At 40.2% G+C, this 72,089-nt stretch overlaps 1 protein-coding gene across 2 annotated transcripts; it reads right to left on the minus strand.

Annotated features, from left to right (window-relative positions):
* Positions 1 to 16,191: 16,191 nt before the first annotated feature.
* On the minus strand, positions 16,192 to 56,309 carry LOC132391346 (transmembrane protein 182-like). 2 transcript variants are annotated; one of them, XM_059964404.1, is made up of 8 exons: positions 55,918 to 56,309; positions 45,161 to 45,256; positions 44,422 to 44,559; positions 39,119 to 39,253; positions 32,073 to 32,169; positions 29,126 to 29,221; positions 27,909 to 28,046; positions 16,192 to 18,629 (listed from the first exon to the last, which is right to left on the minus strand). In XM_059964404.1, exons 1-8 carry the CDS (start codon positions 56,065 to 56,067, stop codon positions 18,394 to 18,396), a joined length of 1,086 nt encoding a protein of 361 aa, XP_059820387.1. In that variant the 5' UTR covers positions 56,068 to 56,309; the 3' UTR covers positions 16,192 to 18,393. The 2 variants fall into 2 exon arrangements, with proteins under 2 accessions (XP_059820387.1, XP_059820388.1); XM_059964405.1 differs by lacking the exon at positions 39,119 to 39,253 and having other exon boundaries at positions 55,918 to 56,306.
* Between the last annotated feature and the right edge of the window lie 15,780 nt (positions 56,310 to 72,089).

Genomic DNA, 72,089 nt, shown 5'->3' on the forward strand with positions numbered 1-72,089 from the left:
AATCAAGAAATTGCTACTTTTTTAAACTCTACTTGGTCTTGTTTTAAAATTCAACCTTTTTGGACAAATTTCAGAGTTTTACTGGAACAAATTATTGGAATACAACTTCCACATAATCCAACATTATTTTTACTAGGCGATATTGAAGGGATAAAATCAAAATCAAATTGAATAAATATCAGAAATTCTTAAAAATTTCATTGGCAGTAGCCAAAATGTCTATTGCAGTTACTTGGAAATCGGATTCATACTTAAGTATAGATCATTGAAAGAATGAAATTTTTAGCTGCATTCCACTTGAAAAAAAATACTTATAATTTAAGAGATAAATATGAAATATTTCTGAAAATTTGGTGCCCTTATTTACAAAAGATAGGATTAAATATATAGGTGCAAAGATCAAATTATTGGTTATCTGGGGAAATAAATAAATATACATATTAAAGGTATTATGAACTCCATGGAGCATTGGGGATCTTCCAATGTCCAGGCATTCTTTATTTCTTTTTCTTTCTTTCGTTCTTTTTTCTTCTCTTTTTTTTTCTATAGGGATATGTTAGGGGGGAGGGGGGAAGGGTTGATATTTTCTTTTCTTTCTATAACCTATTTGAAAATTAAATTTAAAAAAAAAAATTTTAAATAAAAAAAAAGAATATCCAGTCTATTGCTGATGTCTTCCTCAGTGAAGACTGATGCAAAATACTCGTTCAGTTCTTCCACCATCTCCTTATCTCCCATTACAATTTCTCCAGAATTATTTTCTATTGGTCCTATATCTACTCTCACCTGTCTTTTACTCTTTATATACTTGAAAAAGCTTTTAGTATCCTCTTTGATATTATTTGCTAGCTTCCTTTCATAGTTCATCTTTTCCCTCTTAATGACCTTCTTAGTTTCCTTTAGTAAGCTTTTAAAAACTTGCCAATCCTCCATCTTCCCACTATTTTTTGCTTCCTTGTATGCCCTCTCCTTTGCTTTTACTTTGGCTTTGACTTCTCTTGTCAGCCACGGTTGCATCCTTTTTCCATTCGAAAATTTATTCTTCTTTGGAATAAATTTGTCTTGCACCTTCCTCACTTCTCGCACAAGCTCCAGCCACTGCTGCTCTGCTGTCCTTCCCGCTAGTGTCCTTTCCAGTCAACCTTGCCCAGTTCCTCTCTCATGCCACTGTAATTTCCTTTACTCCACTGAAATACCGACACATCAGATTTTGGCTTCTCTTTCTCAAATTTCACAGTGAACTCAATCATGTTGTGATCACTGCCCCCTAAGGGTTCCTTCACTTTCATCTCTCTAATCACCTCTGGTTCAATACGCAATACCCAATCCAGTACAGCTGATCCCCTAGTGGGCTCAACAAAAAGCTAAAAAGCCATCTCATAGACATTCTACAAATTCTCTCTCTTGAGATCCAGTGCCGGCCTGATTTTCCCAATCCACTCACATGTTAAAATCCCCTACAATTATCATAACACTGCCCTTCTGGCCAGCCTTTTCAATTTCCTGTTGTAATTTGTAGTCCACATCACTGCAGCTGTTTGCAGGCCTGTAGATAACTGCCATCAGGGTCCTTTTACCCCTGAGATTTCTTAGCTCAACCCATAAAGATTCTGCACCTTCTGATCCTATGTCAACTGTTTCTAATGATTTAATATCATTTCTTCCTATTAAAGCACCGCCACCCCCTCTACCACCTGCCTATCCTTCCAATCCACCGTGTATCCTTGGATGTTCAGCTCCCAGAGACATGTATCATTTAGTCACATCTCAGTGATGGACACAATATCATACATGTCAATCTGTAACTGTACAACAAGATTATCCACCTTATTGCTTATGCTGTGTGCATTTAAGTATAACACCTTAAGTCCAGTATATGGCACATTTTGCATTGATTGCACTGCAACTTTATTGCACTGCAACTCATCCCAATGGCTGCAATTTTGCTCCATCTCCTGCCTGTCCTTCCTGACATCCTCTCTGCTCACTACCTTAGATCTATTTCTGTTTCCCTCTCCTATGCTCCATCATTCCGGTTCCCATCCCCTTGCCAAATTAGTTTAAACCCTCCCTAACAGCTCTATTAAACCTTCCCGCCAGGATTTTGGTCCCCCCAGGATTCAAGTGTAACTCGTCCTTTATGTACAGGTCACACCTGCCCCAAAAGAGGTCCCAATGATCCAGAAACTTGAATCCCTGCCCCCTGCACCAATCCTCCAGCCATGCATTTATCCTCCACCTCATTCCTTTCCTACTCTCACTGTTGCTTGGCACAGGCATTAATCCCAAGATTACTGCCTTTGCAGTCCTTCTTCTCAACTGCCTTCCTAACTCCCTATATTCTCCTTTCAGGACCTCTTCCCTTTTCCTACCTATGTCATTGGTACCTATATGTACCACAATCTGCCTCCTCACCCTCCCACTTCAGGATATCTTGGATGTGATCAGAAACATCCCGGACCCTGGCACCAGGGAGGCAAACTACCGTCCAGGTCTCCTGATTGAGTCCACAGAATCGCCTATCTGACCCCCTAACTATCGAGTCCACTATTACTACTGCTTTCCTCTTCCTTTCCCTACCCTTCTGAGCTACAGGGCTGGACTCTGTGCCAGAGGCACGGCCACTGTTGCTTCCCCCAGGTAAGCAGTCCCCCCCCCCAACAGTACTTAAACAGGAGTACTTATTGTCAAGGGGTACAGCCACTGGGGTACTCTCTAGTACCTGACTCTTCCCCCTCCTAACTGTGACCCACCTGTCTGCCTCCCGTGGTCCGGGTGTGACCACCTGCCTGTAACTCCTCTCTATCAACTCCTCACTCTCCCTGACCAGACAAATGTCATCGAGCTGCAGCTCCAGTTCCCTAACATGGTCCCTTAGGAGCTGCAGCTCAGCTCACCTCGCGCAGATGTGGATGTCTGGGAGGCTAGGATACTCCAGGGCCTCCCACATCCAACACCGAGAACATCAAGCTGCCCTCACACTCATACTTCCCCTTTCCTCAAATAACAGGAAAAACTGAAACCTGAACCTACCTTGCCTCACCTGCCTCTGCTTAAGCCCGTTGAGCCAAAGCCCTTAAGCCTTCACCCTGCTCCCTGCTCACTCCACTGCCTGCAAATGACGCTGCCCATTGTTTAAGGCTGTGTCCTTTTTAAATCTTCCCCACTTCACTTCCCAATGTCACACGCCTGCTCAATACCGCCTCTCTTAACTCTGATGAGAATAAGAAAAAATCAAAAAGGCTGCTGTCGCTCTCCCATTCTGATCCTCAGACTTCCTTCTCCAAAGGAACTTTGTAAAGTTTAGCAAAGGGGAATTAATATCATGTTTACAATTGATATGTAACTTAGTCAAATTAAATCAGCTAAAAGTTTTCCAGGAAATTAACAGCAATGAAACAGACCGAGCAGGAAACTGTCTAAATTCTCAGATTACACCTTAGCTTTTGACAATGTAATCTAATGGTCACATCTGGATATGACGGAGTTCCAGTGGTTGCCGGTCACATGCATAAACTCTCACAATTCAGCTGTAGAGAGCAAATATTCAGAGACATTTGCAGTAACTAACACTGAAATTATGAAGCAAGAACCAAAAATTATGAATAAAAATATAAAGAAACACAGGAGTAAAAATATAGTTACAAACAAGTAAATTTTGCCCCCTTATCCTCAGGCTTAGAATCCCCATGAAGCCAGCGGAGTCTCTAATCATGAACTGTCTGATCTGGGAAATCACCTAACAGGCAGTCACTGTGTATAAGACCATACAATGCCTCCTCTCATTCAGTAAGCTCTGGGCTTCTGCAGGTGTCAGTGTATATTCACAGGTCCAAGACCAACTGATAGTCGGTGTCTGGAGGCTGACAGTTCCAGCATCAGCTACTACCCACCAGACTGATATCAATAAAACAATTGATGCGATATGTCTAAAATCACGAAACTGCCAAAAACAATTGTGGAAGCATCCTTGTGTGTCAATTTGTTGTTTGCTAGTGCTGTTGGGGAGGATTTAAACTAATATGGCAGGAAGATGGGAACCAACACAGAAGAGGGAAGTGATGCAAAGACCAAAGCTAGAGTTAGTAAAGAAAAAAGTAAGAGTAGACTGCATAAAAGTAAAAAGCAAAAACTGCATGGGCCACTAGATTCTCAAAGGACAATGAATATAAGGGCACTTTATCTAAGTACCCATAGTATTAGAAACAAGGCTAGCGCACTTGTGGCACAGTTCAGTACCAAGTCATATGATTTAGTGGCCATTACAGAAACCTGGTTGCAAGGTGGAGATGACTGGGAATTAAATACCCAAGGGTATCAGGTAATACTGAAGGATAGGCAGGAAGGCAGAGGAGGTGGAGTGGTGATCTTAATTAAGGATGAGATCAGGGCGATTGTGAGAGATGATATAAGATCTATGGAGCAGAATGTTGAGTCCATCTGGGTAGAGATTAAGAATAGTAAAGGGGAAAAAACACTGGTGAGAGTTGTCTATGGGCCACCTAATAAACATATTGCAGTGGCAGAAGCAATTAACCAAGAAGTAACTGAGGCTTGGAGGAATGGAACGGCAGTTGTCATGGGGGATTTTAAATTGCACGTAGATTGGGTGAATCAGGTTGGTCAAGGAAGTCTTGAGGAGGACTTCATAGAATCATCCGTGATGGCTTTGCTGAGCAGCATGTAAGTGAACCTACAAGGGAAAATGCTATATTAGACCTAGTCCTGTGCAATGAGACAGGTAAGATTAACAATCCTGTAGTCAGGGATCCTCTTGGAAAGAGTGATCATAGTACGATTGAATTTCGCATACAGATGTAAGGAAAAATATTCAGATCTAAAACTAGTGTATTATGCTTGAACAAGGGAGACTACAACAGGATGAGGGAGGAGTTGGCTAATGTGGTTTGGGAGCACAGGCTATTTGGTAGGACAGTTGAGGAACAGTGGAATAATTTCAGAGAGATTTTTCACAGAGCTCAACAAAACTATATTCCAGTCAAAAGTAAGGACAGTAAGTGTGGGGAGAGCCAGCTTTGGATAACTAAGAAAATGTAAGACAGTATCAAATTACAAGCTCATGTGTACAAAGTCGCAAAGAGTAGTGGGAGACTGGAGGATAGGGAAAACTTTAAAGAGTAACAAACAACAGCTAAACATGAAAAAAGGAAAGGGAAAATAGAGTATGAAAGTAAATTAGCATAAAATATAAAAACAGATAGCAAAAATTTTTATAAATATATAAAGTGAAAGAGGGTGGCTAAAGTCAACGTAGTCCCTTGAAAGACAAGAAAGGGAAATTGATATTGGGTGATAAGGAAGTGGCTGAGGTATTGAACGACTATTTTGTGTCGCTCTTCACAGTGGTGAACACGTCTAATATGCCAAAGAATGATGTTGTGGACAAAATAGGAAGTGAGGACCTCGATAAAATCACTGTCAATAAGGAGGTAGTGATGAGCAAGCTAGAGGAGCTGAAGGTAAATAAGTACCCTGGTCCTGATGGGATGCATCCCAGAGTGCTGAGGGAATTGGCGGACGTCATAGTAGAAGTGTTGATAATCAGTTACCAAAATTCTCTGGATTCTGGGTAGGTCCCGACAGATTGGAAGACAGCAAATGTCATGCCACTTTTTAAAAAAGGTTTTAGTCAAAAGACGGGCAACCATAGGCCAATTAGCTTAACAACCATAGTCAGGAAAATGCTTGAAGCTGTCACTAAGGAAGAAATAGCGAAACATTTGAAGAGGTGTGGTTCCATTAGACAGCTGTGGCATGGATTCAGAAAGGGCAGGTCCTGTTGGACAAACTTACTGGGGTTCTTTGAGGACATAATGAGTGCAGTGGATAGAGGGGAACAGGTTGATGTCATATACTTGGATTTCCAGAAGGCGTTTCATAAGGTACCGCACAAAAGATTTATATATAAGATACGGATGCATGGAATTGGAGGAAGTGTACTGGCATGGATAATGAATCGGTTAACCGATAGAAGGCGGAGAGTTGGTATAAATGGGTGCTTCTCAGGATGGCAGCCTGCAGCGTGTGGGGTGCTGCAGAGGTCAGTGCTGGGCCCACAGCTGTTTACCATTTACATTGATGACTTGGAAGAGAGGACAGTGTAGTGTAGCAAAATTTGCTACACAGGGTACTGGTGCAGCCACAGCTGGAGTACTGTGTGCAGTTCTGGTCTCCATACTTGAGGAAGGATATACTGGCTTTGGAGGCTGTGCAGAGGAGTTTCACCAGGTTGATTCCAGAAATGAAGGAGATAACCTATGAGGAAAGATTGAGTTGCCTGGGACAATACTCTCTGAAATTCAGAAAAATGGAAACGGATCTTATAGAAACATACAAAATTTTGGAAGGGATAGATAAGATAGTAGTAGGAAAGTTGTTTCCATTGGTAGGTGAGATGAGAACTAGGGGACATTGCCTCAAGATTTAGGGGAGAAGATGTAGGATGGAGAAGTGGAGAATCTGTTTTTCCCAGAGAGTGGTGAATCTGTGGAATTCTCTGCCCAGGGAAGCAGTTGAGGCTTCCTCACTAAATATCTTTAAAATACAGTTAGATAGATTTTTACATAGTAGGGGAATTAAGGGTTATGGGGAAAAGGTACATAGATGGAGCTGTGTTTACGGACAGATCAGTTATGATCTTATTGAATGGCGGGGCAGCCTCGATGGGCCAGATGGCCTACTCCTGCTCCTATTTCTTATGTTCTTATGTATATGATTAACACTGTTGACCCAGCAAATAAGGCCATTATAATCAATTATTGACCACTGGAAGAAATTGAACTGAACTTGCTGAAAGAGTAGAAATGAATATCGTATTCAAGCACTCAGATGCTACTGTGGTAGAGGACTAGGTCACAACTGGCTACAACAAAACTGCTGGGAAATGTGAGACATGTTTGTGGTAGCACAGAGGAGCCATTGAACCAGAGATGCAGCTTTATTCCTGACCGCTGGTGCTGTCTCCATGGAGTTTGCACATCCTCCCTCTCACTCTGTGGCTTCATCCAAGTGATCCAGTTTCACCCACATTCTCAAAATAGTAAGAAGGTTAATTAGCAACCGCAGATTGTCCCAAATATGGAGGTGAATCATAGATTCTGAGGAGGGGGTATGTGAATGAGGGGAAATTAATCAAAACTAATCATGGGATTGATGTAAGATTGTGTAATTGAGTGGTTAATGGTGGGCCAAAGGGCCCATTTCTGCTCTTTGTCAATGAGCTCTGTGACCTATGACCTAGATGGAAGAATGAAAGGAAATCCTACTGTACTTAAGAGTTGAGAGGGACTGAGAATTATGAAAATTACGGTAATTTCTGAGGATGGAGACACAGGCAAGTGATCTGATTTGTTTGCAGCCTCAAAATAATACCAGGCTAAAGGTATTATTCACCATTCCAAGCCCTGCATTTACCCCACTCAAAAATGGAGTGTCATTGGTAGAAAGGCCGGGAAGGGCCTACTCCTTGCTGTATTGCTGAATGTTCATATTCGGTATACACCATGAAAGACCAAACAGAAAATTCAGAGCATGAATGGAAGTTAAGACAAAGTAAATGGGACAAAGGATGCTAATATGATGTAAATGGCATTGATGATATGATACACAGAGAAAACAAAGGAGAAAGGAAATTGGAATACCGATATCATTATCGAAATTCTTAAAAATTTTCAATATTTCCAATTATTGTACAGTGCCAGGTTAAATGATGAAATGAAATTTTTGTTGCTTAAATTGAACTTCACTGAAATAACTTACAAAAAAGGATCTAGTGCTTTCCTGAATTATATAACAAGTAAACTCTTCTCCGGCTTCCAGCCAGGTACAGGTATCGATTGTAACCAACGTTTTAATGACAAACTCTGCCACCTTCATCAGGGATGATGTCTAGGCACATCTTATCAGGATGTATATATACATGTCCCCGTCATCCATCTCCCATGCATTTGCAATGGCTATAGGATTGACTTCGACAACACAAAACTACCGTGGCATGCCAATGGGTTTTGGTACTACCTGGTGAAGGAAGCCATTGAAATAAGGCTGAAGAATAAGAATTTTAACAAGGAAGAAGGTCTTGATCTCAGTAAGAATGGAACTTGATTGTAAACAAAGTGGAACAGCTGGAACATGACTGGTTGAGGACTAACCAATCAGGAGGAACTGAAAATATATATAAAGAAGAACTGCTTTTATTTTAGGAAGTTAATGCAAATCTTCAGGAAATGAAAACAATATTGAGAGGGAAAGAGAAAAGTTTGCTCCTGAATGTAATGTCTAGAAGTAATGTCCGTTTCCGGATTGGATTCCAAACTGGGGTATCATCAGACAACCAAGCTATACAGTGATTGGGGGTTCTGAAAGGCCTGGCACATTCTTTGAGATGAGTTTGCTTCCACACATGATTGTCATGTGTGCTTCACAATGAACGCTCCCTTCCAACAAAAAGCCAGGTAAAACTGATGCTAGCACTCTGAAGTATTTAATTCACTGAGAATATTCTATTTATTTGAGATGAAAGGTGCATTTTACTCTTTGCTTTTAATTAACTGTTAGATGCAACTTAAATTAAAATTTCAGGCACAGAAGTAGTTTAGGTAAACTACAGAAGAAAGCTGACCAATAATAACATTGACCAGAATAATATTATGTAATGACTATTACCTGTGAATTTGTTCATATGTATCTGTATGATTTAGCTAAAAGGAGCATAATGATGTTTAAAGAATTTGTATCATGACGTAAATTGATATCTACTCCAGTTAAACACTTACGGATTAACAATTGGTTCTTAATCCAATTCACACTGAGCTGTACATAACACAAAAAAACTGTATACAATGGTAAGATCCATGGCATTATTTAAAACAAAGTAATTATGATTACTTCATATAACTTTGTTCTCAACTGAGCAGGTTAATAATTTCAGGTTGACACCACCCCCCTCTCCTCACCCCCACAGTGGACCACCCACTATGTTCCTTCTTTGTCCAATGAGGTCAAACTCAGATTGGAGCAGCAAGTAGCCTTCAACTTGCCGGAATGAACTTCGATTTCTTTAACTTCAAATAATTACTCCCTTCTCGCCACTTGTCTCTTTTGTCAATCTGCATTCTGGATAACCCCTCACCCCTTCCATTCTCTTTACTTGTCCATCACCTTCCTCTGGTTCCCCTCTTCCTTCCCTTTATTCCATGGTCCACCATCCTCTCTGATAAGATGCCTTCTTCTTCTGCCCTTTAGTTCCTCATCTACCACCTCCTAACTTCTTACTTCATTCCCTCTTGCTCACCCACCCACCTTCCCCTTCATATGGTTTGCCCTATTGCCTGCCAGCTTGTGCTTCTTCCCCTCCCCCACCTTCTTACTTTGGCTTCTTCCCCCTTTCTTTCCAGTCATGATTATGGACCTTGGCCTGAAACATCAACTGCTTATTCCCTCCATCAATTTTACAGAATACTCTGGAATAGAAAAAGTTACGACTAGTTGTGTAAACCATATTTGGATCTACATTACTGCTAAAAATGTTAATTTAGTCAAACACTGAGTAATCCCGTGTGTTTCTTTGATATTTTGCCACAAGACTGGATGTAAAGGAAGGCTCGGATGAAGAAAATTAAGGCAAGTAAGAAGAACCTGGAAGTTCCTAGAACACAACTTTGTATAACAGATTGGACCCATCTATAAATTAGTGTGACTTTATTCAGAAATAATGTTGGAACTAAACTCCACTGCTGGTCTCCACTGGGTCTCGGACAACTGGTTAGATTAGTGATCTGTGCTGGCCCATATCCCTGGATAGTGGGCATTGTGAATATTGTTTCCTTAGGTTTCTGTGGGTCACCCCTCGGTCTTGATCCCACCGGGAGCCGAGGAGGAGGTATTTGCTGTCAAGAGACAAATCGGGTGGATAAATCCCCAGGGCCTGAAAGGGATTTCCTTTAGACCCTGCAGGAGTCAAGTGCAGAAGCTGTAGAGGAGATATTTAAATCATCATTAGCAACCATAAGACCATAACATGTAGGAGCTGAATGAGGCCATTTGTCACATTGAGTGTCCTCCACCATTTAATCATTGCTGATCCAATTTTCCTCTCAGCCCCAATTTCCTACCTTTCCCACATAGTCCTTCATCTCCAAACCAATCCAAAATCTATCAACTTCTGCCTTATATTTCCATTAAGACGGCCTCTACAGCTGTCTGTGGCAAAGAATTCCACAGATTCTCCACTGACTGGCTAAGGAATTTCCTCCTCAGCTCTGTTCTAAAAGAACACCCCTTTATTCTGAGGCTGTGTCCTCTGGTCTTAGACTCTTCCACCATCCTCTGCACATCCACTCCATCAAGATCTTTCACCATTTGATAGGTTTCAATGTCAACCCTCGTTCTTCTAAATTCTGGCGAATAGAGGCCTAGAGCCAACAAATGCTCTTCCTCTGACAATCCATTCAATCCTGAATCTCCTTCAGGCCTCTCCAGTTTCAGCACATCCTTTATAAGATAAGGGGCTCAAACCTGATGACAATACTCCAAATGAGGCCTCACCAGTGCTTAAAAATTTTTCAACATTATGTCCTTGATTTTATATTCTAGGCCTATTGAAATTAATACTAACATTCCATTTGCCCTCCTCACAGATTCAACCTACAAATGAACATTTAGGGCATCCTGCACAAGGACTCTCAAGCCCCTTGGCATCTCAGTTTTTGTATTTCTCTGCATTTAGAAACTAGGAAACCCTTTAATTTCTCTACCAATGTGGATGACCATGTAGTTTTAAACACTGTATTCCATTTGCCATTTCTTTGCTCATTCTCCTAATCTGTCTAAATCCTTCTGTAGCCTCTCTAGTTCCTCAAAGATACCTGCCCCTCCAGCATTTCAGACTGACTGAAATTTTGCAACAAAGTCATCAATTCCATCATCCAAATCATTGACATATAATGTAAAATGAATTGGTGCAAACACAGACCCCTGTGGAACACTGCTAGTCACCGGCAGCCAGTCAGAAAAGGCTCCCTATATTCCCACTCTGTGCTTCCTATGAATCAGCCACCACACTATTCATGCTAGAATCTTTCTTGTAATACCCGGGTCTCGTGACCTGTTATGTAGTCTCATATGTGGTATCTTGTCAAAGGCCTTCTGCAAATCCAAGTGCACAACATCAACTGATTCTCCTTTGTCTATCCTACTTATCACATCTTCTTCAACAAATTCCAGCAGATTTGACAAGCAAGATTTCCCTTGTGGAAACCTTCCTGACTATGGCTTTTTTATCATGTGCCTCCAAGTATCTTTGAGAACTCTTCATTAATAATTGACTCCAACATCTTCTCAACCATTGAGATCAGGCTAACTGGCCTATAGTTTTATTTCTTCTGCCTGTCTCCCTTCTTGAAGAGTGGAATGACATCTGTAATTTTCCGGTCTTCTGAAACCATTCCAGTGTCTATTGATTGTTGAAAGATCATTACTAAAGTCTCCACGATCTCTGCAGTGACCTGTTTCAGAACTCGGGGGTGTACACCATCTGGTGCAGGTGACTTATCTACCTTCAGACCTTCCAGTTTTCCAAGAACCTTCTCTCTAGTTATGGTAACTTCATACACATCATGCTCCCCGACACTTGGAACTAGTGTCTAGTGACATATTACTAGTGTCTTCCACAGTGAAGATTGATGCAAAATAATTATTCAGTTCATCTGCTATTTTGTTGTCCCCCATTTCTATCTCTCCAGCATTGTTTTCCAGCAGTCTAATATCTATTCTCACCTCTCTTTTACATTTTATGTATCTGAAGAAACTTTTGGTATTATCTGTAATATTACTACCTAACTTACTTTTGTATTCCATCTTTACCTTCTTAATGATTTTTTTAGTTGCTGTCTGTTGATTTTTAAAAACTTCCCAGTCCTCTAACTTTCCACTAATCTTTGGTCTATTATGTGCCCTTTCTTTGGTTTTTATGTTGGCTTTGACTTTTCTTGTTAGCCATGATTATGTCATCTTTCCTTTAGAATACTTCTTTCTCTTTTAGATGTATATACCTTGTGACTTCCAAATTGTTTCCAGAAATTCTAGCCATTGCTGCTCTGCCATCACCCCTGCCAGTGTTCTTTTCCAATCAACTCTGGACAACTCATCTTTCATGGGCTCTATAATTCCCTTTAGTCTGCTGTAATACTGATACATGTGACAGTGACCGGAAAGGTACTGGAGGATTGGAGGATAACTAATATACTTCTATTGTTTAAGAATGGCTTTAAAATATAAACCGTGAAATTATAGACCAATAATCCTGACATCAGTAGTGGCAGAGTTGTTGGAAGATATTCTAAGGGACTGGATGTATGAGTGTTTGGATAGATATGGACTGATTAGAGATAGTTAGCATGGATTTCTGCATGGTAGATGGTGCTTAACCAACAACTCAGCAGCAGTGCTATTCCTGGCTCATTCCTTGTGCTCACGTTTGGATCTCCTGTAACCCAACGTCAGAAGGAGTATGCAGGACAATCAGTTGAATCAAATTGAGGGATGCTTCACTCCTGGGCAGGCAGTCCTGGTGAGAGTCTACAGAAATGATCAGAAGTCAGCACTTGGATAAATTAAGGACAGTACTGGACCATTCTGCTACACAGTGGAGATTGTCTCTGATGTCATCTGGAGATGGCACGTCAATCAATGGAGGAGAATAGAGTTAATTGTTTGAGAAGAAAGGGATCCTTTCTGTCAGAACCACTTCCTGCAGTCCCAGAGCCAACTCCTACAACCACCATGGAGAAGGTCCCAGAACCTCAGATTATTTTACAGCCACAAGTGAAATAATTTTTCACAGCCAAGCAGAGTGACAGCATTGTCAGGAATGAAATTATTCAACAAGAGTAAGAAGTACTCCACAGCAATTAAATATTTAGCTCTAAATAAGATAACTTATAATTTACTATGCTGTGGATATTGATATTGTAGCTGTATTATATAGTATACTCATATTTATATAAGTTGAGATGTATTCTATATAGTGTTGGAGTTTTTAGCTAAGCAGGGAGGAGTGTTTTGTATTTACTATTTAAGTAATATTTGAGTATTATTATAAATGTATTGTTTAATTCGGCATTCTTTGTTGTAGGATTGCTGCCTTGCAGTTCCATTGACTCAGATTCACTTCTGACACTTGTTGCTGTTTGTGCGGAGTCTGCAGGTTCCCCCTGTGATTGTATGGTTTCCCTTTGGATGCTCCAGATTCTTTCTACGTCCCAAAGGCATGCAGGTTGGTAGGTTACATTCCCACTGTAAATTTTCCTCAGTGTGGATAGGAAGTAGGAAAATGGGGAGAGGGCTAAAGATGTTCATTTGAAAGAGAATATGTTAGAATGAAATGTAAGAGGGAATAAGACTGTTGGCTTTGTTTTGATAGGAGCTGGCATAGTTTAGGTGAATGATATAATCTGGGAGAATTCACTAGTTGGTTTGTTCGAATGAGTTGCCAGTGGACAACTGGAAGAAAAGAGCATAACGGACGAAGGAATTCATGTAGTCAAGAAGTATTAATACAGATAGGCATGTTGGTAATAGCCTGTTTCTATGCTGTTCAAGTCTATCAATAAATGGTTGAAAAAATGAGTGGCAAATTGGGTTAAAATATGGGCAAATATTAGAACAAAATTTAAGAAAATATTTAAAAGCACACAGTATTTACAACAACTTCGATGAATTGATAACTAAATTAGAACTAAGAAGCTATGATCTAGTCATTATTGTGACTGGGCGGCGGTGTTAGCTGTGAGGAGGATGCTAAGAGGATGCAGGGTGACTTCGATAGGTTAGGTGAGTGGGCAAATTCATGGCAGATGCAATTTAATGTGGATAAATGTGAGGTTATCCACTTTGGTTGCAAGAACAGGAAAACAGATTATTATCTGAACGGGGGCCAATTAGGAGAAGGGGAGATGCAACGAGACCTGGGTGTCATTGTACACCAGTCATTGAAGGTGCCATGTAGGTAAAGCAGGTGGTGAAAAAGACAAATGGTATGTTGGCATTCATAGCAAAAGGATTTGACTACAGGAGCAGGGAGATTCTACTGCAGTTGTACAAGGCCTTGGTGAGACTGGACCTAGAATATTGTGGGCATTTTTGGTCCCCTAATCTGAGGAAAGACATTCTTGCCATAGAGGAAGTACAGAAAAGGTTCACCAGATTGATTCCTGGGATGGCAAGACTTTCATATGAAGAAAGACTGGATCTACTAGGCTTATACCCACTGGAATTTAGACGATTGAGGGGGGATCTTATTAAAACGAATAAAATTCTAAAGGGATTGAACAGGCTAGATGCAGGAAGGTTGTTTCTGATGTTGGGGAAGTCCAGAACGAGGGGTCACAGTTTAAGGATAAAGAGGAAGCCTTTTAAGACCGAGATGAGGAAAAAGTTCTTCACACAGAGAGTGGCGAACCCGTGGAATTCTCTGCCACAGGAAACAGTTGAGGCTGGTTCATTGGCTATATTTAAGAGGAAGTTAGATGTGGCCCTTGTGGCTAAAGGGATCAGAGGGTATGGAGAGAAAACAGGTACAGGGTTCTGAGTTGGATGATCAGCCATGATCATACTGAATGGCAGTGCAGGCTTGAAGGGCCGAATGGCCTACTCCTGCACCTATTTTCTATGTTTCTATGAAAGGTGGTGACATAGTAACCAAAACTGGGAGCTGAATGTTCCAGAGCTTTTGGCATTTCGGATGGTTGGCAAAAATGATAAAGAGGTAGGGAATTGCAATTAATTGTTGGAACCAGCAGAGTAGTGAGACTGGGCTGATCATCATTACAGAATTACAACAGCCTATGTGAATGAATCTAATAACAGCAAAGAGAAGAAAACCTTGGAGTGAGTTATTTATGGGCATCAAACAATAGTTGCAATATCAGAGCCCACTAAATCAGGAAATCAGGAAGTATGAACTAGGGATAATGCAGTGTTTATTTTCAATTTAGTGCTGTGGGGAGAGTTGATGTCCTTTCTATCATCAATATCCATGGTTGTTGTTCTGTATTTAATGGCTATCTGGAGAAGATAAATATCAGAGTTGTATTGTACATGTGTACTTTGACAATAAAATGAACCTTTGAACCTTTGAATTTATTCAACGTAAAGACAGGACAGTTTAAATTTTGGTAACATAGTGGGATGTTTGGGAATGGTTTTCCAGATTAATATGTTGAGAAACAACTAGGAAAATGCATTTTAGATCTAGTGCTGCATAATGAGAATTGATTAATAACAGACATGCTTTATTAATCCCGAGGGAAATTGGGATTCATGACAGCCGCGCCAACCAAGAATAGTGTAGAAATATAGCAATATAAAACCATAAGTAATTAAATAATAATAAGTTAATCATGCCAAGTGGAAATAAGTCCAGGACCAGCCTATTGGCTCAGGGTGTCTGACACTCCGAGGGAGGAGTTGTAAAGCTTGATGGCCACAGGCAGGAATGACTTCCTATGACGCTCAGTGTTACATCTCAGTGGAATGAGTCTCTGGCTGAATGTACTCCTGAGCCTAACCAATATGTTATGGAGTGGATGGGAGTTATTGTCCAAGATGACATGCAACTTCAAACTAGATTAGAACATGGCTCTTTTGGCAAAACTTTCCCATTGTTCTCTGCAGTTACAGTTTGCATCATAACAAAGTCAGTTATAATACAATGTTACCTGAAACAAATTTATATTAAACAACATATCTGAATCTTAGAAGTACTCCCAGGAGATGTAAAGGAAGATTTAATAGGTAATGGAATATAAAAGGGGTAAGTTGCTTGGCGAGGGGCAAAGAGTGGCTGAGTTTGAAGAGTGTAGGGATGGAAAGAACAGAGAGTTTTGAAAAACTTCTCAGTGTGTTGAGGTGTTTGGGTTGAGTGAGGGAGTTCTAACAATGAGTATAAATGGATATCTCATCAAAAGACATCCAAAGCAACAGACTGAATGCACTGTCCGGACTTATGAATGCACCTGAGAAAATAAGTTGAATTATGTGCACTATATAGTTGTAGTCTTCATTGTGAAATGCATTAGGAGCTCTATTTTTATTATTTTATAAAACAAAAAAACACTTTATAGTAAAATTTTAAATTGATGATTATCATATCATAAAAGAATCAAAGTCACATTCAGGATTTCATAGGATGTATTTTTCTGAAGCAATGATTTAACATAGAACACAGTACAGCATAGGAACAGGCCTTTCAGCCCACAATGTAGTGCTGAACCATTTAAATGAGTAATCAAATGGCTAACTAAATGTATCTCTTCTGACTACACAATGTCCATATCCTTCAATTTTCCTCACGTTCACGTGCCAATCTACATCTCTCTTAAAAGTCTCTAATGTATCAGCCTCTACCACCACCCAGACAGGATATTCCAGACACCCACAGTGGAATAAACTTGCCCCTCACAGCTCTTTTGAAATGATCCCCTCTCACCTTAAATACATGCCCTCTGAAATTCGACATTTCAAACGTTGGGAAAAGACATTGTCTGTCTAGTGTGTGTGTGTGTGTGTGTGTGTGTGTGTGTACGCCCTTAACTCCTGGTGGAGTCGTCGGGGTGCCGTCATGACAAGCTTTTTGCACCGATCTTTTTGGTGATTGCTCATTGTACAGCATGTCTTGGGCATCTGAAACCTGGTGGAGCCCACCCCTCTCTAGGTTGTTTTTTATGAGGTTGAGTTGCTAGCTCGACACTCAACCCAGGCACAGATGGAGAGCCAGGAAGCCAGCCAGATAAAAACTCTGGAACTCCCACCCCAAAGTCCAGTGCTGATGCCACTATGCCACTACCTGTGCCTCTCATAATCTTATAAAACTTTATTAAGTCTTCCCCCAGTCTCTGGCCCTCCAGAGAAAACAGCCCTCTTGTTATAGCACTTGCCCTTTAATCCAAGCAAGATCATGATATACCTCTTCTGCATTCTCTCCAAAGCCTTGACATCTTTCCTATAATAGTGTGACTAGAACTATATGCAATTCTCCAGATGCTGCCTAACTAAAATTTTGTAACACCTCAGGGTAACTTCCTGACTTTTGAAGTCAGTGCTGTGACTAATAAAGGCAAGCATGCCATATGACTTCTTAACCTCCCTATCAAGCTGTGCAGCCATTTCCAGGGAGCTATGAACTTGAACCCAAAGATCCCTCTGTTCATCAACACTGCTAAGGGTCTTGTTCTTAACAGTGTACTGCCTGGTTATATTTCACCTACCAAGGAGCAACACTTCACATTCGGCTGGGCTAAACTCCATCTGCCATTTCTCTGCCCATATTTGCAACTGATCCATATCCCTCTGTATTCCTTTCCAAACTTCTGTCGACACCACCAGAAATCTTTGAATCATCTGCAGAATTACTATGTTAGATGTTTATAATTACAAATACAATTAAAGCTAAATCTTAAATTTATGAAAGTTTGATTCATGATCATGTTTGTATTAATTGTTGAACCTGTGATTTCTACGAAAAGCTCAATATATTGGCTAATCACAGAACAGTGACCATAATGACAATGTGAAAGATGAACTATGGGTCAGTGGAATGGAACTATATCATGCTACAGAGTGAACATATTTGCTGACCAAATGTATAACATGATTGGATTAGTTAAAGAGTGGCCAGATAGATTTCAACATTGATAAAGCAAATAAAATACCTTAAGTGTAATTGTGGAATCTGAAGTATAACAAAACGTGTGAAATACATTAAAGTATCAAAGATAAAGCCTTGAACCTGCCTGCTTCTTTGCATCGGCATTTTGTTCAGTGGTATAAGTAGTAGCCAAAAATGCTTGAAGTCAAAGGAGCAGATCTTCAATCAACAGCAATGCACATCATAGGAAACCAAAGAGGGTTTGTCACCTGAGACTAGTAACAGCTCAGTCTTAAACTAACTGATGATTGTAACAGAAAATTAGTTTGAAATTACCTTGTGGTTTTGATTATTTAAAAGTAACATGCTTTGGAAATTTGTTACAAAGAGTCCCTTATCAATTTATAAATCGAATTGTCACTGTAAGAAATAGTGTGCCACTCTTTGCATGTAGGAAAGTGCAGCATCTAAGTAGTATTTACATATTGCCCAATCTTTTATATTTCTGAAAAAACAGCAGTTTCTCAGAATGCAAACCTTTCATAAAAGATGAAAGGTTATGGGCAGATTAGAAAATTCATAATGTAGAGATGCAGTTTAAAATTACCTCAGATTATAAATTGATTAATATAAGGGGTCTCCAAATTATAATGTCTCAACATTGCTATATTTTAATGCATACAATTATGATTTTTAAATTCTTTTTAGATAGTTGTTTACAAAAATGCTTAAAAGATGTTATTACTTCTCTTGCAATTCATACCTGCGATTTTAATGAAAAGTAAGCCAGAAATTAAAGAGAACAATACTGCAAAAGGAGCTGCCATAAAAGACCAGCCATAATTTACACCAAAATTCAAGTTGGTTATAATGGAAGTGCAATTAGCAATGTCTCCCGCAATCATCTGAGATACCGCTGAAATCCAAACGGCGTACATGATAATTGACACGGTGAAAGACACACCTAAGTACAAAGGTGATAAAATGAACTCAGTTAAAATATTTATAGTAAAACTTATACAAAATAATATGTACATTAACTTGAATTAATAAAATAAACTTATACAAAATAAAACAGGCTGCATCACTGTCTGCTATGAGAGGACTACCGCACAGGATTGGAAGAAACTGCAGAGGGTTGTAAATTTAGTCAGCTCCATCTTAGGTACTAGTCTACAAAGTACCCCGGACATCTTCAAGGAGCAGTGACTCAGAAAGGCAGCGTTAAGGACCTCCAGCACTCAGGGCATGCCCTTCTTTCACTGTTACCATCAGGTAGGAGATACAGAAGCCTGAAGGCACACACTCAGCAATTCATGAACAGCTTCTTACCCTCTGCCATCTGATTCCTAAATGGACATTGAACCCTTGAACACTACCTCAATTTTTTAATATGTATTATTTCTGTTTGTTGCACCATTGTATTCTATTCAATATACATATTCTATAATTGATTTACTTATTATCTTTTTTCTTCTATATTATGTGTGGCATTGAACTGCTACTGCTAAGTTAACAAATTTCATGACACAAGCCAATGATAATAAACCTGATTCTGATTCTGATGTTTCACTGTTTTTTCAAAGACTGAAATTTTTTCTGATAAATTTTAAGCAGCTGACTTTAATCTAGTTGATGTCTCTAGTAAATATCACTCTCATTATTGAAATGTAAAATATATATTTAATATCTAGTATTTGCCACATTATACATTAAACATTGGGAAGTTATTAATCACTTATAGTTATATAGTTTTCCAGCAGTATGTAAATACACACAGTGAGGCAAAAATGAAGAATTTAGGATAAAGAATAATGAACCTGTTCAAGCAAACTGAGGTAGAAACATGTGCATGTTCTGTAATTTTTCAGGATCTAATTAAGCAGACCAAACTACACTCTGAACCATGAGTTTTTGAATCAGCCCAAGTACCATATCAATACTTACGAAAAAATCAAAACAACTGCCTAAGTTGGAATTCTAATATAAAACATGCTAGGTGAAACGTCAATTGTTTTTCTTGCCACAGATATGATCTGACCTGACCTGTTCAGTATTTCCAATATTTTCGACAGTTATCATCAATGTCTAAAAATAAATGGAAGCACCATAGAAGAAGGAGTTTGGCTTTTAGCCTGGTCTGCCTGTACTATCTTTCACTGCAGTCATCCCTAATTAATGAATTAACACAACATCCATTGTGCTTTTCTCAATACCTTTTCTCGCTACTGCCATCGAGGGTGAGGTACAGGAGCCTGAAGACACACACTCATGGTTTCTAGTAACAGCTTCTTCCCATCCGCTATCAGATTTCTGAATGGACAATGAACCCATGAACACTACCTCATTATTTTCTCTTCTCTTTTTGTACTACTTCTGTAATTTTATTTTTTTATATATACATATTTCTGTAATTTATATATTTTTATTATGTATTGCAATGTACTGTTGCTGTAAAACAACGTATTTCATGACAGTGATATGCTGGTTCAGATTCTGATACTTTGTAAGACCTTACAGAGTTTCCTGTTTACCAATCTCAAAGTTAAGTTAAGCAATGTCATGAGATCAACTTCCAGTTTACAGGTCACTCACTGTTGCTTCTAAAGTTACCCAACAGATAAAAGTAGGAGCAGTGGGTATTTGGAAGACATTTATTGAGCTGGTTGATTCCTCTTCCTTTTCTTAAAATGGAAGTGGGAATGATGGAGGCAGGAATACAATTTGCCAGCCCATCCTGCTAAAATCTATTAAGTTATGTGGTGGAAATTCTTTTGCTGTTCCTGTCAGAAGTCCGGGCACAGATGTAGACTGTCATTCGAAGGCAAGGAATCTGATTGAACAAACCACTCACTTCTCAAACCAATAGCTCTGCTGCCTGGATCCATGGGGAGGAGCCACGGAGTCACCAAGCCCTTAGGAATCATTCGGTACAGAGTAACACCGGATACGCACTCGCCCAAGTTTCTACACATTCCCAAAAGGTGAAAGAGCAAAGTGGCTGAGGGAAGGAGAAACAGGCTCACAATGGAAGTCAGATAGCAGAGCAACAAATTAGCTGGAAGAGAATGTCCTAAACCATTCTCCCTTTGATCTGACTTCTCATCTCCAGCCTATTGGCTACTTCAAACAGCACAGCCGTTTGACTGCTCCCATGACAGCATTTAAAATACTGCTGACTAGCTGCAGATGTGCACTGCAGCAAATGAGAGAATAATATACTCCTGCATTGTTTCCATCAACATACGTATAAAAGCTGGATCTTAAGAATAATGCCTAAGTGAAGAGTAACGTGTAAGTGAAGAGGGTGGCAGGATCACTGGTCGACCCATGAAGTGTATCAGGAAAGGTTTCAATGCTGGGGGTACTTTGCCTTGGAATGGGAACTGACTCCAAATGTTAACAGAGGAAAAGATGCATTAAAGTGCAATACGTAATAAAGACACTATTAACTCCAATAAGAAAATATGAAAAATTGAATGAAATAAGTAATGCAAGAAGAAAGCAAAAAAACATAGTGAGGTTGTGTATACAGGTCACTGTCCATTCAGAAATCTGATGGCAGAGGGAAAGAATCTATTGCTGAAATGTTGAGTGTGTGTCTTTACATTCCTATACCTCCTCCTTGATGGTAGCAATGAGAAGAGGGCACCCTGTGTGATGGAGGTCCTTAATGATGGATGCCACCTTTTTGAGGCATTGCCTATTGAAGGTGCCTTCCATGCTGGGGAGGCTGGTGCCCATTATAGAGCTGGCCGAGTCTGCAACTTTCTGCATCTTTTTCTATCCTGTGCTGTGGTCCTGCCATAACAAATGGTGATGCAACCAGTTAGAAAGCTTTCCACGATACATCTGTAGAAATTTGCAAGAGTCTTTGGTGACATACGTAGCAAATCTCCCCAAACTCCTAATGAAATATAGCCACTGTCGTGACTTCTTTGCAATTGAATCAAGGTGTTGGGACCAAGGTAGATTCTCAGAGATGTTGACTCCCACTGCTCACCCTTTCTACTTCTGATCCCACTATGAGGACTGTTTTTACTCAAATTCCCCTTCCTGAGGTCCATAATCAACTCCTTGGCCTTACTGACGCTGAGTGCAAGGTTTTTGCTGTGATCACCACTCAACCAGCTAGTCTATCTTGCTCCTGGATGCCTCCTCATCACCATTTTAAATTTTGACAATTGTGGTGTCATCAGCAAATTTATAGCTGGCATTTAAGCTGTACCTAGCCACACAATCATGGTTGTAGAGAGAGTAGAGCAGTAGGCTAAACATGTATCTTTGAGGTGTGTTGGTGTTGATTGTCAGCAAGGAGGAGATGTTATTTCTGATATGCACTGACTGTTGTGTCCTGATGAGGAAGTCAATGATCCAGTTGCAGAGGGCCCATGTCTTTGATCTTGTTATATCTAGAACATGAAGTCATACTACATCAACCTGTAGATGATAAACATCCACAATTGACTTCACAAGACTAGTACCAGAGAAATCAGAATCAAATTTATTCATAAAATTGGACCTCGCCCATGCCCAATTACAAATGAATGCTGAGTAAGATAGTCAGCAGTAAATGGCCATCAATTGGCAAAATTTATTCAATGGAATCAATTTTCCAGTCAAGATTTTTCAAATCACTATCGACTGATCCCTGCAACAATGCTTGTGAACCAAGGTTGACAAGGTTGTTGTTGATTGCTACAAGCACAAAGAAATCTTTCTGATCTTGAAGGATATGTTTTATGAAATTACATGAAATTATTATGATACTAAAGTGAGGGAAAAGCACATTTTTGTATCAGGAAACAAGGTGCCCTGGTTCCAAGTTGATGCCAGCGGCCCATACCAGAGAAGGAAAATACAGCACATGTCACCACTGGGTCAAAGCCTGTATTGAAGTCATTCATTAGGTCTGAGTAACATGTCCTTCCAGACATTCTTATGGAACAAGAAGCAACAAAGAGAGTGCATAACACAAGAAGAATGGGGTAATTCCTCATTCCTTATGATTCAACGCAGGAGTTGACTTAGACTTGTCATTAAGTCATAGAGTCTTGGAGTAATAAACATGGTAACAAGCCCCTCAACCCAATTAGTCTATGTTGACTGAAATTCCTATCTAAGCCAGTCCCATATGCCATGCCTGGCCTGAATTCCCCTAATCCCTTCCTATTCCTGTGTCTGTTCAATATAATCAGTATAATAATGTTATTAAACTTAACCTCAACCTCTTTTGCTGGCAGCTGGTTCCATATATGTATCACTCTCTCAGTGACAGGTCCCTTTTAAATCTCACCCTTCTCACTTTAAACCTAAACACTCTCGTTTTCAATTCCCTATTCCTGTGAAAAATATTGTCTGCATTCACCTTATCTATGCCCCTCATGATGTTATACACCTGTACAAGGTCACCCCTTAGTCTTCTCCGTTTCAAGGAATATTGCTGTAGCCTGCTTAACCCATTTCTATAAATCAGACACTCGAGCTCTGGCAACATTCTCATAAATCTTTCAGCACTCTTTCCCCATCTGTTGTGTTATGATGAACGATGGGTTTAATAAAATGTAATTGTTACATTTTCAGTGAGTATGGGTTGATGCATTGTACACTATATATGTGAACTTGCATGTAGTCTCCAACATTGCAATGTGGAAATGCATAGAGAGTACTATGTGCATAGACAAGCATAGTACTACAATATTCCATAACTATGTATGCAGACATACTGTAACGTTGTTGGACAAGAAAGTCATGTAGTTTGCCTGCTATAGATGTTGTTAGAATGGCATAGCCTGTAGCAGGAACTTTAGATCAAATGCACATAAAATTTAAATATTGTATCTTGCAAATAAACAGAAATCCTTTGAAGGATATACAGTAGACTCTGGTTAATTGGGAGACATTGGGACCAATACAGTTTGGCCCCATTAAGTGCCTGCCCCAATTAGCCAAAGATTCATGGAAGTCCTTAAAAAGAAAGTTATTATTTAACTGATTAACAAATTATGTATTTAAATGAAATACAGAACAAATCCGAACACTACCAATGTTACTGCAGTACTAGAAAAATCTGTTCCTACTTCTGAATGACGAAGGAATTCACCCAGTGTACCAGACATCCAGGAAGGGGTAGCACCTCTGATGAAGGGGCTTATTGTGTAATTCTGGAGGAGTTCACTAACCGTTGATCCCCACTCGACACTTAGCTCTCACATGTGGCTCCAAGTAGCTGTTTGCATGCGACAGCAACTTCAACAGGCAGCCTAACTCAGATGACGGTAGCTGGGGGACCTCATACCTCATTGAAATCGGGACATGCCAGTCCTAACGTGTGCAGTCGGCTCTAGCGGACTGGATGGATGAGGTAAACAGTGCGATCCAATAGCCAGGAAGGCAGTTCTGCAGTGCTTTGCACATGAAACATTTCGTAGTCTGACTTTCTGGGGAACTAATAGTACTACATTGAACTTCGGCATTGAATTTAAAATAATTGTAGACTGAAAAAACTAGGAAAGATTGTAGATCCATGAGAAACAGTTCTGGAATACCTAAGCTGGTGGAATGAGTAGCCCATGCCAGAATTTCAATACAGTAGATCCCAGTTACTTTGGCCATCGGCTAACCAGGGCAACCATTTATTTCTTAAAGAACAAAAACAAATCGAGAAAATGGCTTCATTTTTTTGCCACTACGTCACTTAATTGGGATGGAGGCTGACACCGAACAGTTTCTAACTAACGTCAGTCGTGTGTACTTGTGTGGCTGCTAGACACTGCACCGTGCTTAGAGTGAACAGTTTCTAAATAGTACTAGTTGCATGTGCTTGTGTTCAAAATGCAGTGATTTTTGACACTGATTGTTTGTGAGAAATGAGCAACAAGACAGTTCAGAACAGTTTTGCACATTGCGTTTCAAATATTTAGGCTTAGAGATGCCAGAAACGAACAAGAGTGAAAATGAAACAAGTTAAGCATTGCAAAGAATTTGAAGGTATCAACAATCATCTTGAATGTTACAATGGAAGTGAAGATTTGTTAGATGCAATCATTGAAAGTCTTGTATGAAGGCAGTCTATCATCTGCACTAGGTGTCCGCACTGATTTTGTTCATTTACAGTCAATTAGAAGGACATGATAGCATACACTGGAAGAATTCCTCCATTGATAACTATTAGTATCTAATACACAGTTTTATGCTACTGTAGTCATATAGGTAGTATTCTAACTGTACTATATTTCACTTACATATGTAATTTGTTACACAGTTAAATGGTAGCTTGTCTTTTTAAACCTTTTTAAAATATTGGCTAATTAGAGTGTGATGGAATCTTAAGTTTTATTCATTATGGACTGCCCTTGAGAGAGAGAGGGGAAGAGCTACATGATGGACAGCTGGTGTTCAGCACACCTGTATTTAAACAAGCGCAACTGTCTCTTTCGCAGGACACGCTGACACACGAAGGCTAGTGGCGGAATTGCCGCTGAACTTTTTGTGCCCACAAGGGTGGGGCTGAGGATCAATTAAGAGGAAGCGATCCGTGACTATCGGTGCATGTAAGGGCGACCCTGTGGAGTCTACCGATGTGTCCAACCCTTGCTTGGGTTGGTACATTATCACTTGAAGATGTCACTCTAAAGTTGGTCACATTTGTCTAACTTGGAAGATTTGGAGGACATCGAGTAGGATCGATGACCTGTTTACGAGGATTACAGATCTCCCTCTCACTGCAATCCCGTGGACTGAACTGAATTTCCTTACCACACCATCGTAAGACTGTATCACTTCCTACCTAAGCTTGAAGAAGTTTGGGGATTTATACATTTACACCTATAACACCGTTAACTCTTGATTTGCCTGGTTTAAGTTACTATATGATGTAGTTACTAATAAAATAGTGTTTTGTTAACAGCAGAACCAGACTCCAGGTGTGTTCCTTTGCTGCTGATAATTTTACAGAGTTGTGTGTACGTAACATAAATCGGGTTGCTCGTCCCAGATATGAACAAATTGTTTGGAGCCATTTTAAAATTGTTGGGGGTTTGATTGATTAATGGTTGATCTGATTGGGGAAAATCCCTTTTGATTTGCTTGAGTGGGAAATCAGCAGCAATGGAGGTTGAGGCTGGTAGGTTTCTGGCAGAAGCAACCCCTGAAGCATTGGATTGTGCTATGAGGGTTGGGCTGTGGGAAGTTGCTCAAAAATTAAAGCTTAAGGTGAACACTAAAATGAGGAAGGCTCAGAAGCAGATATTAATAGCACAGCATTTTATAACCGAGGGACAGTTTAATGAGGATGTGTTGGAAATGTTTGCTGAAAGTAAACCTACTGAGGCTGAGCTTCAGCTTCAGGTAGAAAAATTGAAGATGGAGGCTGAGGATAGGCAAAGACAACATGAGTTGCAACTAAAACAGCTCAAGGTTGACGAAGCAGAAAGGAAGAGGCAGCATGATGCTAGAGAGGCAGAGGGGCAGAAGAAGCAGGAGGCTGAGGAGGCAGAAAAACAGAGAGTTCGAGAGGGAGAGAATGCAGCAAAGAGGTCAAGTGCCAGACCCTGGTGATAGGTTTACCGTCAGTCGAGAAATCATGCTGGTACCTCCATTTGACCTAGCAGAAGTTGATAATACTTCCTGCATTTTGAAAAAGTGGCCCAGAATTAGCAGTGGCCAAGGGACCAGTGTGCTGTTTTGTTACAAAGTGTAATTAAAGGGGAAGCCCAATAAGCGTATTCTGCCCTGACACTTGAAGAGGCAACTGATTATAACACAGTGAAAGATGCAGTGCTGAAGGTTTACGAGTTGATTCTGGAGGCGTACAGACAAAAGTTTAGAGATTTGAGGAAGCCTGGGAGCCAAACATATGTGGAGTTTGCCTGTGAGAATCTGGTGTACTTCAGTCGTTGGTGTACCTCAAAAGGGGCGAAAGAGAATATTAACTTGAGAGAGTTGATTTTGATTGAAGAATTTAAAAACTGCATCCCCGCTGAAATAAGGATGTACTTAGATGAAAATGAGGCTGCGACCCTATCAGAGTCTGCGAAGATAGCAGACCAGTTTGCCTTAACCCATAAGGTTAAGTTTTTTCCCCAATAAGGTCTACCTAAAGAGTAGCAAGGATAACCCACAGGCTAAACTAGAAAGTAAGCTGGGGACTAGTGACAAAAGTAGGGATGTAGGGAAGCAGTCGAAGGGAAAATTTCCCAGTCCTACTTGTTACTTTTTTAAGAAGCTCAGTCATGTGGCGTCTAATTGTTTTGCTCTGAAGAAGGGGAAAGAAAAAGAAAAGGAGGCAACCCCAAATGCTTGTGTTCAGACAGTTGAGACACCACCAAGGAAGTGTGGTTTGAACGAATCAGGAGGGAGTCGTTCGGTTTGTCTCAGATGGGTTTGTGTCCATAAAGGAGGGGTCAACCCCAGTCCCAGGGAGGATCTGGCGAGATACTGGGGCTTTTCAGTCACTGATATTGGACAGTGTTTTGAAATTTGGTGCCAAGACAAAAACTGACCAAGTAAATATTGTTAAAGGTATTGGAAAGGGGACTGTGTCTGTACCTTTGCATAAGGCGATTTTGAATTGTGGATTGTTATCAGGACCTGTTAAGATAGGGGTACAATCTGAATTACCGATGAAGAATGTGGACGTACTGTTGGTAATGACCTTGCAGGTGGTGATGTTTATCCGGCAGTGCAGCTTACAAGCAAGCCTGCTGCTGACGATCCACACCTGGATACTGATATTTAACCGCATGAGCAGTAACCCGAAACATGACTAAAAGTCTGATAACGCAGGTAGTTCTGGGCAGGGGGATTTTGATGCCTATGATAGCCAATATAGGGGTTCAGATCATGATGATTTATCAGAGACTTTTCTACTGATCATGTTTCAAGAGGATTTGAGTCGCAAGGCTCATGAGAAATGTTTATGTTTGTCCAGGAGAGAATTTATAGCGGAACAAAACTGAGATCCTGAGATTGCAGCTTTAAAAGAAACAGCTCTCTCCGATGATGAGGTTCAGGGGGAGTCAGTAGGCTATTATCTTAAGGACAGAGTTGCATGTACATGACAAGGGATGCGCTTATTTTGGCCAGAATGTACTAGTCTCGATGTGTCCCAAATCCACTGTACTCAAATATGAAGCGGTCATATTTTTCACAAAAGATTTAGAGCAAACAATATGAACCAATGTGAAAATATTTGAGAAGGTTTGAAGTGTAAATAAACGAGATATATAAGACTTTCAGTTACCAGCAATCAAGAATATTACTCCAGTTGTTTTATACATGTTGTAGTTCTCACAGCATGCAGAGTAGATGATGCAGAGGAATCCAATTGTTACAAATGTTACTCCCAAGAACATCAGTGCACTCCACAATTTACGGTACGCTAGAAAAACAAGCACATGGTGTTAATAGTCTAATAAAATTTAGTGCAGCAACTAGCAAATGAACAAACTGACTCATTGTAAGAAGTAAAATGGTAAAATGTAGTGGTGAGCAAGATGTCACCTCATGATAGTACAGACTAACTATTTCCTTCAGGTACAGTCAAATACCATCAGCAAGAATACAAGACACATGGTGAATCAAAAATTGACTGCACTTCTTATCCTGAAGTATTGTGGAGATTCAGCATCAGTACTCAACAATTTAAACATCAAACCAAAAAATAAATTCTTCAGGGTTTCTTTGTGAAGCATCCCTCTATGTGACAATGCCACCAAGTCAATGAGTTATCAGTAAGGTGGCATTGACATCAAAGTGTATACAACAGAAGAAATATCCAACAGTACATAAAGAATAAGCTGGTAACTTGTAATAAGCTGTTAACAGAATATTTTGATTTTTGCAGAAAGGGGAGGAAGAGGGATGGGGGTGGAAGGGAGAGGAAGGGAGAGGGAGGGAGAGATGAAGAATGTGATATTTAACTGTAGCAGTGGGGGAAAGGTCTAGGAATGGAAGGAAGGAAAGAAAACGGGGAGAGAGGGGGAGACAGGAGGGGAAGGTGGTGGGGAAGGGGAGGGGGAGTGGGAGATGGAGAGAGAGAGGAAAGAGAGAGGGGGCAGAGGCAGTAAGACATGTATTAGCCAATGTTTTATTTGTATTACTTAATTTGTAGCTTTTTTCAGGTTTTAGCAAATGCTTTTTACAAAACCTGTTTTTTATGTTGTTCTGCGAGGCTAAACCTGTTTTTTGCCATCCAGAGATGTCTGCCGAAACTCAGAGAACAATGGTACAAGAATCTGCTGGGCAAATGACTAAACCCTTAGCCTTAAGAGTGCGGTAAATAGTGAATGTGTATAGTCATCTTAATTCACATGTAAAGCTCTTTGATTTATGAATGTAGACACCTGAAATATTGCTCCATCTGATAAAGCTGAGCTAGCCACAAATACCGGCTGTTATGTAAGAAAAATATTCCTTATTGCGTGTTATATAATAGTTTGCTTAATGAAAAGTACTTACAGATTGAGGATTCAAATTCTTTCGTGGTTCTCCCTTCAACGTTAGGAAATGGGGAATGAAAGGCGTGCATGCAGCATTTTAAAGGTGGTTGGTAAACTAAGTGGAGAAAGCAAGACATCAATTTCGGAATCACTTAAACAATAAGTCCACAATATCAATGGCATACCACATTAAAGGCGGGATTGGAAGTTGGCATAGCAGCTCATGGTTTCCGTACTATTTAATGGCTTCACGATTGGAAATGGACTGCTTAATTGGAAATAAACCTTTTCCTGGGAATTCTGTCCAAGTTCTGTCGCTGGTATGTGTTTACTGCCAGAATGTGTGGCAACACTTGCAGGTTGCCCCAGCATACCCTCGGGATGTTGGTTGTTAACACAAACAACACGTTTCATTGTGTACTTTGATGTACACATGACAAATAAACTTAGATCTGGAAATCTTGGGTCAATTATCACGTCAAACTCTTAAAAGCTCAATTAATCGTGTTGCTTGCACAGTCTGATGCCAATTCCAGTGAAAGCACATATATTTAAATAACTACAACCAGATATTAAAAGCTATTAAAGAAGGCATGACACAGTAATACAAGAGTCAGTACAGAGCATTACAGTGCCAGTGATTAGGGTTCAATTCTCATTGTTGTCTATAAAGAGTTTGTACTCTCTCCCTGTGCATTTCTTCTGGATGCTCTGGTTTCCTCCCACATTGCGAAGTTATACAGCTAATCGGTCACAGGGGTTCTAATAGGATGGTGCAGGTGCATTCGGCCGGAAAGGACTGTTACTGTGCTGTATCTCTAAATTAAATTGGGTTAAATTAAAGCCACCGCAAGTTTAACAGCAACATGATCTAAATTTGAAAATGATGAAGTAACTGTTTATTTCTTTACTTCAATATTTCTTTGCATTTTTTTTCATCTGGGTGCAAACTGGCAGTGTGAAATTGTCACATTGTTCAAGAAGAAGTTTTGATGCCAACACCTTTCCTACTTTTCCCCTGGTTCCTCACAGGTAATCTGTTGCACACTAGTTGTGGACTAAGATGGATTTTGAAGGAGAACTCCACTAATATGTACTTGAAATGAATAGATGGATAAAAGCTGACTGTTTAATTCATAAGCAGTGAAGATGTATCGAATAACTCTCTATTCATGTGATATCACATGATGTCTGTTCATGAGACAGCCTCTTGCAGATGGGAATGTATTCAACTCTTCTGATTTCTGGATTATTACTCAAATATATGTTTACTACAGAATCTGACTGATCAGGAGATTTAACGTGTGGGCTAGAAGATGGATACAGAAAAGAGACATTCCTTTGTATTCGACAGCAACACTTTTTAGGGACATTGTAGCACTGATAAGATTACCTACACCTGCACAAGAAATTTTAAAATAAAAGTATGAAGGCTTTTGTTCAGTTACATAGGATGCTCACTAGACCATATTTGAAGTGCTATGTATGCTAGAAGTGGATTCACTTGGTCTAGGACAAGGTCCTGTAAATTGCTGAGTGGAGGGAAGGGGAGACATTAGAAAGAGCCTGACCATAAACATACAAATATCTTTAGGACCAACCTTTTTTATGCCATGGACCAATACCATTAAGCAAGTGGCCCGTGAACCCAAGTTGTGAACCCCTGCATTAGATTCTGGGATGATGCCCAAGGACTGTATATCTCTTTAAGAGCTCAGGTGCCATTGAGATTGAAGGCCATGGAATAAAACCCATTGTGTCACCATCACTAGAAAATTAGTTACAAGGAAACAGAGCAGTAATGCAATTTTCTTCTCAGGATTGAAAGAAGTGTATAGTGCAGTTCCCCAGGGCCAACATTACTCTTAATATATATGTTTTATGATTTGTACATGGCTACACAGGGTATAGTTTCCAAATCTGCAGATTACATAATCCTAGGAGTCCTATCATCACGGGCACAGACCTTCCCATCACTGAAAGCAACTGCATGAGGAGCTGCCTCAGCAAGGCTGCATCTATTAGCAATGATCCCCTCCATCTGAGCCATGTCCTCACTTGCAGCTGCCACCAGGAATTACAGCAACCTGTAGCCAAGTGGCTAAGGCATCGGTCTAGTGATCTGAAGGTTGCTAGTTCGAGCCTCTGCTGAGGCAGTGTGTTGTGTCCTTGAGAAAGGCACTTAACCACACATTGCTCTGTGACGACACCGGTGCCAAGCTGTATTGGCCTAGTGCCCTTCCCTTGGACAACATCGGTGGCGTGGTGAAGGGGAGACTTGCAGCGTGGGCAACTGCCTGTCTTCCATACAATCTTGCCCAGGCCTCAGTCAACATCCAAATTGATGGACAGCCGAAGAAGAAGAAAGACAGGATTAGGATCCGAGAACAGATTTGGAGGCAGATTCTTTTGAAAGAGAGCTAGCTGAAAGTACAGTAGGAAAAGATTTGCAGGGCTTGTTGAGAAAGTGTAGCTGAATTGCTCTTCTATAGTTGAATATCCACCCTGCTTAGTCATTTCTACAATAGTGTATTGTCTGAATAATAAAAGTCTAATGGTGACAGTCATTTGTGAATCCTGTTCCAGGAGTCATTACAGAGGCAGTATTACCAGTTGACTGGTGTTGAAAGTAACAACTGATGAGACTGCAATGGAAGAGTTCAGATGAGTCCAACAGGGAATTGATGCCAAGATCAGGGTAGAATACTATGGGTAGACCAGCTTTGGACTATTCTCATGGATTTCCCAGTACGTCACTCACCATATACTGGAAGTTGAAATGAAGAAACAAAATGCTGCAGTTAGCACCTAATCCTGGAAGGTTAGAGCAGCATCATACTATCAGATCCCAATCAACTTAAAGAGATTCTACAAAACATAAATGTTCATCATCAGCACTATTACCATGGGCCAAAACCCTGTTGCTGTGCTGTACTGCCCAATGTTCAATATTTATATTCACTTACTGTAAATGAATTTTTTAAGTTGATACTTTTCCTCTTTGTCGCTAAATGAACATCTCCAGAAGAAACCCTCATGATGGTAATTTAACCTGTAATCCTCCTGTAACAGCACACAAAGTAAAGATAGCCATTTATTAGCAGAAAGATTTACAAATTTACTTAAGATTTTTACTTCAGTATTTTATTTCTGAGTGTTGTTAAACAAGTAGTTTTGCAGTTTGCTGATTTCCAGTTAAGGAAATATTAATCTGTGTATACAACACTGTCATCTATAAAGTGTACAACTGATGGCCAAATATGCAGCTGGATAGTATGATTGAGATACTTAGAGGGAGAACAGAGTAAAAACAATATAAACTCCAGATGCTAGAAATCAGAAATTAAAATAAACGTCGGGAAATACCTTGTAGATCTGACATGATCTGTGGAGAGCAAAACAAGCTAAATGTCTGAAGCAAATCCTGTGAGGTCAGTTTCTCTGTCCACTGATGCTAGCTGACCCACAGAGTGCTTCTAATAAGCTTTTCATATGTTGTTGCAGCAAGCGTTTATTGATTCAATGTTAATAGGTATTCGAGGTAGCTACGGTGAAAGCACGTCACCACAGTTAGACATGTAGAAACACAGTAGCAGTTACAAAATGGAGACTAGTCACTCATTAAACTACAAAATGGAGAAATGACTAGGTATCCTGTGATGCAACCATAATTCTATTTCTATGGTCTCACAGACATAACTGGCCAGCTAAGCATACCTTATCAGTACTGAGGCAATCTGAGCTGGATACACTAGATCATAGAATGCTACAGCAATTTCTGACTCAAAGAGAGTGAACATGGCATCTGGTTCAAATAATGGGACAACCCAGAGCCTATCAACTGCCCATCAGGTAGTTGAATCACGGTGCTGCTTGACCTGCTGATTTCCTCCAGTACTTTGTGTGTGTTGCCTTGGATTGCCAGCACCTGCAGATCTGCCTCTGACACCTCAGGCTGGCTCCTATCATTCACATGTGGCAGCACCTTCAAACCAGTCGCTCCAGGCAGAAGGAGCTCACCAGCTGTGGTTGGCAGTTCATGTAGGAGAAGAAAAACTCTGATCTCAGAGTTCTGCTGTCAGTCATGAGGAAGGCTTCAGGAATAAACACAGAGGTAACATTTAGACCTGAAGCCCCTAAGGCATTACTATGCTGAATTCAACGCTGACTGGCAACTGCTGCGACACTGCTGGTGCCAGACTGTACTGGCCTCCGCTGTTCCTGTGGATTCATCAGCTGCATCGAGAAGGAAGCCTGCTACATGGGCAATAGCTTGCTCTCCATATTGTACTGCCCTGGCTTGTGTATCATGTAGGCAGCTGGGATGCAGCATCCATGACCGACCCTGACCAATGGAGGGCCTCTCCTCACTTGCGATAAAAATAATGAATCTTTGGCACTTGAAACAAAGCTAAGTAACCATGATTTTTCAACCATTCGATTTCCCTAACAGTAATTTATGAAACAGATGCACTCCTGGCAAATGCATTGTTAATTGAGATTATGTAAATCAAACAGACTGGCTCAGAGAGTTAGGAAAACCAAGGTTCTGAGAGTTCACCTAACAGACAATCTTAGCTGGTCCCTCAACACCACCACGTTGCTAAAGAAATCACAGCAGTGCCTCCATTTCCTGAGGAGATTGAGATGAGTGAAGCTTCCCCAGCACTGCCCTCCCCCCCATTACAACTAACTTTTACAAGAGCACCATCAAGAGTGTCCTATATCTGGTACAGAAAATGTAAGGAATCTGACCACCAGTCCCTACAAAAGATTGCAAGGACTGCTGATGGGATCATCTGGGTCGGTCTTTCATCCATCAGAGATATTTATCAGGAGCACTGTGTACACAGGCCGCTTAGCAGTGCGAATGTCTTTTCCATCTATGCAATAATCTCTTTGACCACTACACCCCTCCTCCCACCACAATTAGGTAGGATGTACCCGAGCATTAGGACAAGAACTGTTGGATGTGAAACAGCTTTCAATAATACTACTGAACTCCCTACCACTGCCAAGATCTCATCAGGCATGAAGACCCAGTAACTTTATAATATTTACTTTTTAAACTTGTGTTGTAAATGCATCTTATTGTTGTTAATTTACTTGTGGCAAAATTACTTTATTTGTTGTGTGTGTGAATTACATGTACTGTGTTGTGCACCTTGGTCTGGAGGAATATTGTTTTACTTTGCAGTAAACAAAGTAAATATTCGGTATATGGTGGAATGACAATAAACTGAACTTCATCTTGGAATACATTATGGGCATCTTGGTGCAGTGTATTCCTGTGAATGCACTGTACACTTTAGCCAGAGGGTGGTGAATCTGCAGTATTCATTGTCTGAGGAGGCCAAGTCTTTCTATATAGTTAAAGTGGAGGTTGATAGGTTCTTGATTGCTAGGGGTGTGAAAAGTTACGGGGAAAAGGCAGGAGAAAGGGTTTGAGAAGGATAATAAAACGGCGATGATCAAATAGAAGAGTGGACTCGATGGGCCAAATGGCCTAATTCTGATCCTCTGTCTTATGGTCTTATGGAATGGAGAATAACATGTCATAGCTGCAGTATAACTTCAAACTCTACACCGTAGTCCTCCAGATGCAAGTCCAACAAGCTCTTCATCTCTTTATCAATCTTTTTATCGATTCAAAAAGAGCATATATACAAGCAAGAGGAGAATTATCTCAAGTACATATATCAACAACAATACATACAGAAGGTGAAATAAACATTAGCAAAATCATATATAGTATTAATCTGATATAGAATATATAATCAGGAAAAAGATAATTAATTCTCCACTTATCAATTCATAAAAAGAAAAAATTTTGAATTCTGAATTTTTTATATGAAAAGAACCTGACTATTCTCCACAAACAAAAACAAACAAAAAGGACTGGGCAGTCCATCCTGAGAGTAAAACCAAGAAAAGAAAGACTTTCTGATCAAATCAAAAACTTCAAAAAAAATAACTGGAAGAGAGGCAGTACAAAAACAATAAATCAAATCATATGAAAATATCAAATATAACAAACAGGACATGATGGAGGAAAGCCAATATAAACAGTAGGTGAATTAGGATCCTTCCATTTAAGTAAAATGGCTCTCCTAGCCAATAAAGTTGAAAAGGCTATCATCCGCTGAGTGGAAACAGGAATATATCCTGTTTCCAATGGAATAATCCCAAAAATTGCTGTAAGTAAATTTGGTTGTAGGTCCAGATCCGAGACTTTTGATAAAGTTTTAAAGACATCTTTCCAAAAATTGTCCACCTTTATGCAAGACCAAAACAGGTGAGTTAAAGTGGCCACCTCAATATTACATCTATCGCAAACAGGATTGATACTGGGAAAAATACGGGCTAATTTATCCTCTTCATCAATTTGATCATTTAATGTTAATGATATGTTAATAATATTAGAATGTGCACATCCAAACCTCTATTGATCATCAGTGCTTCCAGTTTTTGTTAATATTCTGAAGCCTGGGTCGCACTCTTAACTGCAAATGTGCTGCTTCCAAGGCCAAGTTTCTAGATCGTTAAACCTGACTTAGGAAAGCCAGAACAGAACTTGCATTCCTTTCCAATTATTGAACAAGTCAGTAAAATTAAATACCAATCTTTGATTATATTTGTTCATGGGTGTACATTTAATAATATAAATTCACAAGGATACTTTTTCGACCCCTACATTTAATAGTATTTCACCAATTAAGTAATATAACTGTAATCCAAGATATTACTTCAGATTACGATAGGATGGCTCACTGAAGTAATAACACCTTGCAGTTTCACACTAGATGTTCTCAACCTTATGATGTTCACAATGTAGTCAGATAGGAAACATGATTCTGTGGTTCCTCATCCCATCACCAAAAAGTCAACCATTGCATACACACATACAAAATAGATTTGTCCTCATAAAGGGGAAAACTTAGATTGGGGGTGGGAGTGAGGAACTGAGGATATAGAAATAATCATTTTGAACCTATGTATCCTCTGGATAAAAGAATAATTGGAACTGAATCAGAATTTTTGAATTGAAGTAAACTCTGTCTTCAGCATCCAGCTAAGACAGACTGATTACCTGTTCTCCCCAGCTAGCAGAGAGACATTGAGAGTTTGCTAACATTGTACATTGCACCCTCGAGTAGAGAGGAGGAGGGCTCAGCGATAAGGACAGGAAGGAACATCCATCTGTAATTAAGTCAAGGCCAAGCAAAGGGAATAACTGATAAGGATTAGACAGCAAATCCATCTGTAATTAAGACTTGATCTAGCAGACTCTCTTGTCTGTAACTAAGTTTTGCACCAACAGACTCGGTGGGCTTACCAGTTCAAATAACATCCTGCAACAGTAATGTATGGGGCTCACTATGTATAAACATACGGCCGTAACCTGAGGGAACGGGCCCACTTGTCGGATGGTGGCAGCACTTCCCTTTGACAACTGGGTCTCACACTCCTGCAGGAGGGTGCACAATGAACTGTTGTAATTATAAAAAGCTAGTCTCCTGAGTTTTATTCAGAATCGACTTTAACAGGGGAGGAACAAGTTATCAGGAACTGAAAGTACGGAACAAGTACAGAAACAATTACAGAAGAAATGAAAACTAAGGTTTTGCTGAAAGTGCTTCTTGTAATACATTTCTTAATAATATAAATCACATCTCAGCAAATAATTTCTGGATTGTTGCTTGAATCATAAAGAAATTCTAATCTACAAAAAGATTAGCATCTTAAGGAGAATGTTATGAGAGCAGTGATTTCTGTTTCTAGGGCAAACCAAACCAAACTGTAGAGTACACCTCTCAATTTTGGCAAACAGAAACTTGAATCCATATTTTATTTTGTACCTAATGGCACACAATCTAAGACACTAGACAAATTTTCTCAATTGACCCAATGTTATTGCAAACTGGTGTTAGGTAAAGCAGTGCTATTCCTCTAACTTCTTTCTGAATCTTTCTCCGAGGCACGGTAACATTTCTCCAACATGCTTCAGTCGGTGTGGAGCTATTTTACAGGGCAAATGGCACTGCTCAACCAACATTGCTTCTATTCCAGAGCTAAACACATCTCATCCAATACAGAAATGATGCTGGTGTTTGTGCATTTTTGTAAGCCAAGCTCTAAGTGATCAATTTGTTTGCTCAAACAGATGGCAGAATAGGTGTAATATTTAAATCAATGGAAAAAAGTCTCTCCTATTCTGTCAGACCCACCCAGGCAGACACCACCCTGCTGACAGGAGTCACCTGTCACTTGTTTACAACTCATCACTGCAGGCTTTTTAATCCCAGTTCATATCCACCGTCACTTGTTCACCTAGCAAACCAGCCAGCGTCAACCGGTTGCTCCTGGCTTTTAGTTACCCTGTCGGGTTAAATATCTGTTCCCTCTTATTTTGTGCCCCCCCCCTTTCTGGCTTGTAAGATTATACTGTTAAATCATCTCCACTGCTCTACTTTTGGCTCAAGCCTCCCTACATTTCCTGACAGGATGGATTGACCCAGCAGAGTACATTCACCTAAAGGAAGTCATCCATCAACTGCAGTACATGATCTCAAAAAAGCACAAAACCATTAACCATCTGTTCCCCACTTTCAACGAGCTCTCTGTCTCAATTCAGCAACACCTCACCAGTCAAGCTCTTCCTGTGGGACCCCGGATTATGGTGCCCGGATGCTTCAATGATCCCCAACCCAATGCCCTAACTTGCTGTCCCAATCCATGTTACAATTTGAGTTTCAGCCATCTCTGTATTCTCCAGACTGAGCCAAGATTGCCTTCGTCATCTCTGTCCTAACTGGGCGAGCTCTGACTGACTGGGGCAATAAAACTACCATTTGCAATAAATAGGTGGAACTCTCCACTCAGATGTATCAGGTCATCGACTATACCAGATGTGGAAGAGGGGCAGTAGATCGAACACTTCATCTTCATCAGGCCTCATGCTGATGGAATTCAGGATCCTCGCAGTGGAGAATAGCCACAATGCAAAAGCGCTGCTGGCTCACTGCTGTTACGGCCTCTCAGAGTGCTTGAAAGACAAGCTGTCCAGCCAGGAAATACCCACCATCTTCAAAAGCATCAATACTCTGCCCCTCTGAATTGACAAGCATCTCACAGAACAACCCTGTCGATCATCAGCCAGAACCCCATTCCTAGAACCCTATCAGGCGGCAGGACCCTCATCATCAACACAACCACAGCCAGAGAGAGTTCCTTCAACACCACCCCCTCCCCAAGAGCATGAGCTCTTCTAATGTGGCCATGGTGACCATGACAGCGATGGAACAGTTCTCCCAGGCAGCCCGCTTCATTACCCTTCCCAAACTGTATCAGCCACTGAGACAAGGACCTGGTTCTCCTGCATGAAGTTCATTTCCATGGTTTCCCTCAGGACATTATGTCGGACCCTGGCTCACAATTCATCGCCCATTTCTGGCAAGCCTTCTGCTTCCTGCTCTGCAGCTCAGTAAGTTTGTCCTCTGGCCATCATCCACAGACCAATGGTCAATCAGATAGAGCCAATCAACAAGTGGTGAAGTTTGGATGCTGTTTCGCCAGCTCTGACCCTTTCACGTGAAAGAAACATCTGCCCTAGGCCGAACTGTCCCCCAATCTACACACCTCCTCTGCCACAGGTGTGTCACCCTTTGAAGTGCTTCATGGCTACCAACTCCTGTTGAACTCCATAGAGGAGCCAAAAGTGCAGGTTCCATCCATCAGGGCCCTGGTTCACCGATGCCAGAATGCTTGGAAGAGGACATGGGGCACCATCCTAGCTGCCAATGGCGCCTACTACCAAAAGACCAACTACCAGTGGCATCCCATCAGACTACTCTGGCCTGAGGACCTTGTCTGCTATCCATCCAAGATCTGCCCCAGCACATCAACTGCTGCAAGCTCTCACCCCGGTTCACCGGTCCCTTTAAAATTACCCATTTCATCAATTGAGTCACTTGCTGTCTCCACTAGCACCATCCCTTAGGATCAAACCTACCTTCCGTATGTCCTGCCTCAGTCCCATTTTCCACAGATCATTCAATCCAGCTGAGTCTGCACCTACAGAGCCAATGATGCTGAAAGGTGGTCCCATGCACATGATCCACGTCACCAAGGATGGGGTGTGCAGTACCTGGTGAACTGAGAAGGATATGGCCTGAAAGAGAGATCTTGAATGCTGTCCAGTTTAATCTTGCATCCATCGCTCATTGAGGTGTTCCACCAGACCATTTGGCTCATCCTGGCCATCAGATGTGGCCTTAGGGGCAGGATGGTCCTGTCAGACCTACACAGGCATGCACCTCCCAGTCTCCACCCAGATGGTAAAAGTTACCTGCCACTTATTTTTATGAGACATTTATTTCATTGATTCCTAAAAAAGGAAAAGACCCACTGGAATGTGTATCCTGTAGACCTATTTCTTTATTGAATGTAGATTTTTAAATTCTCTCTAATATTCTAGAGGATATTTTGACTAATATTATTTCAAATGATCAAACAGGATTTATTAAAAATAGGTATTCATATTTTAATATTCGAAGGTTTTTAAATATCATTTATTCCCCCTCAGTCAAAGAATCTGAATGTATTGTATCGCTGGATGCAGAGAAAGTCTTTGATAGGTTGGAGTGGCCTTATTTATTTTCGGTTTTGAAGAGGTTTAATTTTGGCCCGGGATTTATTTCCCCAAATTCCAACAGTATGTGGACTTTGCAATGAGGGGGTAGAACGCATATGACCTGGTTTACACAAACATCCCCGACGCGTACCAGGCAGAGCCCCACCCCCACTCGGATACTCAGACCCCATCTCTGTTATGCTAATCCCAGCATACAGACTGCTCGTCAGGTGCTCCAGACCAGTTCAGAAGCAGGTGAAAACCTGGCCAAGACTGCCTTGAGCACACTGACTGGCTCATGTTCAGGGAGGCTGCAACCGATAGCAACTCTACCAACTTAGAGGAGTACACAGCATCAGTGACCAGCTGCATCAGAAAGTGCATTGATGATGAAACTCTGTCACTATACTTGTCAACCAGAAGCCATGGATGACCGCAGAGGTGCGTGCGCTGCTGAGGTCCCGCAACTCCGCCTTCAGAGCAGGCGTCAAGGCAGCTCGAACAACATCAAGGGCCAAACTGTCCTGAGCCATCAGAGGGGCAAAGCGTACACACGCCCAGCGAATCCCACAGCTACCTCCAGGACAGCAGCGACACGCAGCGCATGTGAAAGGGCAACCAGGACATCACCAATTACAAGACAACATCCCCTGACTGTGCAGGTGATGCCTCCCTCCCAAATGCACTGAATAACTTCTACGCCCGGTTTGAGGTGGAAAATGACGTGTCGGCGAGAACGTCCACCCCTCCTACAAATGACCAGGTGCTGTGTCTCACCGTGACCAAAGTGAGAAGAACCCTGTGCAGGATCAACCCACGGAAGGCTGCTGGACCAGACAACATCCCTGGTAGAGTGCTCAGAGGATGTGCAGACCAGCTAGCAGATGTTCTCACTGACATCTTCAACATCTCCCTCAGCAGCGCCACCATTCCAACATGTTTCAAGGCCACCACCATCGTCCCCATGCCAAAGAAATCTTCAGTGTCCTGCCTAAATGACTACCGTCCCGTTGCACTTACATCCATCATCATGAAGTGTTTCGAGAGGCTCATCATGAGGTATATCAAGACCCTGCAGCCCCCCTCACTGAACCCCCTGCAGCTTGCATACCGTCCCAACTGCTGAACAGATGACACCATTGCCACCACCCTCCACCTGGCCCTAACGCACCTGGACAAAAAAGACACATACGTTCAGATGTTGTCCATAGACTTCAGTTCAGCATTCAACACAATCATCCCTCAGAAACTGATTAGAAAGCTGAGCCTACTGGGCCTGAACACCTCCCTCTGCAACTGGATCTTAGACTTCCTGACTGGGAGAAGTCAGTCAGTCCGGAACGGGAGCAGCATCTCCAACACCATCACATTGAGCACAGGGGCTCCACAGAGTTGCGAGCTCAGTCCACTGCTGTTCACTCTGCTGACCTACGACTGTGCTGCAACACACAGCACGAACCATATCATCAAGTTCGCTGATGACACGACCGTGGTGGGTCTCATCAGCAAGAACGACGAGTCAGCTTACAGAGAAGAAGTGCAGCAGCTAACGGACTGGTGCAGAGCCAACAACCTGTCTCTTAATGTGAACAAAACAAAAGAGATGGTTGTTGACTTTAGGAGGGCACAGAGCAACCACTCCCCGCTGAACATCGATGGCTCCGCAGTAGAGATCGTAAAGAGCACCAAATTTCTTGGTGTTCACCTGAAGGAGAATCTCACCTGGTCCCTCAACACCAGCTCTTAGCAAAGAAAGCCCAGCAGCATCTCTACTTTTTGCGAAGGCTGAGGAAAGTCCACCTTCCATCCCCCCCATCCTCATCACATTCTACAAGGGCTGTATTGAGAGCATCCTGAGCAGCTGCATCCCTGCCTGGTGTCTTGACTTGACTTGACTTGACTTGATTTCCTGGATTAAATTGATTTACCATGCCCCAGTGGTTGCAGTTATAACTAATAATCAAAAGTCTCCTTATTTTAGATAATATAGAGGAACCCGTCAGGGTTGTCCTCTCAGTCCTTTATTATTTAATTTGGCTTTAGAACCACTTGCTATCGCTCTTAGGGATTCTAATTCTGTGCAGGGTATTAAGCGAGGGGATTAATTACATAAGGTTTTGTTATACACGGATGATTTATTAGTTAACATTAATAGGAATCTATTCATTTTATGCTATCTATATTTACAGAATTTAGTATTTTCTCTGGATATAAACTTAATTTATACAAAAGTGAATTCTTTTCTATTAATAATTATTCTGATTATTATGATCAAAGACCTTTTAATATTGCTAAAAACCATTTCACTTACCTTGGTATCAAAATTACTAAAAATTTTAAAGACCTATGTAAGTATAATTTCTCCCCTCTAATTGAATATACTCAACAAGCACTTTCTAAATAGTCACCTGTGTCAATGCCATTGATAGATGGAATAAATGCTATAAAGATGGTTATTTTACTGAAATTTTTATACTGAAATGTTCCAAAAACATTTTTTGATAAGATAGATTCTATGATTCTGTCTTATGTTTGGAATAACAAAAGCTCTAGAGTGAATAAACTTTCATTGCAAAATTCAAAAAAAGATGGAGGACTGGTCTTACCAAACTTTAGATTTTATTATTGGGCAATTAATATTCATTATATTACTTTTTGGATTTATAATATAGATAACCAGGATCACCCTCCATGGTTACATTTGGAGGAAAATTTGGTAAAGGGGTTTTCTTTAGCTTCTTTATTTAGAGCTCCCCTTCCTATTTTGTTCTCCAGAATAGGTAGACAAGCTCTCAACCCTATTCTTAAACATACTTCAAAAATCTGGTTTCAGTTTCGTAGATTTTTTGAATTGAATAATTTTCTACTCCAGTAATATTTATTCTAATTATTTTTAAACCATCAACTCTGCATAAGGCTTTTTTAACATGGAAAACTAAGGGAATAAAAACTTTTTAGATTTGTTCTTGCAGGATTGTTTAATGTCTTTTTCCCCAGTTAATGGATAAATATGACATCTCTAATGCACATTTTTTTAGATACTTACAGGTTAAGAATTTTTTATGTGAGTTTCTCCCATGGCCTACTCTTCAAATTTGGCTTATGCTATTTTTCAGCTTAAACCTTTTCAAAAACAATTAGTAGCTATCATTTATAAACAGTTAATGAATGCTCGCATGTCGCCTCACGATAGGGTTCAACACACTTGGGAAATAGAACTTCAAAATTCACTTTCAGATGATCAGTTGAGTAAAATTTATTATCTAGTTAATAATTCATCTATTTGTGCACACTATTCCTTAATTCAGTTTAAGAGAGTACACAGGGCCCATATGTCCAAAGATAAATTGGTGCATATTTTTCCTAATATAAGCCCTATTTGTGACAGATGTAACACAGAAGTCGCTACTCTAACTCATATGTTTTGGTCCTGTGTAAGCTTAAATAATTTTTGGAGGGATGTGTTTAGAATACTATCTAAAGTTTTAGATTTGGATGTTCAACCCAATTCACTGATTGCAATTTTTGGGATTATTCCAGAGGAAGTAGGTAGAGTATCTGCTTCCGTTCAACATGTGACAGCCTTTTCAACTTTACTGGCTAGGACTGCTATCTTTTTATACTGGAAAGATTCTAATCTGCCTACTGTTTTTTATTGGCTCTCCTCCATTATGTCATGTCTAAGATTGGAGAAAATTAGAAGTCAGATATTTGATACATCTTTTAATTTTGAGCTAGTCTGGTGACCCTTTATTCAATATTTTTATATAATTTAACTTATTTTTAATTATTTATTTTTCTTTATTCTCTTTAGGGAAAATCCTTATCCGTGAAGGTTCGGAGGTGACGGGAAAGTTGATTTTTCTCTTTCTTTTTCTTCTAGTTTTATCCTCAAGTGGACTGCCCAATCTTTCTTTTCTTTTTTTCTTTTTTTATTCCAATTTACAAACGTTGTAGTTTAGTGGGTTTTTTCCTTTTATTAAATAAAATTTTCAAATTTTTTTTACCATTTGTTAAGAGGAGTTGTGGTTTCTTGATTATATTGTATATATAACAGCCTAACATTATACCTATCTGATTTTGATTATATATATATACTTTGATCTACTGTTGTTTATACGTCTTTTGTATTATCTGTTTGCTAAACTTCTACTCTGATTTGTATTTTTTATTGGAAAATCAATAAAAAGATTGAAAAATGAAATGAAACCATATAGTATTTACAACAAAATAATGAAATTCAACATTGCCTTAAGTACAACATCACAGCCTGTGGCTCTCTGAGGAAAAATATGTTTGAATATCAGGTCATTAAATCAGACACAAAACCAAGACATAGACAGGACAGCAGTGCTGTCCCATGTACTGCCTACAATACACAGCCCAAAGAAATGATGACGTATCACCAATGTTCACTCTGCAAGAATCTCCAGAACCTCCGCTTGTTCACTGACAAGCTAAGCAAAGCAATCTTGGTGTCTTAATCGAACAGTTAATTCCACTAAATGATCCTAAAGACAGGTAACACATCAAAATGCTGGAGGAACACAGCAGACCAGGGAGCATCTGTGGAAAAGAGTACAGTCAACATCTTAGCCTGAAACATCCACTGTCACTATGTCTAAGGAGATGAATATGTAAATTTGTAAACCACATTTCATTTATTTGGCTATTTTACTCACCAACGCAAGAGGAGTGAGACCACCAAAGCAATTCCAAAAGAAACCCTTACGTCTCTTACATTTCCGACGTGGTGTAGGTACATTTCTAGGCAACACTGCTTCCTTTCCACTTGATTTGGGGCTGCCATTGAAAGTTTCCTGAAACAGAGCTAAGTTTAATTAAGCATTGCAACACCATCAGTCACTTTCACATTCCTTAAGTGGCCTCCCAATTCCCCTTTGAAAGCCCAAACTGATAATGTAACAAAAACTTTAAAAATTATGGTTATTTTGGTTAAAATCTTACATTCCAAGAAGTATCCCAATCTTGGATATGGAGCCCATCCAGTATCAAAATAAGTTCTATTGTCTTTGCATCTACAAAATCACTCATGCTGTTAGTTTATTCAAATACATTTCCATCCCAACTTTATTAGTAATTTAATTTTGTTAGGTCCACTAGTAAAATAGCTTATGATTCTATGCTTTACTTCTTTGACAACTACAAAGTGTGTATAGGATACAGACTTCTATGAAGGTTGGATGGTGAATACATGTTTAACTGTTTAGTAAAGGAAAGTTTTAAAAAGCAGGATTTCGGGCAGCAAATGAAACTAAATCATGGAGAATTACTTGCAGTAGTTTTGTTAACAATGTTGTTCACTGAAGGGACCAGTGTCAATTCATTTGTAACTTGTCTACGAACACAAAAAGAGGCAAGACATAAATGTTCAGAAAAAACTAAAAATGCAAACCCTACCGTGGAAATGGTTGACACTGTGCCAGATCTCAGGTCAGTTGTGTTGTCAACAGATTCGGTCGGAGGCTTAGGTGAACCTCGCAACATACCAAATTCCTGAATTTCATTAAAGGAATGTGGATAAGACAAGATCACACTCATTAAATGCACAGAGACAAAGCAACATAATGAAATGTTAAATAGTGAGACCATGGATTTAGGGTGAAGTTTGGATTTCAAAGTATGAACTGCCTTATGTAACCACCTCAACCAAAGGTGTAGTCATTGACATTCAAGTGGGCCTGTCTACGCCCGCCTTTTCATTCGCCACATGAAATACCCCATGTTTCAAATATAACAGAACACTACCATCCAATTATTTTCCGTGACATTGTAGACAGCTTTTGAGCTGTATCCTGCATGAGTCGTGGGAGCTCACTAAATTTTATTAACCACCACCCCATCCTCAAATTCACTTGACGCATGTCTGATATCTTTCTCCACTTCCTGGATCTCTCTGTCACTCAAGAGATGGACTATTTACTACAAACCCACTGACTCCCACAGCTGCCTTGATTCCACTTGCTTTCTAACTGCTCCCATTCACTCCCAGATAATCTGGTTTACCGCTAATCCTCTTGGATACCCTGCTTTTACCCTATTAGATACAAACCCTCTTGCCAACCTTCCTTGCATCTAAACAAGCTTCTTTTTTCTCCTCCCCAGTTCTGACAAAGGGTCTTTCACCTTTGTCAACTCTTCATGCCCTGTCCAATTTGAATCTAGAAACATCTGCCTTGCATATACTCAATGACTTGGCCTTCACAGCTACCTGTGGCAATGCATTGCACTGATACACCGTCCTCTGGCTAAAGAAATTCCTCCTCATCTCCATTCTAAATGGATGCCCCTCTATTCTGAGGCTCTGTCCTCTAGTCCTAGACTGCCCCACACCATAGATAAATTGCTTTCCACAATAGAGCTCTTTCAAAATTTGAAAGGTTTCAGTGAGATTCTACATCATTCTTCAGCTTGTTTTGCCAGCTCTGACCCTTCCACATGAAAGAAAATCTACCCTAGGCCGAACTGTCCCCCAATCTACACACCTCCTCTGTCACCCTTTGAAGTGCTTCATGGCTACCAACTCCTGTTGAACTCCATAGAGGAGCCAAAATTGCAGGTTCCATCCATCAGGGCCCTGGTTCACCGATGCCAGAATGCTTGGAAGAGGACATGGGGCACCATCCTAGCTGCCAATGGCGCCTACTACCAAAAGACCAACTACCAGTGGCATCCCATCAGACTACTCTGGCCTGAGGACCTTGTCTGCTATCCATCCAAAATCTGCCCCTGCACACCAACTGCCACAAGCTCTTACCCTGGTTCACCAGTCATTTTAAAATTACTCATTTCATCAACTGAGTCACTTGCTGTCTCCACTAGCACCATCGCTTAGGATCACACCTATCTCCCATGTGTCCTGCCTTAGGCCCATTTTCCACTGATCTCAATCCAGCTAACCCTGCACCTCCAAAGCCAATGATGCTGAAAGGTGGTCCCATGTACATGATTCACATCACCAAGGATGGGGTGTGCAGTACCTGGTGAACTGAGAAGGATATGGCCTGAAAGAGAGATCTTGAATGCTGTCCAGTTTAATCTTGCATCCATCGCTCATTGAGGTGTTCCACCAGACCATTTGGATCATCCTGGCCATCAGATGTGGCCATAGGGGCAGGATGGTCCTGTCAGACCTACACAGGCATGCACCTCCCAGTCTCCACCCAGCTAGTAGAAGTCACATTTTCAACATGACCTGCAGTCTATTTAAACCCAGCTCTCCCAGTTCTGGGAGCTCACTAAATTTTATCAACCACCACCCCATCTTCAAATTCACCTTGCCCCACATCTGATATCTTTATCCACTTTCTGGATCCCTCTGTCACTCAAATGATGGACTATCTGTCATTTACTACAAACCCACTGACTCACACAGCTACCTTGACTCCACCTGCTCTATAACTGCTCCCATTCACTCCCAGATAATCTGGTTTACCGCTAATCCTCTTGGTTGCCCCACTTTTACCCTATTAGATACACATCGTCTTGCCAACCTTCCTTGCATCTAAACAAGCTTCTTTTGTCTCCTTCCCAGTTTGGACAAAATGTCTTTCACCAGAAACACTAATTCTGTATCCCTTCCAATATACATTGCCTGGCCTACTGAATATCTTCAGTGTATTCTGTTTTTCTTATCTCCTCCTTTCCTACTCTATGCAGATGCTGAACATAAGACCATAAGATATAGGAGCAAAATTAGGCCATTTGGTCCATCGAATCTGCTGTGTCATTTCATTATAGCTGATCCATTTCCCTCTCAGCCTCAGTCTCCTCCTGTCTCCCTGTATCTCGTCATGCCCTGTCCAATAAAGAATCTATAAACATCCGCCTTAAATATACGCAATGACTTGGCCTTCACAGCTGCCTGTGGCAATGTCTTCCACTGATACACCATCCTCTGGCTAAAGGAATTCCTCCTCATCTCCATTCTAAATGGATGTCCCTCTATTCTGAGGCTCTGTCCTCTAGTCCTAGACTCTCCCACACCATAAATAAATTCCTTTCCACATCCATACAACAGAGCTCTTTCGAAATTTGAAAGGTTTCAGTGAGATCCCACATCATTCTTCTGAATTCTAGGGAGTACAGGCCCAGAGCCATCAAACATTCCTCATGACATAAGCCTTTCAATCCGGGAATTATTTTCATGAACATCCTTTGAAACCTCTCCAATGTTAGCATATCCTTCTTAGAACTCCCAAGTCCCTTAGCACCTCAGATTTTTTTAATTTTCTCTCCATTTAGAAAATAATCTATGCTTTTATTTCTTCTACCAAAGTTCATGACTACTTCCGTACGCTGTATTCCATCTGCCATTTCTTTGTCCATTATCCTAATCTAAGTCCTTCTGCAACCTCTCCATTTCCTCAACATTACCTGCCCCTTCATCTATCTTTGAATCATTCACAAACTTAGTCACAAAGCCATCAATTAGATCATCCAAATTGTTGACATATGAAGTGAAAAAAATGCAGTCTCAACACAGACCCCGGTGGAACAGCACTAGTCAACAGCAGCCAACCTGAAAAGATTCCCTTCATTCCCACTCTTTGCCTCCTGCCAATCAGCCATTGCTCCATCCATGCTAGAATCGTGCCTGTAATACCAAGGGCTCTTAACTTGTTAAGCAGACTCCTATGTTGCACCTTGTCAAAGGCCCTCTGAAAGTACAACTACACAACATCCATTGATCCTCTGTCTATCTTGCTTGTTAGTTCTTCAAAGAATTCCAACAGGTTTGTCAGGCAAGATTTTCCCTTAAGGAAATCATGCTGACTATGGCTTATTTTATTATGTGCCTTGAAGTACCCAGAAACTATGTCCCTCGCAACTGACTCCAACATCTTCCCAACCATTGACGTCAGACTAATTGACCTATAATTTCCTTTCTGCCATCTCTCTCCTTTCTAGAAGAATGAAGTGACATTTTCAATTTTCCAGTCCTCTTGAACCATGCCAGGATCTATGGATTCTTCATATATCATTATTAATGCCTCCACAATCTCTTCAGCCACTTCTTTCAGAACCCTGGGATGCACACCATCTGGTCTAGGTGATTTATCTTATTTCAGAACTTTCGGTGTCCCAAGCACCTTTCCCTAGTAATGGCAACTTCACTCACTTGTGCCCCCTGACACTCACAAACTTCCGGCATACTGCAAATGTCTATCTCAATGAAGACAGGTGCAAAATACTTATTCAGTTCATCCGCCATTTCCTTGTTCCCTCATTACTACCTCTCCAGCATTGTTTTCTAGAAATCCAATATCTACTCTCACCTCTCTTTTACTCTTTATATATCATTAGCTGGCTTACATTTGTATTCCATATTTCCCTTCTTATGACTTCTTTAGTTGCCTTCTGTTGGTTTCCAAAGAATTTCCAGTCCACTAACTTCCCACCAATTTTTGCTCTATTATATGCCCTCCCGTTGGCTTTTATGTTGGTTTTCACTTCCCTTGTAAGCCACGGTGGCCTCATCCTGCCTTTAGAACACATCTTCTTCCTTGGGATGTATCTATCCTGTGCCTTCGAAATTGCTCCCAGAAATTCCAGCAATTTCTGTTCTACCATTATCCCTGCTCATATCCCCTTCCAGCCAACTTCGGCTAGCTCCTCTTTCATGCCTCTGTAATTTCCTTTACTCCACCGTAATACCGATACATAAAACTATAAGACCATAATGAACAGGAGCAGAATTAAGCCATTAAGTCTGCTCCACCATTTCATCACGGTTGGTTCATTTTCCTCTCAGTCCCAATCTCCTGCCTTCTCCTCATAACCCTCATGCACTGACCAATCAAGAGCCTATCAACCTCTGCCTTTAACATACCAGCACCAACTTGATTTTCCCAGTTTATCTGAATATTGAAATCCCCCATGACTCTCATAACAGTGCCCTTTTGACATGCATTTTCTAGCTCCCATTGTAATTTACACCTCACATTTATGCTGCTCAGATGTCTACATATAATTCCCATCAGGGTCTTTTTACTCTTGCAGTTTCTTAGCACTTACCTACAATGATACTACAACTTCCAATCCAAATTCACCTCTCTCTAAAGATTTGATTTCATTTTTTTACCAACAGAGCCACCCCAATCCCTCTGCCTACCTGCCTGTCCTTTGTGTATCCTTGAATGTTAAGCTCCCAACCACAATTCAGTGATGCCATCATTTATGCCAATCTCTATCTATGCTACAAGTTCATCTACCTTATTCCATATAATGCATGCATTGAAATATAACTTGCAGTCCTGTATTCATCACCCTTTTTAATTTGTACCCCTTTTACATTACAACTCATCCAGTCTTTGCCCTGTCACTAGCCTGTCCTCGCTAGCAGTCTCACTAGACACTGCCTCACTTTGTAAACCATAAGACCATAAGACATAGGAGCAGAATTAGGCCACCTTGCCCATCATGGCTGAACCATTTTTTAATATCTCCTCCTCAACCCAGGGTCCCGACCTTCTTGCCATAATTTTTCAAGCTGTGTCCAATCAAGAACCTATCAATTTCTAACCTAAATACATCCAACGATCTGGCCTCCAGAGCTGCATATAGCAACAAATTCCACAAATTTCCCACCTTTTGGCTAAAGAAATTTTTCTGCATCTCTGCTTTGAAAGAGTGCCCCCTCTCTCCTAAGGCTGAGCCCTCTTGTCCTAGACTCTCCCACCATGGGAACAGCTTTTTCACATCTACTCTGCCTAGGCCTTTCAACATTCAAAAGGTTTCAATGAGATCACCCCTCATCCTTCTGAATTCTGAACGTCTCTTACTTCACACACTACAACATCAGGCATACTGCTAGTGTCTTCCACAGTGAAGGATGGTGCAAAATACTCAGTTCATCAGCCATCTGCTTGCCCCCATTATTATCTCTCCCACCTCATTTTCTAGCTGTCCTATGTCCACTCCCATCTCTTTTATTTTAACATACTTGTAAAAACTTTTACTATTCCCTTTGATATTATTTGCTAGCTTGCTTTCTTATTTCATCTCCTCCATTCTAATGATTTATTTAGTTGCTCTCTGAAGGTTTTTAAAAACTTTCCTATCCTCCCATTAATCCTTACTTTGTTGTATTCCTTTTTTTTTCGTTTACAAATGCTTTGACTTCCCTTGTCAGCCACAGTTGTACCACTCCACCATTTGAGTATTTCTTCAACTTTGGAATACACATATCCTGCACCTTCCTTACTTCTCCCAGAAACACACGTGATTGCTACTCTGCGTCAGCCATACCAGCAGCTCCTTCCAATTTACTTTGGTCAACTCCTCTCTCATACCATTGTAACTTCCCTTAATCCACTGAAATACTGCTGCAGCAGAATTCACGTTTTCCATTTCACATTTCAAGTTGAACACAATCATATCGTGATCATTGGCTCCAAAGGGTTATTTTACCTTAAGTTCTTTTACCTTTACCTAATCGCCTGTGGTTCATTACATAACACCCAATCCAGTATAGCTGATCCCTTAGTAGGCTCAACAACAAACCACTCTAAGAAGGTATCTCTTAGGCATTCAACAAACTCACTCCCTTTAGATCCATTACCCTGTAAAACTGCCATCAACATCCTTTTACCCTTGCAGTTTCTTAACGCAACCCACAAGGATTCAACATCTTCCGATCCTATGTCTCATCTTTCTACTGATTTTATGCCATTTTTTACCAGTAGAACCACACCATCCCCTCTACCTACCTTCCTATCCCTCTGGTATAATGTGTAACCTTGGACATTCAGCTCCCAAATACAGCCCTCCTTCAGCCACACTTCAGTGATGGCCACAACGTCATACCTGGCAATCTGTAATATTGCAACATGATCATCCACCTTTGTTCTTATACTTTGCTCATTTAGATACAGCAACTGGAATACTATATTTGCTATCCTTCCTGATTTTGAATCCCTAATGATTTGATACTCAGCCTTTTCACTGCAACTGAGTCCCACCACTAGCCTTTCCTTCCTGACAATCTGACTGCATGCTGTCTTTACTTTTTTACCATCCATACTATCCTGAATCCCATCACTCCCGTTTAAACCTTCCCCAACAGCTTGAAAAAACTTGCCCATGAGAATATTGGCCCCCCTTGGGTTCAGGTGCAACTAACTGCCCCATCCTCAGCACTATCCCTCTGGTTCCCACACCCATGCCAATTTAGCTTAAACCCTCCTGATCTGCTCTAGCAAACTTGCCCACAAGGATAATGGTCTCCCCCATGTTCATTGTAACCCATCCCTTTTGTATAGTTTCTACCTTCCCCAGAAAAAATCCCAGTGCTCCAGAATCTGAATACCTACCCCCTGCACTAGTTCCTCAGCCACACATTTGTCTGCCAATTGCTCCTATTCTTACCCTTGCTGGCACATAGCGCAGGCAGAAATCCAGAGATTACTAACCTGCTAGCTTTCTACCTAGCTCCCTAAAATCTCTCTTCAGGACCTCCTCACTTTTCCTATCTATATATTTGGTGCTGATATGTACCAAGACATCTGGCTGCTCACTCTCCCCCTTTAGAATGCCTTGGCCATGACCCTAGACAACCCCGACACAGACACCTGGGAGGCAACATACCATCTGGGTGTCTCTATCGTGTCCACAGAATTTCATCTCTATTCCTCAAACTATGGAACTTCCTATGACTACTGCAGTCCTCTCACCTCTCTTCATTCTGAGCCACAGCATCACACTCAATGCTGGAAACACAGTCTTTGCGGTTCCCACCCCACCCCCCAGGAAGGTCATCCCCCTCATTAGTATCCAAAATGGTATACTTATTATCGATGGGAATGCTCACAAGTGAACTCTGTACTGGCTGCCCATTTCCCTTTCTCCTCCTGAGAGTCACCTCATAGATACACCAAATAGATGAGGAATGAAGAATAAAGAAGAAACTAATAGATGAGGAATGAAGAATAAAGAAGAAACTTACCAGATAGTTACCTCGCCCATGCCAGATCTCAGTCAAGCCTAATCAGTCAAAGCCAATGCTTCCCCTCTCTAACAATGGCCCACTCACACAATGGCCACTCTGCTTTCCCCTGCCTTATTTTCATTCACCCTTGATGAAGAATCCTATTCACTGATTAGGTGCAATTCAAACTCTGAAAACTGCCATGAAGCACTGCTTTTTTAATCTTTAATTGCGGACATCTGTGAAGTCACCTCTTTGCTGATTGGGTGCAATTCAAACTCCAAAAACTACTGCAAAGTCCTGCTCATTTAATCTTCAATCATGACCTGTGTGAAGTTGCCTCTTCTTGCACTCTCATTCACTGACTGGGCACAGTTCAAACTCTAGCACAGTTATCAACTGATCATCTCCAGTCCAAAGCCACTGATCCCACATTCTCCCACTGCTCACGAGCCCTTAACAACACATCCACTTCTGCAGCCAAAGGCTTCCCTAGTGCAAGTATGCACGGTTTTTTCTAAAGTGCATGATTATCTAGCACTTATACTGTATTGTGCCAACATCTGAACATTCACTGGACCATCTACAGTAAGTACTAGTTGAAGAACTAGCAATATCTCTCTATACCAGAATAGAGCAAATGTTGGGTGGATGATATTTCTATGCTCTGATTCTACATGTCTATGGAGGGCATGAGTTTGGACTTTACCATGATAAATATTGAAATTGTAGTGCCTTCAAATCCTCATTTCACCCTCAGATTGACATCGAATAACTGACATTATTTTAAGTTTATTAATCTGATATCATGTAGAATCTACAGCAGTCTCCACCGCCACCAGAGCTTTGATTTTTAGTTTAAAGAGTTCATATTTATACAGCAAGACAAACAACTTCACGTATCTTTGTTTAGTATCCCACAGTCAGTACATGATCAATCATTCAAGGTAAGTCAATTATCTCTCATTGCAACTCTAACAGTTCTTTCTGTTCCCTGTTATCAAGGCTCATGATATATCTCTGAGCACAAGTCTAGCAGTCCTCTCTGTTCCCAGATTCCAACATTTTCAGTTTCTCTTGTTGTAATTGTCACTTCTTGACTTTCAGCTCCCCCTAGCAACTGTAGGGAACGGAATTGCATTTAAACAACAATTTTTTTAACAATCTCTAATTCTCTCAAAGTACATTCCATTGAAAGCATCAGATGCACAGAAAAAGTACGTCTACTCTTTTTATATATGCAATGACTTGCCCCCCCCCGCCCCCCACGGGCAACGTGGCAATGATTCCACGGATTCAACATCCTCTGGGTAAAGAAATACTTAATCTCTGTTCAGCCCAAAATGTCAACTGTACTATTTTCCATAGATGCTACCTGGCCTGCTGAGTTCTTCCAGCATTTTGTGTGTGTTGTTCCTTCCTCTCTGCCCACCATTCTCCTTTAGCATCTTCTCTCTTCCTAGTCCTGATCATGGTAGAACTGGTTAAAACTGGTGTATGACCGGATACTTGACCACTCTGGAGCAGCTGGACTTAAGACTTAAGAGTCAGGAATAACCTTGTATGATAAGTGCAGTGACAAGAATTCAAATGAACAAGATACTAAGCCCCTGGAACCAGGAGGGAGGATGCATCCGGGAAGACTGTTAGACTCGTGCTCAGAGATAAATCATGAGCCCTGATAATGAAGAACACTGTTAGATTTGTGTTGAGAGATAATTGACATGTCTTTTAAACAATTGATCATGTGCAGATGTGAGATGCTAAACAAAGTTACGTGAAATTGTTTGTTTTGCTCTATAAATACAAACTCTATATAACCAAATAATCAGAGTTCTGGTGGCGGTGGAGACTGCTGCAGACTCTCCATGATGTCATGTTAATAAACTCTTAAAATGAAACACAAAGTTGCTCTGGTGTTCTTAGTATCGCCATGACACTGATGAAGCATCTTAGTGCAAAATATCAACAGCTTATCTCCATATATGCTGCTGGGCCTGCTGAGTTCCTTCAATATTTATGTGTGTTGCTCTGGATTCCAGCATCTGGAGAATCTGTGTTTATAAATCCTGATCCATAGAATCATCTCCAAAATCTTCCCTATGCTGATCTAAGACTCACAGCAGAAGTTTCCAGATTTATCCTTACCGCCCCTTTTGTTCATGGACACAACATCAGCTATCCTCAATTTGCCTGGAACCACAACCTGGCTAACAAAGACATAAAAACTTTGTCAGAGCCACAGCAATCTCCACCCACACCCCCCATTTCCCTTTACCTTTTATCATCTTGGGCTAAATCCCATCAGGCTCTGGGGATTATCCACCATTATGCGCTCTAATAATTCTCGCATTTCATCCTTCCTGATAAACAGCATCTCCAGAATATTACTGCACCTAACCTCCTAACTCTTCAATCTCGGCATCTTTCTTCTTGGTGAACACTGATGAGAAGAATTCATTGACTACCTCCATGCACAGGATACTTATTTGCTCCTCAAGAGAACTTATTACTTCCTGAGCTTCCTGAATTAAGAAAATTCTCCTTAATCATACTTGACACAATCATTCCATGCCTCTGCCCACCCAATTTATTAATTAGGTTCTTCTTTATATCCCCTTTAATCTTCAAGTGACAGGTTCAAAACCAAAGTTGACATAGGCTCGCCTTTCTCTTTTGCCTCACTATCTTCAATATCCTTCGTTCACCGGGGTTCTCAATACCTCTTACTATTACCGGGACAGGAGACTCCGAGTTCTTTCTCTGTGCCTTTCAAATGCCTCTTACTGATCAGATGTTGTTTTCTCTCTGCCGATTGTAACGCCGCAGCCCCACCTCCCCATTAAGTGAACTCACTCAAGGTGAAACGTTTATGTTTGTCCTTGCAACTTGACGGAATAGAGTTTAGAGAAGGTGGTTAAGGGGAACTCAGAAATCAAACCCCAATCCAACTTTTAAACCCCCTGTGAGATTCATCCAGCGGCCAATTTTGAGGGGCCAGGAGGAGTTGTGTAGAGACGCGCTACACCCACATACACACACACACTTCTGGCTCAGAGATTTAAACCTTTTAAAACTTTTAAAGCAGCAAGATTAAATAACCTGTTGAAAGATTCAGCACAAACCACACCATACCCGATGGACCGCAGGGATACTCGCCCAGTGATAAAGTGGCAGACCGTCTCCTTGCCCCAAACCGCCCCACGTCCCCTGATTTTACCGCACGAACCGGTGGGCTTTCATCTTCCAGCGTGTCGTTCACGGTCCGACAGGTTATAGCGTGAAGCCAGTAGTTGGTGCACGAAGTTACGAAGTAGAAGATCAACGCGGCTGCAGCGAAGAATCGAGCACAATACAAAAGCCGTCTGTACTGTTCCATGCTGCTGGGTCCCGAGCTCTGTGTGTGTGTGTGTAGAGAGAGAAACCGAATTCCCCAAAGCCCTCCTCTTCACATCCTCAAGTCTGATGCCTTAGAAATTCTCGGAAACCGATTTCCGTGAAGGCTGTGTTGTGAATAGCGACACTGAGGCGTCAGACGCAGTAGAATGTGAATACAATTTCTATCTTAAAGAGCAGATTGGATATGATATGTTTACACTCCGCTTTCTCTAGAGCTTTCGAACCTCTCCTGCAGTTGCAATTTGCTTACGTCCAACCCACACGTTATTGGCCATGGAAAAGCAGACGCCGTGCACAAAATACTGGATGAACTCACTCAAAGTGAAACTTTTATGCTTGTCCTTGAAACTTGACGGAATAGAGTTTAGAGAAGGTGGTTAAGCAAAGCTCAGAAATCAAACCCCAATACAAAGCAGCAAGATTAAATAACCTGTTGAAAGATTCAGCACAAACTTCACAGTTCGTTCTTACTTACTTAGTTCAAACTTCAAACTTAGTTCCTGAGAAGACCTTGAGAGGCAGGATTTATGAACATTTGGAGAGGTATAGTATGATTAGGAGTAGTCAGCATGGCTTCGTCAAGGGCAGGTCGTGCCTGAGGAGCTTGACTGAATTTTTTGAGGATGTGACTAAACACATTGATGAAGAAAGAGCAGTAGATGCAATGTATATGGATTGCAGCAAGGCATTTGATAAGGTACCCCATGCAAGGCTTATTGAGAAAGTAAGAAAGCATGGGATCCAAGGAGACATTGCTTTGTCGATTCAGAACTGGCTTTCCTCCAACTTGCGTGTTGTCTCATTGCAGCAGTAGAGGAAGCCATGGACTGACATGTCGGAATGGGAATGGGAAGTTGAAGTAAAATAGATGGCCACTGGGAGATCCCAATTTTTCTGGCAGTATTTGGTGAAGTGATCTCCCAGACTATGTCAGGTCCCACTGATATACAGGAGTCCACACCAGGAGCACTGAATACATTAGATGAACCCCAACAGACACACAAGTGAAGTGTTACCTCACCTGGAATGAGTATTTGGGGCCCTGAATGGTATCGAGGGAGGAGGTGTAGGGGCACACGTAGCACATTTCCACTTGCAACCGCACCAACTATAGGATTCCTCCCGTTCTCACCCACCACCCCATCAACCTCCGCATCCAGCACATAATTCCCTGTAATTTCCACCACCATCTCCAAGGGGATCCCACCTCCTAACCACAACTTTCCCTCCTTCCCCCCAACTTTCTGCTTTCTGCAAGGATCACACCCTATGTGACTCCCTTGTCCATTTATTCCCACCCCCTACTGATCTCCCTCCTGGGATTTGTCCTTGCAAGTGGAACAAGTGCTACACCTGCCACTACATCTCCCCCCCTCACTACCATTCAGCACCTCAAACAGTCCTTCCTGGTGAGGCGACACTTCGCCTGTGAGTCTGTTGGGATCCAGTGCCCTCCTGTATAGAGGTGAGACCTGACACAGATTGCGAGACCGCTTCACTGGGCATGCTGAGGTCACACTCATGTTGGAGGAACACCTTGTATTCCATTTGGGTAGCCTCCAAACTGATGGCATAAACATCAATTTCTCAAACATCTCGTAATGCTCAGCCCCTTCACCATTTCCTTTCTCAACTTATCTCCTTACCTGCCCAAAACTTCCTTCTGGTACTCTTACCCTTCCCATTTTCCATGGCCATCTGCTCTTCTCCCATCATTTATCTTTCACCAATCAACTTCAACACTTCCCCTCTGGTTGTATCACCTATCACCTAAACCTTGTATTTTTTTCCTTCCCTCCTTCCACCTTCTTACTCCAATTTCTCATCTTTTCTCTCCAGTCCTGGATAAGAGTTTCAGCCCAATGCATCAACTTTTTCCTCTTTTCCATAGATGCTGCTTGTCCTGCTGATTTTTTCCAGCATCTTGTGTGTGTGTTGCTTCGAATTCTAGCATCTGCAGAATTTTTTCTTGTCAGCGCTGACAGCAGACACTGTCAGCTCTTGCTGCTGACAACAGGGAGGGGGTTCACTCTCCTCTCTGAGCGGCTACGTTGAAAATATGTACAGCGCACAATGGTTTTATTGAGGGGCTGGTGAGTGGTTGCAATGGGATTGGTCAGGAAGACAGTGGTGAAAAGGGAAGGGGTGGGAAAGGGAAGGTGAAGAATGGAAGGGGAGAAATAGTTTGGAGATGGAACAAGAGACCAGGTGATAGGAAATAATGGAGGAAGGATGAGTTCTGAAGCATGTTGGCAGAGGTGTGGAAAGGCTATAGCAAGAGTGGAGATGTGAGACTCCATGGTGGAGAGGATGTAAACTGAGAATTGAAGTAGGGTTTGGCAGGAGGGGAAAAGTTAATAGGAGGCAGTAGGTAAGAGAATGTGGGTTTGAGACCAAACCCTCAGGAAGAGAGAATGATACTAGAACAGTACAGCATAGAATGTGCCTATACCAAATTAATTAAACCAATGACTTCTAATTTATCTAACTCCTCTTTCACACAACCTTACCATATACTTCCATCTTTCCATATTTGTATTCTCATCAAACATTTTCTTGAACACTCCTATGCTATCTGCTTCTACCACAAACCCAGGCAGCAACCCGGGGCCCCCACCAAACTCTGTGTAAAAAAGAACACCTTGACTCACACTTCTCCATTGTACTCCTTCCTCCACCTTAAAGCCTGCAATCACTAGACTTTTAAATGCTGGAAAAATGTACTGTATAGTTTTATCTCATAGTTTTATCAATCTCAGATCTGGCCACTCTAGAGAAAACAGCCTCAGCTTTTCATAACACCTGAATTCCATCTTCGCTCCTAATAGACCTCCTCCATACCCTTTCAAAAGCCTCATCATCCATTCTCTAATGAGAACTGAATGCAATACTCTAAACGTGGCTGAACCAGAGCTGTCTAAAGCTATGACATCACTTCCTAAGAAATAAGGCTTCAGCTATTGAAGGCAAGCATGTCATGCACAATCTTTACCCCTCTATCAACCTGTGCAGCCATTTTTATATTTACAAATGTACAATGGACAACAGAGGCCACAGCACAGATCACCACTGTCCATCTAAAATAAAATTGGTCTACCATTTTCCTCTACAGGCAAGCCAGTTTTCAAACAATATAAGGCCATTGATTCAAATCAATAGTTACATTCACAATTCACAAAAGGTGTACGCAAACCACATGCTTGTCAGAATCAGAATCAGGTTTATTATCACCGGCATGTGATGTGAAATTTTTAACTTAGCAGTGGCAGTTCAATGCAATACATAATCTAGCAGAGAGAGAGAGAGAAAATAAAACATAATAATAAATAAACAAGTAAATCAATTACATATATTGAATAGATTTTTTTAAATGTGCAAAAACAGAAATACTGCATATTAAGATTTTCAAAGCTTGCAGAGAGATTTAGGCCAGTTAGAAGAGTGGGCTGAAAGATGGCAGATGGAGTTTAAAGCTGATAAGTATGAGGTGCTACATTTTGGTAGGACTAATCAAAATAGGACATATATGGTAGATGGTAGGGCATTGAGGAATGCAGTAGAACAGAGTGATCTGGGAATAATGGTGCATAGTTCCCTGAAGGTGGAATCTCATGTGGATAGGGTGGTGAAGAAAGCTTTTGGTATGCTGACCTTTATAAATCAGAGCATTGAGTACAGGAGTTGAGATGTAATGTTAAAATTGTACAAGGCATTGGTGAGGCCAAATTTGGAGCATTGTGTACAGTTCTGGTCACCGAATTATAGGAAAGATGTCAACAAAATAGAGAGAGTACAGAGGAGATTTACTAGAACATTACCTGGGTTTCAGCACCTAAGTTACAGAGAAAAGTTGAACAAGTTAGGACTTTATTCTTTGGAGCGTAGAAGGTTGAGGGGGGACTTGATAGAGGTATTTAAAATTATGAGGGGGATAGATAGAGTTGACGTGGATAGGCTTATTCCATTGAGAGTAGGGGAGATTCAAACAAGAGGACATGAGTTGACAGTTAAGGGGCAAAAGTTTAGGGGTAACACGAGGGGGCACTTCTTTACCCAGAGAGTGGTAGCTGTGTGGAACGAGCTTCCAGTAGAAGTGGTAGAGGCAGGTTCAATTTTGTAATTTAAAAAAAATTGGATAGGTATATGGATAGGAAAGGAATGGAGGGTTATGGGCTGAGTGCAGGTAGGTGGGACTAGGTTAGAGTTCGCGTTTGGCACAGACTAGAAAGGCCGAGATGGCCTGTTTCCATGCTGTAATTGTTATATGGTTATAAAAAGTGAGGTAGTGTCCAAGGCTTCAATGCCCATTTAGGAATCAGGTGGCAGACGGGGTGAAGCTGTTCTGAACATATAATGTAAATGATAACTTATTGTTGTTATCTCTTCAGGCATCTTGTGAGTTCTTCTAATAACTAAATACTCAATTTGTACCTGAGAACAAAATCATTAACATTCTTGTGCCCTAACAATAAAAAGAAAACTACTACCATTAGCTGTCATAAATTAACATCTTTTGGCTTTCAGGATGTTGTGCAGGACCTGCAGAGTTGTTGCCAAGCTGAACTGACTGGGGTCTGCCAGATATGAAATCGAGGATGAAATTGCACAAAGAGTTATTGAAGTCATGGCATTTTTGGATTTGGCTTGTCCATATAAGACAAAGTGTAGTGATTATTAGGAGTTATTCCAGCTGGAAGCCTGTGACTAGTGGTATTCTGTGGGATCTATACTGAACTTGTGTTGTTTATGGTGTGCGTATTACACAGGCACGCACACATATATCTATGATCTGGATGAAAACATAGAGGGTGGATTGGAAAATACTGTATTGTACTTGTCAACATGGAGCCGATAGTGATCTTGTTAATCTGGTGATAAATATCATTCACGTAAGTCACAAAATTTGTCTTCTTTTCACGGACAGCAGTGTAGTGCAATACATCAAATTACTGCAGTACTGTGCAAAAGTCTGAGGCACACTAATTACATATATGTGCTTAAAACTTTTGTACAGTACTGTTCAAAAAGATCAAAGTTCAAAGCAAATTTATCATCAAAGTCCATCTACAGGGATAAAAGAAATACAACAGAATTTTATGAAAGTCTAAAAGTACACCAAGACTGGCAAACACCTATGTGTAAAAGAAGATAAACAATTGAAAGAAAAATAATACGGAGAACAGGAGATGTAAAGAGTCTTTGAAAGTGAGTCTGTAGGTTGTAGATCATAGAATCAGTTCAGAGTAGTGGTGAATGTAGTTATCTACACATTCAGGAGCATGAAGGTAGCAGGGTAATAACTGATTCTGGACCTGGTCATGCAGCACCAAGGCTTCTATATCTCCTGTTCAATAGTTGTAATCACAGTGAGACCAGGGTGGGGATCGCTGATGAATAATACTTTCTTGTAGCAGCACTCTATGTAAACATAATCAGTGGTGGAGAGCCTTTTACCTGTAATGGACTGGGCTACTTCCACCACGTTCTGTAGTAGTTTCTATTCCTAAGTATTGGTGTTTCCATACCAAGCCATAATGAAACCAGCTATTCTTCACTGCATGTTAGTTGAAGTTTATCATTGTTTTTAGTGGCATACATACCAAATGCACAAACTTCTAAGATATTAGAGGCAGAGTTGTGTCTTCTTCACGACATCACTTACTGAATGTGCTGGTCCGATGACAGATCCATGGATAAATTTGTGCCGAGAAATTTAAAGCTACTCACTCTCACCAATCCCATTCCTCTTATGAGGATCATCTCATGGACCTCTATCTTCTTCCAATAGTCAGCTCTTTGTTTTGCTGATGTTGAATATGAATCCATGTAGGGCACCTGGGCAACACAGATCCAGGTCATTTCACTTTGGCCAGATGCTTCCTGTGGATCTAACCTGCTGAAGGATGCTCGCACATTGGCCTCAGACACTGAGGTAACTGGCACACAGTAGTGCAACACAGAAAGACAGAATGCAGAATAATGTGTCATGGTTACAGAGAAAGTGGGGTGTAGGAGGGCAAACAAAATGCGTGGACCATGATTTGGTAGAGTAATGGATCAAGAGTTCATCTTTAGCTAATGAGAGGTCAATTCAGGAGTCTAGTAACAGTGGGATAGAAGTTGTCCTTGAGTCTGGTGGGAAATGTTCTCTCACTTTTGTGTCTTCTACCTGATGGGAGTGGAGAGAAGAGAAAATGACCAGGGTAGGAGGGATCCATAAGTTCATTCTTTATTTATTCCACCAGATACACTTTTGCATGTGGAGTGAGATCTTGAATGAATCCCAGATGTTTTTAATCATCTTATCTATAAGGTTCTCATTTTTATCAACTAACTCCTCTCTCATTTAACCTTCAGGCCTCCACTGGAGTTTCCTTACTCGTGGTATTTGATTGCTTGTCAGGGTTTATTTGAGCAGCCAATTGCTTACCCAGCTCCCTCCTGAGCCCTAACATGCATTTTATGATTGATACCAGTTAAACAATCACAAGAATTCATGACAGCCAGACCATTCTGCTCTGATGTTAACCTTCACCTCTCTTAACCCCTTGAACTGGACCATTTAGATTCTTGATCCGTAATGAGCCTTGCAGTCCTGAGTAGGTCTAATTTAGCATGAATGCACAGGTTCTCATAGAAACAAGCATGTGAATATCCAGTGGGATGGATTTGCTATCTACTCACTCTTGCATGCATCTTTTGCTCTTTGGGATGTTGGTTTACAACAATTTCTGAAGAGTTGAGTTAAACACCCTGGTTTAACTACATGTTATCTTTGGTTGGCCTCTGTTTTATTTAAATGTATTGCCAAGGGCCACATTTCTAACTTGCAAACTGTTCATTTTATGAGCAGTTCTCAGGAACGGAACCCCATTATAAACTTGGGAGGGCATGTACACGATACACAAATAGCAACTTGTCCTTATTTCCCCCAGTGACCAATAAAGCCACGGAATCCTGTTGTCTAGACCAAACTGTTAAACTGAGTAGACAGTGAACATATTGGAGAGAACATTTAGCAGTTCAGTCTCAAAATTAAGGCAATTTATTTACATATTATTATGTAGGGAAACAATTCAGAGAAATTTCCACCGTTACAAGTACAGTAATTGTGTTTTTGACAGCTACTGACTCCTGTTCTTACCACAAAAAGCTCCTCAATTGCAGCTTTGATTTTGACATGAGTCTCCTTGACTCCATTCCATGGCAAAATATGGAATCCATCCTCACCATCACCCTGATTGGGAATGCCAGAAGAACCATATAACAATGACATACAAAAAGTTCTTAGGTCAGACTGTATCTCTGCCAAAGATGGTGGAGGGAAAATTACCACTTACAGAGTTATCAGTCCGAACTTATCACTGTTTAATAGGCATTAAAGAAACATCTTTGGAAGCTGAGTTTATCTGCACAATCGCTTTCATCACACTCAAATTCCAAAATTGTCTCAATACGTGTTGTTATGTTTTGGCTTTGTGTTTTTCCCCAAATGAAGAAAGCGATTGTTGCAGTGTTAAGTTTTGTCAAATTATATTTAACTTCCCATCTCAAGACTTTCATTCTGATATACAGCAAGCTTCCAGAATGCACCTTCTCTTTTTAAAGTTGTGATCAAGCCTTGACAGTTTCTTTAGATTTCAGGTAAATTTCTCATTGTATATTTTAGAACATAGAACAGTACAGAACAAAGATTTGACCCATGTTCAACACACCTCAACACAGTTCAGCACACCTCAGAAACTAGTGTCCCATCTATGGACTCTGTGTACACATCTCACTGTCTTGATAAAGCAGCCAACATAATCAACAATCCCACCCACCCCAAACATTCTCTCTTCCCCCACTTCCCATAGGGCAAATACAAAAGCAATAAAGCACATTCCAGCAGCCTCAAGTACAGCTTCTATCTTGCTGATTAAAACTATTGAATGGTTCCGAATCTTGACCTCACAATCTAACTTGTTATGATCTTGCACCTTATTATTCACCAACATTGCACTTACCCTGATAATATTGTATTACGTATTCTGTTATCATTTGACCATGTAATACATTAATACATTGTTTATAATGAATTGACCTGTATGAGCCATATGCAAGACAAGTTTTTCCACTGTACTTTAGCTTATGTGACAATAATAAATGGATTTAACAAATTTGCTTTAAGGACCTACCTAAACAAATCCCTTTTGTCTATACAATGTCCATATCCCTCCATTCTCTGCACTTTCCTGTGTCTACTTAAAAGCCATTTAAATATCTCTATTGCACTTGTCTCCACTACCAGCCCCAGCAGCACATTTCAGGCACCAACCAATCTTGATCTGCACATGGCCTTTGAACTTACCACCTCTCATTTTAAATACATGCTCTCCAGTAATAAACATTTTGAACCTGGGAAAGAAATTCAAACTATTTATGCCTCTCATAATTTTATAAACTTCCATAAGATCTCCCCTAAATCTCTGCCTCACCAGAGTGAACGAACAAAGTTTGACCAACCTCTGCTTACAGCACATGTCCTCTAATCCAGGCAGCATCCTGATAAGCCTGCACTCTCTCGAAAGCCTCCATGTCTCTCCTGCAAGCAGAATTGAATGTCACACTCCAGATGTGGCCTACGCAGTGTTTTATAAAGCTGCAATATAATTTCTTGACCCAAGAATTTAGAGCTTCAGCTAATAAAGGCAAATATGTCATATGCCTTTTTTACTACACTATCAACTTGTGCAGCCACCAATGGAGATCTGTGGACTTTGACCCTAAAATCCTTCTGCATATCAGCATCATTAAAGGTACTGCCAGTAACTGTGCACTGTCTCTTTGCATTTGATCTTCCAAGTTGGAGCACTTCATACTTTGCCAGTTTAAACTAAATTTGCCATTTGCATCTGACATGTACTGCAGCTTTGGCAATCTTCTATGCAATCCACAATACAGCCAGTATTTGTGCTGTCGGCAAGTATACTCTCCCACCTAACCACATCTTTATCCAAGTTAGTTATACATTTCACACCACCACCAATCTTCATATAATTTGCAAACTTACTAACCCACCCATCTACATTTTCATCCAGGTCATTTATACACATCTCAAACAGCACAGGTCCCAGTATAGATCCCAGTGGAACACACTAATCACAAACTGCCAGTCAGAATAAGTTGTATGGACAACTACCCTCTGTCTTCTAAAGGCAAGCCAGTCCTGAATCCAAACAGCCAAGGCATCTTTTCGATGAGACTACCTTAAGGGACCATGGTGTCCAGTGCTAAATCCGAACCTCAGAAGGAAAAGTCTCAAGTCCAAGCTGTCACAATACATCATCTGGCAAGTTATTATAGATTCATAGAGTCACAGAAAATTACAGCACAGAAACCAGCCATAACAAGCCATTGAAACAGCTTACTCCCAATGACCTGCACCAAGACCATAGCCCTCCATACATCTGCCATCCATTTACCTATCCAAACTTCTCTTAAATGTTGAAATCGGGCTTGCATACACCATGAACCAATAGCTCGTTCTACACTCTCACAACCCTCTAAGTGAAGAAGGCTCTCCTCATATTCCCCTTAAAATTTTCACTTTTCATCCTTAGCCCATGACCTCTTTTGGTAGTCTCTCACAACCTTGTATAATTTTGTATACCTCAATCTACCTTGTCAAGTACCTCTCTCAACCTTCTATGTTCCAAGGATTAAAGTCCTAAGCTATTCAATCTTTCCACATAACTCAGGTCTATATAAATTTTTTCTGTACTCTTTCAACTTTATTTACATCTTTCCTATAGGTGGGTGACCAAAACTGCACACAATACTCTAATTTAGGCCTTACCAATGTTTTATACAACTTCAACATGACATCTAATCGCTTATACTCAATACTTTGATTTTTAAAGGTCAATATGCCAATGACGTTCTTTGTGCCTCTAACAACCTATGACATCATTTTCAATGAATTAAGAACTTGTATTCCCAGACAACACACACAAAATGCTGGTGGAACACAGCAGGCCAGGCAGCATCTATAAGGAGAAGCACTGTTGACGTTTCAGGCCGTGACCCTTCATCAGGACTAACTGAAAGGAGAGATAGTAAGAGATTTGAAAGTTATTCCCACTCTCTGGTTCCTGCCAATCAACCAAAACTCTATCCACATATGTAAATTTCCCATAATTCCATGGGCTCTTATCTTATTTTGCAGCCTCATGAGCGGCATCTTGACAAAGGCCTTCTGAAAATCCAAATACACAACATCCACTGCATCTCCCTTGTCTAGCCTACTTGTAATTTCCTCAAAAAATTGCACTAGGTTTGTCAGGTTTGTTTACCTTTAAGGAAACATGCTGAGTTCTGCCTATCATGTCATATGCCTCCAGGTACTCTGTAACCTCGTCCTTGACAATGGACTCCAACAACTTCCCAACCACCGATGTCAAGCTAACAGGTCTATAATTTCCTTTTTCCTTCCTTGCCCCCTTCTTAAATAGCGGAGTGATATTTGCGATCTTCCAGTCCTCCGGACCAGGCCAAAATCTATCGACTATTGAAAGATCATTGCTAATGCCTCCACAATCTCCACTGCTACTTCCTTCAGAACATGAGTGTGCATTCCATCTGGTCCAGGAGATTTATCTACCCTTAGACTATTCAGCTTCCTGAGTACTTTCTCTTTCATAATTGTGATTGCGCATATTTCTCTTCCCTGCCACCCTTGAATATCCGGTATATGGGGGGACATCACGTGATGATGTAGGATCGAGACATGGAAATCCAGCTCTCCCGTAAAAGACTAATAAATTAATGTTTAAGTGAAGAAAAGTTAGTAAATGTTTTCTAAAAACTATGTCTAAACAACTCACGATTTTCCTTACATATGCCTCCTAAACAGATGCAGAAGAAAAATACTACTTCGAAGACAGTACAAGCTGGGCCGGCTACTATGAAGGAGCCTCGGACTCAAGTGCATCTTACCTCTGGCGATACAGAACAGGAATCGGCGGCAACATCAACAGTCTCCAAGAAGGAACAACAGGAACTGCGCGTGCACGAAGGAAGGGCCATGCGCAAACACGAGCAATAGGAACTACAAATCCCAGCTACGATTGGAAGTGGAAGTGAAAATGAATCCCAGATGGATTCGGATTCTCTGGAACATACAGATGAAGATGAGGAGGCAAAAGAAGAACAACAGGAAGAGGTTGGAGGTGGAAGATCTTCTATAGACATAAGAAAAGCTTTGGTGCAAATAATGCATGAATTAAAAGAATTAAAAACATTAAAAATAATAAAACAAGATATTAAAAATATGAAGACCATGTTTGATAAAATGGTGAAAAAACAGGAGAAAATGGACAAGAAAGTTAAAAAGCTGGAAGAAATAACGGGAGACACTATTGATAGAGTGAATAAAATGGAAGATAATATTCTTGCCTGGACATCAGAAAGAAAATGACTGTTGGAAAAAATAGACGTGCTTGAAAATTTTAGTAGATGAAATAATATTAAAATTGTTGGTCTTAAAGAAGGGATGGAGGGAGAGGATCCATTAAATTTTTTTTCAAAAATGGATCCCGGAAAATTTGGAAATGAAAAAGTGAACCCAGTTGATTGAAATCGAAAGGGCCCACAGAGCCTTAAGACCAAAACATCAACCTGATCAAAACCCATGACCAATCTTGATAAAATGCTTAAGATATCAAGATAAAGAAAAGATCCTGAAGGCGGCTGCCCAATGCGCCAGAAAGAGAAATGAGCCATTGATGATAGAAGGGAAAACAGTTCTTTTCTATCCTGATATAAGTTATGACCTTTTGAAGAGAAAGACGGAATTTAATCCAGCGAAAAAAGTTTTATGGGAAAAGGGTTATAAATTTATATTGCGCCACCCAGCAACACTGACAATGTTTTTGGATGATGGTAAAAGAAGATTTTTTACTGATCATCAGGATGCAGAGGAGTTTGCACAAGAACTCACAAATATTCTCTAGACACAGTAAAGATTTAAAAGTGAAACAGATTAAAGATGAAGACAGAGACAGTGAAGTGAGTTGATGGACATTAAGGACAGAAGAATATTTAAATATACTTTTAATTATATGATACAGGGGAGAAAGGTAAAAAATTGAGAAATATTAATTGAGAGTAGTGATATTATTTTTTCTTCTATTACATATACTTTTTTCATGCTATGGGGGAGCTGGGGGAACTTCGGATCAATCGCTATGGGATTCACATGTGTAATCATGGCATTTGCCATGACCCGCACAATGGAGGAGGGTAATGTTGTGTTTTTTTTTCATTCACAACATTAGCAGGGTTTTTTTTTCCTTATAATCTATTTTTCTTTTATCTTTCTTTCTTTGCCTGGATGATCGGAGGGGAGACACACAGCAACATGGAGAATTTTAAAATAATTCCCCAAGGTACTACGAGAGTTGAAATATTATGTATTATTATAGATTGGAGTAACCCCATTAAAAATAATGACTAATTTAATGAATTTTTAAGTTTTAACGTTAATGGGCTTAATGGACCGGTGAAAAGAAAAAGAATTTTAACATATATTAAGAAAATGAAAATAGATATAGCTTTTATACAAGAAACACATTTAACAGAGATAGAACATCAGAAATTAAAGAGAGATTGTTATTGCAGCTTCATTTAATTCAAAAGCCAGGGGAGTTGCAATTTTGGTTAACAAAACTTTACCAATTAAAATACAAAATGCATTAATTGATTCTGCGGGAAGATATGTAATTATACATTGTCAAATCTTTTCAGAACTATGGACTCTTATGAATATTTATGCACTAAATGAAAACGATGTAAAATTTATACAAGAGGCTCTTTTGAATTTGGCTGATGCACATGTTAAAATATTGATAGGTGGAGACTAACTTTTGTCTAGACCCAGTTTTAGATAGGTCAACAAAGGTAGTTACAAAACCAAAAGTAGCAAAATTAACTTTATCATTGATGAAATATTTAAATTTGATTGATATATGGAGAAGAATTAACCCAAGAGAAAGAGATAAAGAGATTATTTATTTTATTCAAATCGACATAAAACTTATTCAAGGATAGATTTTTTCCTACTATCAGCGAATATTCAAGACAGATGAAAAATATGGCATGTAAAGCAAGAATATTGTCAGATCATTCCCCTTTGATAATGACAATGATAATGATGGATAAGGAGGAATCGATTTACAGATAGAGATTTAATTCAATATTATTAAAATGTCAAGATTTTTGTGATTTTATGAAAAACCAGCAGTTTTTTTTAGATACAAACTCACATTTAGTTGATGATAAATTTATATTATGGGAAGCAATGAAAGCATATTTGGGGAGCCAGATAATAAGCTATACTTCTAAAATTAAGAAGGAGTATATGGTAGAAACAGATTAATTGGAAAAAGAGATTACAAAATTAGAAAAAGAATCTCAAAGATATACGACAGAAGAAAAACAAAGAGACCTTGTTAGTAAGAAGCTACAATATAATACACTTCAGATATACCGAACAGAAAAAGCAATTATGAGAACTAAACAGAGATATTATGAACTAGGTGAAAGATCACACAAGATTCTTGCTTGGCAGTTAAAAACAGACCAGGCTTCCGAAACGATAAATGCAATTAGAAGAAGTGTAAATAAAACTACTTATAAACCTTTAGAAATCAATGAAACTTTAAAAAACTTTTATTCTGAACTGTAACAATCAGAATCACAAAATGATATTGTTGAGATAGAAAGGTTTTTATCACAAATAACTCTCCCAAAATTGAATTTGGAAGAACAGAAGGGATTAGATATGCCTTTTACATTAAAAGAGGTCGAAGAAGCTCTAGGATCACTTCAGAGTAATAAATCTCCAGGAGAAGATGGTTTTCCACCTGAATTTTACAAAAAGTTTAAAGATTTATTAATTCCTCCCTTTATGGAGCTAATACACCAAGCAGAAAGAATGCATAAACTTCCAGAATGTTTTTCGATGGCTATTTTAATAGTATTGCCAAAAAAAGACAGAGATCTTTTAAAGCCAACATCATATAGACCTATTTCTTTGTTGAACATGGACTATACAATAAAATAATAGCAAACATGTTTTATTTTTATAAATCCAAACAGGATTTATTAAAAATAGACAATCACCAGATGATGTAACTCAGTTATGTAGCATAATTCATTTGGCACAAAAGAGGGAAGAAATGAATGTGGCAGTTGCTTTGGATGCAGAAAAAGTATTTGATAGATTGGAATGGGATTTTTTATTTAAGGTATTGGAAAAATATGGATTAGGAGTATCTTTTATAAAATGGATTAAAACCTTAAATACTAACCCCAAAGCTAAAGTGGTGACAAATGGCCAAATTTCAACATCATTTCAGTTAACAAGGTCAACTAGACAAGGTTGTCTATTATCACCTGCTTTATTTGTGTTGGCAATAGAACCATTAGCTGAATTAATTAGAACTGACTCAGATATTATGGGTTTCTGAGTTAATCAGGAGGAATATAAGATTAACTTATTTGCTGACGATGTTCTGATTTATCTGACTAACCCATTTCATTCGTTGTGTAAATTATCTTCTAGATGGGAAAAATATGGGAAAATATCAGGGTACAGAATAAATTGGGATAAAAGTGAAATTCTACCATTTACTAAAGGAGATTATAGTCAATGTCGATTAATAACTCAATTTAGATGGGCAATAAATGGTATATTTAGGTATAAGATTTGATAATGATATAAAGAATTCATATAAACTAAATTATTTGCCGTTATTGAAAAAAATTCAAGAGGATCTTGACAAATGGATGATGTTACCAATAACATTAGTAGGTAGAGTCAATGCTGTAAAAATGAATATATTCCCTAGATTACAATATTTATTCCAAACACTACCAATACAATTACTGCAGAAGTTTTTTCAAGAGTTAAGTAAATGTGTGAGGAAGTTCCTTTGGAAAGGTAAGATGTCAAGAATATCGTTGGAAAAATTGACATGGAAATTTGACCTAGGAGGGTTACAATTACCAAATTTTAAGAATTATTACAAAGCAAATCAACTTAGATGTATTGCAACTATTTTTGATGAAGATAAACCGGCATGGATTAGAATAGAATTAGATAAAATAGGAGAAAATATACCAGAAGATTTTATATATAAATGGGAATCTAAATGGACATGGGAAAAGAAAGAATCTCCTGTACTAAAACATTTGATTGATTTATGGAATAAGATAAATGTTGATGATGAGATAAAGAAATCTTTATTAGCAAAGAGACCTTTAATTCAAAATAAACTTATTCTTTTTACAATGGATAATCAACTTTTATATAACTGGTTTCACAAAGGGATTAGGTCTATTGGAAACTGTTTTGAAGGAGGTATATTAATGTCATTTGACCAATTAAAGAATAAATACAAAATATCAAATACCAGTCTTTTCTGTTATTTTCAATTAAGTGCTTATTTAAGAGATAAACTGGGTCAAACAATGTTATTGTCGAAACCTAATGAAATAGAAACTTTAATTCATAAAGGAAAAACTTAAAAAATTATTTCTGGTATGTATAATTTGATTCAAAAACAGGCAATTAAACAAGGAATTCATAAGTCAAGACAAAAATGGGAAACTGATTTGAATATTAAAATTGATGAAAAAGAGTTGGTCAAGATTGTGTCTTGACAGTTTGACAAATACAATAAATGTTCGACTAAGATTAGTACAATATAACTTTTTACATCAATTATATATGTAAAGGGGGTTTCTTCTTTTTTCTTTGTTACTGTTGGGAAAGGGTTTCTTTGTTTTGTTAAAAGCAGGAATGTTTCTTTGTTGCGAGAGAGTGCTGGAAGCTTGTTTGGGTTAAAATTTACTGATAACGAGAATTGTATTCCTTTGTAAACCAAATGGGGATTAAGGTTCTTTCTTCTGAGTCTGTAAGCTTTTGTTGACGAGCTTTTGGGCAGATCGGCACGAGGG

This window comes from Hypanus sabinus, chromosome 3 (assembly GCF_030144855.1).
Source record: "Hypanus sabinus isolate sHypSab1 chromosome 3, sHypSab1.hap1, whole genome shotgun sequence".
NCBI lineage: Eukaryota > Metazoa > Chordata > Chondrichthyes > Myliobatiformes > Dasyatidae > Hypanus > Hypanus sabinus.

Bases quoted from the DNA above. Each gene is read 5' to 3' on its own strand.
- LOC132391346 (XM_059964404.1), bottom strand. From the start codon at position 56,067: ATGGAACAGTACAGACGGCTTTTGTATTGTGCTCGATTCTTCGCTGCA. The intron at 39,254-44,421 runs GTGAGTAAAATA...TCAGTTCACCAG, and splicing joins GTCTCACTCCTCTTGCGTTG to GTACTGCACACCCCATCCTT. The intron at 32,170-39,118 runs GTAGGTTTGATC...GTGCTGTTACAG, and splicing joins TGAGGCAGGACATACGGAAG to GAGGATTACAGGTTAAATTA.